Source organism: Megalobrama amblycephala, linkage group LG11, assembly GCF_018812025.1.
Source record: "Megalobrama amblycephala isolate DHTTF-2021 linkage group LG11, ASM1881202v1, whole genome shotgun sequence".
NCBI lineage: Eukaryota > Metazoa > Chordata > Actinopteri > Cypriniformes > Xenocyprididae > Megalobrama > Megalobrama amblycephala.
The window spans coordinates 2,877,099-2,940,347 of NC_063054.1; the positions used below are offsets into that span (position 1 = coordinate 2,877,099).

The 63,249-nt window shown below is 38.0% G+C and overlaps 1 protein-coding gene and 1 long non-coding RNA gene across 5 annotated transcripts; both read left to right on the forward strand.

The window, feature by feature from the left end:
• Positions 1-12,099: 12,099 nt before the first annotated feature.
• On the forward strand, positions 12,100-29,041 carry LOC125278915. The gene is made up of 2 exons (XR_007187288.1): positions 12,100-12,541; positions 28,680-29,041. It is a non-coding gene; the product is annotated as an uncharacterized LOC125278915 (long non-coding RNA).
• A 14,075-nt stretch (positions 29,042-43,116) lies between these two features.
• aqp4 (aquaporin 4) lies at positions 43,117-58,586 on the forward strand. Of its 4 annotated transcripts, XM_048208319.1 has the most exons (6): positions 43,152-43,271; positions 44,467-44,589; positions 48,010-48,430; positions 49,748-49,912; positions 53,223-53,303; positions 57,513-58,586. In XM_048208319.1, the coding sequence occupies exons 2-6, from the start codon at positions 44,534-44,536 to the stop codon at positions 57,783-57,785; spliced, it is 996 nt and encodes a 331-aa protein (XP_048064276.1). In that variant the 5' UTR covers positions 43,152-43,271; positions 44,467-44,533; the 3' UTR covers positions 57,786-58,586. The 4 variants fall into 4 exon arrangements, with proteins under 4 accessions (XP_048064277.1, XP_048064276.1, XP_048064275.1 ...); XM_048208320.1 differs by lacking the exon at positions 44,467-44,589 and having other exon boundaries at positions 43,117-43,271; XM_048208318.1 differs by lacking the exon at positions 43,152-43,271 and having other exon boundaries at positions 44,329-44,589.
• The last annotated feature ends 4,663 nt before the right edge of the window (positions 58,587-63,249 follow it).

Sequence of the window (63,249 nt, forward strand, 5' to 3'; positions counted from 1 at the left end):
TAGCTTGTTATGCAGTGTGCCAGTCTTGGCAAGGGCATTAGTTTGGTCGTTCACGCCTTTGTCACACCCTGGTTGCTTTAAGCATCTTTTCACCTTTTCCCCGTAAGCGATCGTGTCGTGTGCTTGGGTGAGGTGATCACGTGTCTGGAACATGTGTTGATGTTTCACCTGCTTGTTGCATTCAGTCTTGAAACCAGTTTGTTTCCAGCCCAGGAAGATGGCATGTGAAACAAGGTCTGGCATAGTGTGAGTCTGTGCACATGAGTTCTCTGATGTTATGAGCAGAGGAGACTTGAAGGGTTATGAGGGTAGCTGCTGCTTCACCATACTGACATGACTGGGGACCCCACCTGCTGTTCTGTGGTTGGCAGGGTTGGTTTCTTAACCATCGTACCCCTGCATTTGCCTGTGGGATGCCCTTATGGATGTAGAAACGTCCATCGACGTAGGCCGTGGGCATTCCTTGGCACGCATTCTCTTTGAGGTATCCTGTGACAGGCTTGGTCGCTGTTGTTGGGGTACCAGTTATCTTAAGTGTCAACGCTGGTGTGCTGTTATAGCAGTTTTGGCAGGCAGCTGAATCTCCGCTCCGTGCAGACTTGTGCTTTCTGGCACGACGTGGCAGTGGCACTTGCTGGTTTGACATCCTGAAGTCGATGGTGGGTCGCCACTTGCTTGTCTGGTTTGACAATGGACCAGATGGGGACTGAATAGGTGCTGTTGCATGGGCAGATAACACCTTTTCCTTCTGTTGAATGAACAAACTTTCCTGCACTGGTTCATGTGGGGCGATGTGACCTTCGTACTGCCTGATGAAGGTGGGAGGAGCATTTGGGTGTGTTGCACTATGCACTGTGTGAAGTTTAGTGAGACCACAGCATAAAAGGTCTTTGTCAAATGTCACTTTGAATTTGTGCAAGACGTTTCTGAGTCTTTGACAGTCTGCGTCATTCTTTAGGGCACTTGCATCTTTCTGGATCTGTTGGCCTTTAGGCTCAAACCTTGGGAATGGCTCCTCTGTTGTGGTGTTAGCTGTCAGATTGGCTATCAGAGGTGCAGCGCTTTCCTGAGTTTCCCAGGCAGGCTGTTTAGAGACTGTGGGTACTGCAAGGTGTTTGTCCTCCATCAGCTCCGTTCTGCGCACCTGTGTTGTGGGTACCAGTTTGATGGAAGTGATGGAGATGCTCTTGAAGGATGCTGTGAAACTTGTGTTGCTTAAGCTTCCTTCTGGGACCATGGCAGCTGGTATTAAGTTAATGACTGTTAACCTGAGTTTAAAGTCATAGAGGCCGTGGTCCACTATCCAGTCTAGATGGTAGGCTTTGGGAATGCTGATGTCTGTGACCATGCATTCGTTGAGCCAACTGTGACTACGTAGGGTGACACTTCAGTTAGCGGTGTGGCTTTTAGAGTGAGTCCAAGTTCCACGCCTTCAGGTGAAAGTGTGAAGGAGCCCAGCATGTGGCTTAGGGTTTGACCACATTGCCTGTTGAGCCAAACAGCACCCCCTTTGGTGTAAAGGTGGTACTACAGTTTCCTGTGTGTGGAGCCAAACAGCACCCCCTTTGGTGTAAGGTGGTACTACAATTTCCTGTATGTTGATCCAAATAGCACCCCCTTTGGTGTAAGGTGGTACTACAGGTTCCTGTATGTTGATCAGGATGCAGACCTGTTGGGTGGTCTGGCCTGACAGGAAGTTGGCAGTGTTGACAGGAACAACAGGAAGCTGTACAGTCATTGGGGCCCACAACAACTCATTTGCATTGGTCCGTGTGATGAGCATTAGAGTGCATCAGGAGGTCTGGAAGGACCAGGAAGTGATGGGTTGAAATGCCGGTTGGTTCCATTTGAAGTTCAAAACACACACAGGTGGCCTTGACAGGTCATCATGGTTGACAGACGAAAGTCCAATGGGAAAGCGTGTTTGCATTGTTGACAGAATGGGAGGTCCGGTGTCCCTTCACTGAGAGCACTTAACAGCGTGTGGCTGAAGGCTGAGTTGTCTGCCCACAGTGTGAGAATAATGTCTGTTGTAGTTACATCATTCAGCTGTGAGTCTGTCGTGACCTTGGAGCAGAGGGAGTTACAGTCTATGGTGAGTTGAAGTACACCGGGTAGCGAACTTGAACTGTGCTCTGAGACGGGGTTCCCGCGGTTAGCTGGGAGATTTCCCGCGACCTCTGTGACCTGACCGTCTGGCTCAGGTGGTCTGGGTGACTGGGAAGGCAGAAGTTCACACACTTGAGCCCAGATTTTCAGCGGTCTGGCGTTCAATAAGGGCTCAAAACAGTCTAGCGGGTCTTTGTGGGTGAAACAGAGAAACGTGTCCATTTGCGCTACGCACACAGGAGGTACCAGGCTCACTCGACCAATGGTGTGGTGCGTGGGAGCTGTGTGTTCAGGGTGGACCTCATTTGGACTGTGCGACTGCACATTCAGCTCACATCTTTGTGACTTGAGAGTCTGATTTTGTCTTTCAGCTTCATTTCTCAGTCTTTCAAAAAGGCAAGGACAGGTTTCTGGGCAGTGATCAGAGACTGTGTAACTGGTTTGATTTTCTACAGTCTTTTCAGGAGCAGTGTTCTGCTTGGAGTGAGCTTCATCGACCAAGTTTTGCAGCTGCTGAGTAGACATACTGCATGAGCAGGCCAAGGCTGCCAGATGATCACTCACCGCAGGGTGCAGTTCTGGGAGAAACAGAGTTTTGAAGATGAAATCTTCCTCCATTGCTGGCTGACCACGTGCTCTGAAGTAGGCCATTTGCAGTCGGCTGTAGCAAGTGTATGGGTTTTTCAGTCTGCCCCGTTTTAGGTCCATGGCAGCAGGGAGCCCTTGATCTGATGCAGGGTCAGAAAGCTTTTGGATCAGAGCCTGTCGCAGGTGCTGGCAGTTGGATGTGACAGCTGCTGGCAAAGTTTCCTGGCCGCTGGACGTTTTGGGCAGTGGACTTTTAACCCCATTTGGAATTAGGGCTTCTTGACTGGTTAGGGGAAACTCTGTGATGTGTGTTTCCCCTCCCATGCCACTTTTCAGCTTCTCTGTAACCAGTGTCAAGTTCATTCACATAGTCTCTTTGTTGTTTCGGAGCCATAACCCCTTTCTGGGCCTGTTTGAGATGATTTTCACAGGTCAGGGCTTTAGTGTGTCTGTCTTTCGGCTTAGTCTCTGCTTTGGCTAGGGGAGCTTCGCTGTGTTGTAGTTTTTCAGTCAGTTCTCTACGCTCCACCTCCAGGTGGAGCTCTGCAAGGGCTTTTTGAAGTCTTTGCAGCTCCTCCTGTAGCTCGGGTTTGGATTCATCCGCTGTCCAACGCTGGTCCTGGGTCTCGACGAGTCGCTGATCGTGGTGACGATGAATCTGGGCCTGATTCCTCCGGGCATCCTCCGCCTGGAGCTTGAGGTTGTGGGCGATGGCTCGGATGACTTTCGCCCATTCTTTGTAGCTCGGCGTCGGATCGTGGGCCATCAGTCGTTTCAGGTTGTCGTCCAGCTGCTCGTTGCTTGGGTGCTGGGGATCCACAGCGGCGTTGGGCAGGAACGTGCTGGTCAGGGAGTCCCAACCAGGTCTTGAGTCGGTCCCCGTGGGTGCTGGGGCTGGCTGCTCTGAACACGTTAGCTTGCTGTTGGCGAGAGAAAGACAGCACAAACAGAACCAATGCAAGCACGCGCAGAACTAACGACTTATAATAATGCATGATTATATAATTCTTTGGTTTGGTTCCAGTTAACTGGTGCAGACAGTTAGTGGAATGTAGGCTAGACACTTAATTGTCAATAGCCAAAAGGACCACGCGGGTCAATTTGTGTGGGTGAGTGCCGGATTTAAACAAAGAATTTGACAGGCGGTGGCCCTAAGAGTCCTTTGATGACTCTCGCTGCTCGGTCGTCTATCTATTCCTCAGTTTTCCGTGATGGCTCTCACAGGCTCTGCTTTTACATGAACTGAAAGAAACAAACACAGTGGAAAAGCAAAACAGAACAGAATAGAACAGGATGCAATTAAATGAGAAATAGAGCAGTAGACAAATAGATAGGAATAAAAATAGAATAGCAATAAACTAAAACAGAAGGGCTAGAGGGGAGAAGTGAAACTTAAACTTCCTATTCCAGCTGGGTTTATGACAGTGTCAGGCGAGTGCACTGTTGTGTCATAAAACCTAGAGGGATGGTATGGCTCAAGAGTATAAGGGTTGGCCCGCACCTGAATAATCAAAGAATATGTAATATTCTGTGGCTTTCAATTAGGTGAAGTGACTGTATGTCACTAATTTAGGCCTGGGTGAATTGTGGGTGCTCAGACAAGAACTCAATGGCAGGCAACCTTTCCTCGACGTTCAAACACTCCACTGCGGTGTCCGTGGTCACCTGTCCCCTTTGTAACACGGTGCAACCTCTCAAACAGGGAACATCAGCACAATTGCGCACTTCGGCAAGGTATTTGCGCCAACGGCCCGAGTGACCAGTCAAAATTGAGTTTTCCCTGAACCCAGAGTCTGTCCCCTTTACGGGCAGTTACTCCAAACGGGCGGTTCTGTCGTGCAGAAGCCTGAGCAGGGAAATTAAACAAAATTGCCGTTTGTTGTCACTTTGGGTCTCGTTGCCTCCCTGTACCTGATACACAACTCGCCGATGTCCTTGCGTGTTGCCCGTGATACGAGGTCAGAATGTCCACGATTCACACACGGTTAGTGTAAGACACGCTAGGCTAGGCAGTTCCACTCACTGGAACTCACTGGAGCAACCGTCAGCTCACCACCAGGCGGCAAAGGGCCTTATCTGCAAATACACAAGTGGTCACACAAACACAGCTTAATTGTAAATTTAAATCTCAGTTTAACTCTTGTTTAAACCAAATTTAAATAATTAAGTGTGTATGCCAAAAGAAAATGAGCCTACAATGACAGTCGGAATGAACTAGTTAAACTAGAACTGAAATGAGCAGAGGGGGTAAAACAAAAACAAAATAGTTCAGATGCACTTGATTCAAATTTGCATTAAACGAGTGCGCCGAATAGCAGAATGGGAAAAGAGAAAGTAACGAGGATAATTCAGATGCATTTGATTCAAATTTGAATGAAATCTTTTTCAGTCAAATTTAAATGAGTGCATAGAATAACCGAACGGGAAAAAGAAAGGAGAAAGCCTTCCCTATTTGTAAGTTTCCTTGAAGAGAGTTGCTTCTTTTATGAGCAAAATGCCAACTGATTGACACTACTTAATTTTAAAATTCAATTAAATGTTATTTAATTAAATTTAAAATAAGTGTATGAAATAAGGGAGGCTTGGGTGTGCGTGAATGTTATTACTTAGGCAATAACACACAGGACACAGGGCTAAGAGTGAATAAAATAAAACATTAAGTAATAAAAGGGAATGAATTTCCAAAGTAAAACTAAAGAAGTAACTTGAGAGAAAGAGAGAGAAAAGACAAAAAGGGAATAGATGAAATAAAACAAAGTAGAATAAAAATAAAATAAATAAAATAAAATAAAATAGAGTAGATCTGTGAATACAGGAAAAGAATGCAAGGAAAAGAGAATTGACTTATCTGGCAGTGTCCACCAGGGGGCGCACTCTCAGAAAGTGACTTCTCTTGTTGGAAGGGAAAGTTAATTTAAATTAAAAATTTAAACGTGTTTAAACTAAATTTAAATCAGTAAAACCCATTCCAATAACGATTGGAAAGCATAACCACCAAAAGCAAATTACTTTTACAACTCCCCGCAGTATAGAGAAGCAAAGATAATTTGGATATAATTTCAGTTCAAAGTATGGAGCGGCTTTAACTCAGAACGTCCACGCGGTGGCGTCAATGAGTCCACACAACCAATAAGTAGGGAGGGGTGGCACACCTGAGCAGACTGCCCTCTGGCGTCTGGTCAGAGTTACTGCATCCCCTTTCTTTAATTCGTGATATAAAAACCAACGCGCTTGTGGGGGTTCTGGCCCTTACGCTGTTTTAACTGCACGATCACGATTACAACTAATAAATATATATGTACCGTTTTACTCACGGGTACACAACTCTGGGAATCAGTCCCTTTGGTGCAACTTTAATGCACGCGAATACGTAACTTTTGCGGGATTGCTTCGCCGCTGTTACTAATCAACATTGGATCAGGATGCTGATATAGCTCCAAACTCTCACACATCAATCGTTAAAGCAGATGACTGCTCTCCGATTAGATTTGTAAGGGGGGTCACGTGTTTGGTTAGCTAGGCCGAACGACGTAACCCAGGAGCAAACCGGCTATTGTGAATTTTTGGACGACCAAACGATTCAGATTTAATAGCGGGTAAATATAAAGGCCTTTCAAGAGATTTAGTGGGAATCTTGCCGCACGATCTCAAAACACGCTGAATACGACTCAACTCGTTTATTCAAGCGGAAATTAATATTAGCTGTATTGCAGAAAATTTGTCGCCTTTTCGCATACAAGTCTGAAATATTAATGGACTGCAGTGTATTTCACGGTTCAACAATTTACTACCGTGTTTTTAGACACAAAGCAGCTTGTTAACGTATCTTCAAAGTGAGGGACGCGTGTCAGCTCACTGAAGTATAAGCGCGCGTTACACATCAAATCACACAAATTATTTATTCTAGATTGCTCATACATCAAAACCAAGTTTAAAACGTTGCTCGCGAATTCTCCACCAAATAATATATGTAACGAATGTAGCGGTTCGTACAGTTATTAATCAATTTATGGATGAAATATGAATATAATAATTCATAAGGTTATGAATAAATTATGATTCATATATCAACCCAACGGGGAATTAAACATATATTGTGAATCAATTACAACGAATTATAATCAATTACATATATGATTAGTTCTGGTTTAATAATTATCTAGAGAAACTGTTCGTTTGTCCAGCAAACTAAGTCCCTCACAGAATATTATAAACAGAGTTATTTTCTGGCCATGAAAATAACTAAAGCATAAAGCGATCGAAAAACGTTAAAGTGACTTGGGTTTTCAGCTGAAAGAACAAACAGAACAATCGAGCATGAATAACGTTTTAATATATGCAAACTACGAATACAGAGGTTATACATCTAAATATACAAGAAAATACACACCTATGTACAAGAATAGAAGTAGAGAAGGAAAGAGAGAAGGCAAGTAGCAAACTCACAACCAGTCCTAAGCCAGCACGGAAATCAGTTTCATCATCTAAGATTGAGAAACGGCAGTATACTTGCATTGGTTGCGTGTGTCGAATTTCAGGTTAGCGCTGGTGCAGTTCGTTGGCTTCCTCCGTTCAGCGGGAAGGTTTGAACTGAGGACGAGAGTGAGTTTCGCTGGAAGATGGCGATCCCGAAGCTGAGCGCGGTGGCAGCGCGTGGTCACCGGAGAGGTCCGGGAAAAACGTGCACGAGATGCTCGTGAGACAATCGGGAGAGAGCACCCAAGAGATTGTGCGTCTTTGCTTTTATGACAGATAAGCCGACACACCTCCTTGAGGTGGGGTAGCCAATAACATGGGTGCAAAGTTGGCGGGAAAGCTTTCCCTTTGTTTTTGTCTTGCAAACTCATTTGCATGATTTACAAGGTTGGATTAGTGTTCATTTTCCTTCGAAGTACTATTAAAAATAGTACAATGCATTTGTCAGCAGTGTGACATACATTATGGAATAAATCAGATGAACAGCTTTCAAAAGAATCTAGACTTGACATATAAACGAAACATGTAGAAGAAGTTATGGTTTACAGACAAAATTACATTAATAGGAATGAAACTAGAATGGCTACAGTCATTTAAACTCTAAAATCTAAACACTAGGAAGCATATATGCACTTAAAATATAGCGGGTACACTTTGGCACAGTCATATCTTGAGAATAACTGTACATACCATCTCTAGGCATGTTTGTATATGTGTGTGTGTCTGTGTGTGTGTGTGGGGTGTGTGTGTGGAATTTGTCTGGTCAGTCTCTGGCGCTGAGTTTCTTGCCCACAACCGGGGGTTGATCCTTTGATGTTCCAAAAGCTAGGAAATTGGGTCCACTGTCTTACCTCGCCCAGGCCACAAAGATGTCAAATGGGCTCATCTTTGCAGACTGGTCGGAGCCGACTTAGTGATTAACGAACACAGTTCATCAGGTTAAAAGCATTCTGAAAACTCCAAAGTTTATTGATTGTCCTGATACATGTGCATATGCTACAATTTATTAAATCCACATGTCATAAAAACAAGAAACTATGCTTCTAACCACAGCTCGAGAGCTGTCGTTCCAACCACACAAGTTTGCGATGCAGTTTGCGAATGTTCGTTTGAACTATGGTTTCGGGAAACACCAAATCGTTGAACTATGTAAGTAACAACAGAACTTGCAATGTTAGTTGGCTAACAATGCTTTTGGGAAACGCACCCAAGATTGTTAAAACAGTCATGTGACTGCAGTGGTTCAACCTTAATGTTATGAAGCGACGAGAATACTTTTTATGCACAAAAACAAAACAAAAATAATGACTTTATTCAACAATCTCTTCTCTTCTGTGTCATTATTCTTGCGCAGGTGACACAGTAACACAGTGAAGGCTTCCGCGTTTATGTCCGAATGTCGGCTCAGTATTGGCCAAAGCTGATCACGTGATCAGCACGACACATCCATGTGATGCTAACGCAGGAGCCGGCCAATAATGAGTCGGCGTTCTGAAGTAGAACCTGGAATCGCTGAACATAAAAACAAATGAGAATGACACAGAAGAGATTGTTGAATAAAGTCGTTATTTTTGTTTTGTTTTTGCGCACAAAAAGTATTCTCGTCTCTTCATAACATTAAGGTTGAACCACTGCAGTTACATGACTGTTTTAACAATGTCTTTAGTACCTTTCTGGACCTTCAAAGTGTTTATTATATTGCTGTCTATGGACGAGTCATAAACATGAACGAAGGTCTTACAGATTTGGAACGACGTCTAAAAGAACGACAGAATTTGGGTGAACTAACTCTTTAAGATATACAGGGAAGATAACTTCTAATCAGTCTTTCATGTCCATCTATTTATTTACTTATTTATTTAGCGAGTAGCCGTGTTGTGAAAAGCAGAAACAGTACAGTCAGATGCTCATTATCACAAAACAAACCCCTTTATGACATTGTACAATAATGACTGGATGACTGGATCTAAAGCTGTTCCCGAAGCAATCCATATGCTATGATTTATTTTTGCTCCAGAATAAAGGTTTTAATTAGCCGCGCTGGATTTTCAGAGGTTGTGTCAAGGGTGTTTACAGTGTGGCATTAAAAAAAAGAAATCTTTCCGTATTTTTTTTCTCCAACACAAAAGCGCTCCCTGAAGGGACTGACATTTCAAATGCCCGTGTGTTTGTGTGGCTCTTGTGTGTGCGTCTTAGATGCATAATAGAGATTACAGGAGCGGTGTTTACGGGGTACTGTATACGCGTATGTGTTGCGCTCGCAGGTGTTTGCATGCCGTCATGTGGGTGGAATATTTACCTCCTTCCCTGCGGGTGAGAAGTTCAGTACAAATCACTCTGCTTTCTGATTGGTTTGAGTGACTTCTGCAAAATACAATCTGACCTCAATAATGGAGCAGGCCATTGCTTATAAACAAAACTAATGGAGTATTGAACTTTGATACAGCACCGGCCAGGTCTAATCTAACATACAGTCACACGGTATTAACCGAGCGGCCCGGTTTGGCCCAGTCAGCCCTACCGAAGAGAATGTATTCATGCCTCCTCCTCTGTCTCATCAAAAGCTATCAGCATAAAATCAGTTCCCCTTCCACAGCTCTGCAAACACACTGTAAATCTACGATGAATAAAACATCAGACACGCCAACAAACACCCTGATCAATGAGGGTGGGGGGAGGCTGAGTCCAGGATAGCTGGACAGGGTCCTGTATGTGTGTGTGTGTGTGTGTGTGTGTGTGTGTGTGTGCGACAGATAATGAGTCCTAGATAAAAGTGTGTGAGGACGTGTCATTTGGTCCAGTGTGTTTACGGGACTAATTTTGTCACACACACACACACACACACTGAGAGATATCACAGGACGCCAGAGATAAGCAGCTCCCTGTGCTGAAACACACACACGCGGCTGCCTGGAGAGGTGGATAAAAGGAAAGGAGTGCAATATCACATAAGAGAATGTGGCTTTGATAAACGAATGAATCTCTTTTTTTTCTCTCAACAGTGTTCAGACAGAGGGACAGTTCAGGGAAAATCACGCAGAGAGTCTGAGGATGTATGGGTGTGAGAGCAGAAGACGGTTAAAAGAAAGTATGTGAGTGGTACTTTGTTCTTTAAAGCAAACTGCCAAATAAATAGCTGACAGATTGATCAAACACTAAAAAATGGTTTATAAATAAATTGCATATACAGTAGGTGATGAAAATTTTATTATTCCGTTAATTTGCCATCCATGAAGAATAGAGGGTATGCACGTGACATCTGCCGTTTTGACTGCGGTTACGCCCACTGAGTGGCAAAAAGACTGAATGGCAGTATTGGTTTTCAGCGTGAATGCCGCAAAAATCACACAAAACACATTCAAAGTGGCAAAGAGCTTTGCGATTGACTGTACAAATAGATTTAACACGAAATCTGAGGTATATTTTTATAGACTGCCAAAAGCTACAGATAAAAGAACCAAATGGATCGCTGCAATTCACAGAAACAGCTGGACTCCAGCAGAGAAACATGGATTTGCAGTTATCATTTTGTCAATATGTTGAATTTTGGGCTAAAATCATACCCTATATATTGTATTGTTATACTGTATATTGTATTGACAACTCATCAATTAAATATTTACCATCTTATAAAAACAAAAACTATACAAGTTTTAGGGCTGGATGATATATACAACATTGATATAAGTGATCACCCAGATTTAGACCTACCTATATTGTATATAAAGTGTTCACAGGCAAATTTGCTTTATGTATTTCCCTGGCATCGAAATCAGGCACATATAAATGTCAGGAAAAATGTTCCTGGCTGCATGTCAATATCCATGGATTACTGGATCTTTTGTAAGTTGTACTAGGAACACTATCAAGTCCAACATTTAGTGTAATTGTTCATTTTGCTCACATTTTCGCAGTTTTCCCTATTAAAGGGTTAGTTCACCTAAAAATGAAAATTCTGTCATTAATTACTCACCCTCATGTCGTTCCACACCTGTAAGACCTTCGTTCATCTTCGGAACACAAAAGATAAGATATTTTTGTTGAAATCTGATGGCTCAGTGAGGCCTCCATTCACAGCAATGACATTCAAACTCTCAAGATCCATTAATGCACTAAAAACATATTTAAATCAGTTCATGTGAGTACAGTAGTTCTAGCTTAATATTATAAAGCGGCAAAAAAAAAAGAAAGAAAAAAAAGACTTTTCAACAATATAGTGATGTGCCGATTTCAAAACACTGCTTCAGAGCTTTACGAATCGAATCAGTGACTCGGAGTGCCAAAGTCACGTGATTTCAGCAGTTTAGCCGTTTGTTAGGAGATCCGAGTCACTGATAATCGGATTTAATCAAAAATATCTTAATTTGTGTTTCGAAGATGAACGAAGGTCTTACGGGTGTGGAACGACATGAGGGTGAGTAATAAATGACATTATTTTCATTTTTAGGTCAACTAACCCTTTAAATCCAGTCATGCAGCAGGTTCTTTTGCCACTCAGTCCGGCTGAGGGGGCGTGTTTTGGCAGGAAAGTGGCATCAAAATTAATTACAAAAGTTAATTACAAAGATTTCCAAAACACTAAAGTTAAATAAAATTAAAAATTAAATAATATTAAAAAATGTATTAATTTACATTAAGATGTTAATTAAATTAAATTAAAATTAACCCTCTGGTGTTCTTCGCGTAGTGGTCAAAAATTATCTAAAAAATTTTTTAATGAAATTAATGTACTTTATTTTAGTTCAGTAATGTTTTTTATTTCATATTTTGCTTTTTTAGGGTATTTTATGGTACTAAATTATATTTATGCAATAGTTAGAATCTACAAATTTCCAACTTAAACTGTCATCAATCTTGAATGCTTTGGAGCACAGACTGAAGTTTGGTCTCTTTTTGAAGACGACACTTCGCAGATTATTGCTGAAGTGATAAAACTTAAACAATTATAGAATTTTAGGATTATTATGAAAAATGTATTATTTTCAATTTTTATATGAAATATGTATTTTCAAAAACACGTTTTACTCTAGAACTGTAAGAAAATCAAAGCCATAAATCTAAACAAGTTTGAGGTTGATATCTCAAAAATTGAGCTTTAAGTAATACTTTCTTTGGGCGCAATACCTAACTTATCCACTGGATGAAATTCATCTCCCATTCATTTCCAATGCAGCCATTTTTGATTGTGAACAGTACAAGTGTGACTATTTTTTCAGGACCTTTACCTTTACCTTTCAGGTCAAAACCTTTACCAAGTTTCATACCTTTCAGATGAATTAAAAAAAATTCAAAAAGGCAATCTAGGCAGTTAATGCATAGACGGCTGGATGGACGGATGGACGGAAAATCCTGTCGAAAATACATTGATGTAAGTGTGTTGGGTAAAAGAATGTTTCAGTGCAGACTTTCTGCCAAATATATGTCTGACCAATTACTCAAACACTTTTGTAGTGTGTGTGTGTACATACAAAATGTGAAAATTGCATAGGTGATGAAAATTTAATTATTCCCATTAATCTGCCATTCATCAAGAATAATCACTTAATCCTGATGATTTGGATTCTAATTTTCTAATTGGATTATCTAATTGTGCCCAAACATTCTAAATTATTTAATTCATGAATAGTGAGCCAATGAGGAGTCATCCAGGCTGAATTAATGAGCTGTAAATATCACACATTCCAGCAGACTCCAGACCGTATAGCCAAGAACTCCCTGCGCTGTTCTAGATTCATACGCCATGTCTTTTACTTTTTATCTGTCATCTCATTCCAAAGTTTTTATTCAAAGAGTAATGGAAAAAGCAAATGTTGCGTAAAATAGGCTAATATTGACAAAACATTTATAGCCCACATTCGATAAGGCTGGATTCTCTATATGCCGATTAATAACTGATGCAGTAAATTGTGATAAAAATTATCCACTATGTGAATCCTTAAGGAGTGAAGTTCTAATCACAAGCCTCCACACTTTGGGTGAATGCACAGGGAAGTTATTTGTATTCATTATGAGTTAATTGTTCCTTTTGTCATTATTTTTATCTGGTTTATATGTGCATCAGCACGTTCCGTCACTCTGGGGCAGACGGCTTGCGTAAAAATTGCGAGTCGAATAAGATTTAAGCAAAAGCCCGGCAGGCGGATATGAGCTCTCTCCGAAATTCTCATCAGTAAAACCAACAAAACATCTCTCAGTAGACCAAACCCAAAATCCTCGGTCGTAGAGCAGATTAGTGCTTATAATCATGTGAGTTTTGAAATGTGTCCAAGTCTGAGTGAATGAAGTTGTGAAATTCGCACAAGTCTTAGTAGCGAGAAGCTTGTTTGACAGTTTTGATTCAGTCTCGGATTGATTGATCAAAGCTGTGGCAGTTGTTGTTCTGCCTCTTAGTGATGTAACGGATTAGGCTCTGCATTTTTCTAAAAGAGTTTCTTCAATAAAGTTCCAGCAGGCATTGGTTCAATACTTTAACCCTCTGGAGTCTGAGGCTGATTTGGGGCCTGGAGAAGTTTTGACATGTCCTGACATTTGTGCTTTTTTCAGTTGTTCATAAACATATTAATGACACAAGTGTCATTACACTGTATTCAGCACAAACTAGGCTACCATAATATGTGAGGAACATGTGTGTACATGTTTGTGTTTTTGAAGGAATAACGTTTATGCGTGGTTACTGAAAAAACAAAAAACTTAAGTCACTGATATAAGGCCAATAAAAGTATATTAAATCTGTGTTCACAAGACTTTTGGGTATTGAAGGTTGTAGACTAGAGTTTTTGCTTCAAAATTATGTAAAAATTATGCTGACTACTCTTTCATTTATAACAATATACTGATTTAGTTTTTGTAAGACACTTTTTGCCAAGAAACACGGTATGCGAGGAGGCGTGAATCACCACTGAATAATGGCTCATTCTCACCTGTGAAGACAAAAGAATTGAATAGTAATGACCTGAAAAGACTTGCATATTAATGAGGCATTTCAGTCAGGTAGGCTGTGAAAAAAAACTTCTGTGATGTCTCAAGCTCATCATGGTATATGAAACATACAGAAAAATTTTATTACAATATAAAATAATGGTTTTATATTATACTTTAAAATATAATGTATTTCTGTGATGCAAAGAGTCTGAATATAGGCTTTTAGTTTAAAAGCATGCACATTTGGAGAAATATAGGATTCTCATATGTTTATGTCAATTTTCTATACAGAGGAGTTATTTTTTATTTAATATTCATTGTTATCTCTATGAGCGCTGGTGTTTGCAATTCATACTGCAGCCGGAGGGCGCTCTGTGCATTTTAGTCCACAAATTCACCTAAGAAGAAGACGATATTCCATGAATGGTGTTTACCAATTCATACTACAGCCGGAGGGCGCTAAAGAAACAAAAACTCACTTAAAACTTATCAATAGAAGAAAACAAACAGGAATTTACTGAATGTCTTCCAGAGATCGCTAACCATGGCTTTTTCATCCAGATAAACAATTTTCAAGGCAATAAATACACGATTGAGATGATGAATGCATGTGTTGTCTCTGAATTTGCCTGTGAATAGCGCTGGCTCCGTGGGTGTGGCCGCATTAGTGGGTAATGAGCTGAATCACGGACTTCTGACATGGCTCTCTTTTCATACAGATTACATAAACACAGAATGTTTGTTTTCGATTTGACTTGCACGATTTAAAACCTGACATTTCAACGTTTTGTTAGACATAAGTATGAATTTTTTGTGATTAGTATTCACTAAGTTACACTTCATTTTCTGAGAACTATCAGATTGGACTTCGTTCAGAGGGAGATGAGAGATCACGCATCATGTTAGTTTTCTTTATTTTACAAAAAGCACAACATTTTGTTTTTACTCTGAGTGTATACAAATAAAAGGAGATATTCTATAGTTTCAATTGATGTATTACTTATGTCTCTATGACAAAAAATTACAGAGTATTTTAAGTCTGTTTTGCTGCAATGTGAAAAAAAACCTGCAAAACGCGCCGGCGCGTTTTTAGACCTCAGAGTGTTAACTAAGACTCAAAAAGTACAAGAGTGAACTTGGGGTCTAATCAATAATAATTATGTGCTGAGTAATAAAGTACCTCGAATAATGCTGCACAGTACAGTACAGATGATGGACACACATGGCAAAATGTTTTGAATCTTACGTTTGCACAACAATAACAGAAAAGTTTTTCCTTTGTGTTTTTCACATACAGATGACACCATTAGCCAGGTTTCCATCAAAAAAGGGTTTAGCGCTTTAAAATGTTTAGCATTGTAGCTGATGGAAATGCCATTTGTCGCTAAAATTTCTCAATTGTGTTTGTGGTGTTGCTTCCGTAAGCACCGTTTCTCCGTAGTTAGGTGCATCAAGAATGAGGAAAATACGGTCTTGAAAATCTCTGCAGTGCAACAAAAAAGGGTGTCTGTTAAATTAAGGAAGACTGCTGTTTTCAATGCTGCATGACAAAAAGAAAGGAAAATAAAATACAGAACTTCTGTATCTGAATAAATGAAAGTAATGTCATAAAATGGTGATTTAATGTTTAGGCTACATGACAAATGAAAACAACAAACATGACACTTGTAAAAGCTCTAATAAAATTATTAATAAGCCTCAGTTAAGCTAATGCAGACCACTTAAAAAAAAGTTAAATACATAAATAAAATGTTTTGGTACACAGCTGCGCATATTTGCTTTGTTGATAACAAAACAGCGCAAAAACTGGATGGAAACTTGGCTCCCTGTTCACACGGATCCGCAAAAATGACTAAGAACGCTGTATTCTGCTGCCAGGCCAGTAGGTGGCACTATGCACCTATAGACTGAACATGTTGTACGTATGCGCATGACATCACTGTTTTCACATCTTTTTGCGCTTTTGTAGTTTACATGGAGACGATAACGGGACCGTTTTCAAATGTTCGCATTTTCAGGCCCCCAAAACGCATTTGTCGTGTAAACGACCGGCCAGAACACTTAAAACTAGGGCTGTCAAAATAACGCGTTAATTTCGATGAATTAATCTGAGAAAAAATAACGCGTTAAAAAAAATAACACCGATTAATCCACTCCGTATTGACCTTTGAACCTGGAGCCGTTCTAGCCACCATTCGACTGTAAAATGAAGGTGGGAGACGACTGCTGCGCTGACGGACAGAACGAGCAGAGCTCCTCCCTCGTGCGCGCGAGAAAGTAAGCACCGTCTTTGCACTCTCTCTACCTCACACATTATATCTAAATCAACTGACACAATGCTAAAAGTTTGTAAGACTGAATCCATGTTTCACGAGGCGCATTCGGAGAATGTTTTTCCTGAATAACCGCTGGGTGTGAATATGCTGATATAAACCACACTTTCAGTAAACAAAAAGAAAATCCTATCCAGTGGTGAAGTGTTTTCTGTGTTGACAAATATTTTGAGATGTCCCTATAGCCTAACAGTCGCGATTCGCATGCAACGCGTCAACGTCCGCTAATGTCCAATTCGCGACCTAATGACTCATTTGAACAGATTCATTTTAATGAATCATGACAACAACTCATCTGTCCACACGGTCTATAATGAATCATTTACTCGAACAACTCTGAAATGAGAACATAAGTGTGCTTACCCCATTTAGCAAGAGTGGTTAGTAAAATTAGCCTTAATAATCCACAATATTTTCAGGTTATTTAAATGACAATGTGTAGTAAATTAGGCCTGCCTATAAAATCAGTTAGTTTAGACTGGAGTGAGGTGAAACCAGAACAAAGCAAGTTGTTGTTAGTTAGGTACATTCAATTGTATATGGTAGAAAATTATATTATTAGTTAATATAAAATGCTACTTTTTAATACTTTTCAGGTTTAGCAAAAAAACATCTTCTCTTACAAAGCTATAAAATCACTTTTTTTTTTTTTGCAAAGAGGGCAAGAAAGAATTACAGTGAGAGTGATGGGTACTTTATTGTCAGTATCGAGCTCGCAGATCACGTGGGTAGGACACTTTTTACTGTTTGTGTGGATGACCATGTCTGTCACCACCGAAGACCATTTTTGACCCAGGAATTTAATAATAACAAAAATGCATTTAATACTTTAACAGCAAAAATTATGTATGCCATTAATTTAGATTAATTAATCACAGAGTATGTAATTAATTAGATTAAAATTTTTAATCGATTGACAGCCCTACTTAAAACGTTTTCAGTTTTTAGTTGAAAAAGGTGTCAAGTAAACAGCCTCTTAAATATCAGGTACTTGTCACAATGTTGTATTGCAGCCCAATTAAGGTCAAAGGTTAACAAAAAAACACTGTAGCTGCATTAAAGAGTTTCAGAACATTCAGATTCAGTGTCATAAAATGTTCCTGAAATGTAATTTCTGGGTAAGATCTTGTAATCTCATGTTAAAGTGAGTGATACTTTGTCTCCAATCCTATTTATATCCTATCTGGATAGAGTCCTGCCTTTTAAAGTTGATTGATATCATAGAGAGTAACACCAAAATCATCAGTTACTAATTCTATGATGGTCTTTAGATGGTTTGGTCGATTAAGAGATATATACAGTACTGTTCAAAAGTTTGGGGTCGGTCAGATTTTTAAGTCTATTATGCTTACCAAGACTGCAATTATTTGATCAAAAATATAGTAAAATAGTTGTGAAATATGAATACAATTTAAAATAACTGTTTTCTATTTATTAGTATTAATATATTTTTAATGTATTCCTGTGATCAAAGCTGAATTTTCAGCATCATTACTCCAGTCTTCAGTGTCACGTGATCCTTCAGAAATCATTTATGCTCAAGAAAAATGTATGATTATTATCAACAGCATTGCTTAATATTTTTGTGGAAGCATTTACAATTAATTTACGTCTACACTAATTTTCATGCAATAGTGTTTAAAATACCTGCTTTATGTTGATTCTACATTAATTTGAGGATTTAGTGTGTATTTATGATTACTAATTCATATATTTAGAGATTTAACAATAATATCAAACTGTATAACTGTATAACTTTTTGTTTAATGTTTTATCTATAGAGATGATACCTTTATTATACAGTCAAATATTACAATATTAATTGCAAATAAAACAATATTAATAAAGGGGAAAAAAATACACTTAAAGGGATAGTTCACCCAAAAATGAATGTTATCCAATGATTTACTCACCCTCAAGCCATCCTAGGTGTATATGGCTATCTTCTTTCAGACGAACAAAATCTGAGTTATATTAAAAAAATATCCTGTCTCTTGCAAGCTTTATTATGGTAGTGAATGGTAACTGAGATTTTAAAACCCAAAAAAGTGCATCCATCCATCATAAAAGTAATCCATACGACTCCATACAGGGGTTTAATAAAGGCCTTCTGAAGTGAAGCGATGCATTTTTGTAAGAAAAATATCCATATTTAAATGGTGACCTCTGAGCCAATGCATGACGTATTTTAATATTACTATGGAAGAATATTTGTAATATTACTCTGATTGTGTTCGTCTGAAAGAAGATAGGATGGCTTGAGGGTGAGTAAATCATGGGATAATTTTCAATTTTGGGTGAACTATCCCTTTAAGATATCACAATGGGGTAACAACAACAAAAAAAAAAAACTTGCCAATTGTACATTTGAAGTATTATCATCATATCATATAAGAGGCGATCAAACTATTATATTAAATCTCAGTAGATAATTATAAACCCACACGTCACTCACCTATCTGAAACATCTCTCCTGATTGATATATCGTGATTCAGCTATCTTAGCCATATGTCGTATGTGGGTGTAAATTGACAGGTGTTGTCCGAGCATGTTTTTGTGTGTCAGTCAGAAAAGATTTTTCACTGAATGCTGGCAGATTGGCTAGTGTTTACAACAACACAGGACCTGTCTACCTATCATTTTATAGTTGAGAAGATTGAGGGGAAAGGGGTGAAAAGGAGGAGAAATGAGGGTGGAGGACTGAGACGCAGAGCCAGAAGAGAGGGAAAGTGAGAAAGCGAGAGAATTTGAGGTGAGGGTGCAATGAAGTTAGTGACGGGTGTGCCTGTTACCTGTCAACAGCTTGTCTTAGCTGCCAGAGCCGGAAAGGCGTGCATGCGAAGTGTGTGTATGTATACATGTGTGTGGGGGTGTCTGAGTGATGGGTCCAGTCTGTGTTTATGTGGCAGTATGGCCCATCTCCATCTGAAAGTCTCTTTCTTATACCATACTGGACAGGAAGGACGGAAAGTTGTGTCCCTCATTAAACAAAAAGGCAAAAATGGAGGTTATGGTGAAAGCATGTGTGGGAAACGGGTTTCCAAGCCTGTTTAGATCCTTTTGATATCATAACACCAAAAACACTGTTTGATGCTGGTTTTAATATTAGTCATTTAAGATATGTATGTATAGTTTGGGGTCTGTAAGATTTTTTTTAAATAAGTCTTTTATATGTCCACCAAGGCTGCATTCATGTGATCAAATGTTTTCTATTTGAATATATTAATGTAATTTATTCCTGTGATGCAAAGCTGAATTTTCAGCATCATTACTCCAATCTTCAGTGTCACATGATCCTGATTTGGTGCTCAAGAAACATTTCCTTCCTCCACTTAAGACCAGAAACAGCAGGGAATGAGAGTTGTGCTCAATTTCGACTAAAAAAAATAGAGGTTATGATGAGGCATTTACAATGAAAGTAAACAGAGGCGATTTTGGAGCATTTAAAAGCTGAAATGTGAAGCTTATAATTTGATAAAAATCATTAATGATGATAAAATTCTGTGTATTATTTGAGGTGTAAAGTCATAATTTTATGGTTGTTTTAGCTGTTGTGTTGTCATGGCAACAAAGTTGTGAAATTAAATGTAGCCTATCTGCACAAAAAGGGAGATGTTTTTCACACTAAAATCATGTTAACAAGCATATTGTTTGTCTTGTGGCTTTACTGATGAAACAGTATTTTAACATGCGTATGTGTCTCACTGTAACCCAGATTGTTGTTGTTGTTGTTTTAAATAATTACATTTTTGTTGTAATCAACATTATGCCACAAATGCTGTCGATTAAGCTTAGCTTGTACTGAACCAAGAATATTGTTTCAAAATGAAGCTGATAATTTTGAATGATGACGTTTTTTAGTGTGTTTGAGCTGAAACACCAAGATATATATAACGATACAGGCTATTTGCGTCCTACTGTTCTTGTTGCATTTACACAGCATAACCAGCAGATGTCCTCAGCATGCTATATTTCGAGTGAATAGCTAGTGTAATCGATATAACAGTGAATTTAGCTGACGAAGTCAATATAGTGGAATTACAACAACGCCGTTTTTTTCTCTGCAACTTCAAAGGAAGCAAGACAATGTTGTCGAAACTTGCGCTGGAAACCTGAGGTAATTTTATGTTGAACTGTTTCCTAGCCTGGCATAATGCATAATACTTATCACAATGTATTATTGTCAAACAGTGGTGGATATTTCTGTCAGTGTTTTATCATTCAGTAGCTGGATAAAATCGTTCTGAAAGCGATCCCAGTGATATCGTTCCTTTGTTATCGTTATAGCTGTGGTGTGAACTCTGCTATTCTTTTATATTTAGAACAATTTTTAGAACTATATAAATATCGTTATCTTTCTAGTTAACGTTCTTGGTGTGAACAAGCCTTAAAGTTGGCATTAAGAAGTTGCAATAGACTTTTCTTTTCTGGTATGACATAAATCCCAGTGAAACAGCTTTTCGAAATATAGGGCGGGACTTGATTTTGACAATCAGAAATTGGTTTAATTCGAATGGTTGTGTTTTGCTATTGCTGTGATGTCATGTGAGTGACAGGTTGCCCCGCCCTCACGCCAGGAAACACAAAATCAGAGAAGAGATGTCGATGCAAGAGGAAGGGGAAGATATTTTGATGAAAAATCACGAGGGAATATGAATTAAAAAGTAATTATGTGCACGGATAAAACATTTATAATAAATACTGCAATATTCCATGAAAAATAAGAATTGTCAATTTTGATTTCATGGTGGCTTTAAGTGTAGATGAATGTTGCTGGAGAGTGTGCAGACATTTGCAGGTCTGTTAAGGGATAGAGAGTGGCATAAATCAGACGAGATGGGTATTGTTATGCTTGGAGTTGTCTCTGCTTTAGGACTGAGCTCGCTCTCAGAGCTGCTGGCAGATTTATACACGCACACACACAATTTATTTTACATTGACAGATTGAGCTGAAATATGAAATCATTGTAGACATGGGCTGCACTGTTGGCAGGAGCCGTGTGTGTGTGTGTGTGTGTGTGTGTGTGTGTGTGTGTGTGTGTGTGTGTGTGTGTGTGTGTAGGTGTGTGTGTGTGTGTGTGTGTGTGTGTGTGTGTGTGTGTGTGTGTGTGTGTGTGTGTGTGATTTTGGCGGGAAAGTGAGTGGATTGAGGAGGAAAGGATCAAAACAGGGAGAATGAGAGGTTTATAGGATGCGGACGAAAGAAGGAACAAAACAATACAAAAGAAAAGAGACCAAAACAGCAGACGATGAAGATATTGAGAATAAACAAAAAGAGATTGTTCATTTCTGATTCATAGCTGTTAGCACCAGGGTTATTATTGTATACTAAAACCCATATCTGATGGAAAGACATGGTCTAAAAGCATGATTGTAAACATAAATCAATTTAAAAATATCATATTAGCAGTCATCAAGCACTCATCAAATAGCAGAATAATGTAACCTGTGTGGGAGAAGACATCCCATCTGCAGATGGTGGTATGATGATGGAAAACAAACAAACAAGAAAACAAAGTGAGTAAAAGTGAAATGTGAAAGGAAATTAGATTACAACTTTTTTCTTCTTGTTAAATGAAGGTCATATTAAAAGTAAAAACTTTTTTAAAATGCCTTCATTATTTATTTTTGCTACTTTCCAAGTGCCTTTTGACTTTATTGTTTTAGACTTGTTCCAAATCGAGACTTTCTTAAACCATCAAAATCCATTATATAAAATATTAATTACATTTTAAAAATTTTATGATCTAAATAAGAGAGATAAACATAAACAAATTAAGTATTTATTATATGAAAATTACAGTTGTCCTTGTGACGTCATTTCAATCACTTTGCCAAAGTAAAGTTCTATGAATGAAATTTTATTAGTAAAATTAATGTACTGTTGTCAAGGAGTCACTGAAGATCTTGAAATATGTCGAAGTGTGAAGAAAACAAAGAAATATAATAAATATCACTTGTGAACTGAATATTTTTATTAGGGCTGTCAAATTATTAAAATGATTAGTTAATCGAATTAAATGCAAATTAATTGCACATCAAATCTGGCTGAGAAATTATCCCCAAAAGATAACTCAAAGTCACATGGCCAGATTTACTAAACGGGGCAAATTAGCATGAGAGTGCCCTTCCACAAATGCACCGATGGGAGTGGCAAGTTTTGCGTGTGATCTACTGCTGATGTGCAAAGTACACAGACGCAGTCAAATCATTTACATAATGATCAACGCAATCTATCAAGAGCAGCACAAATTAGCTTTGGGTTGCAAATGAGCTGATGCTCATCAGGTGCGGGTCAACACAGGCGTAACTTGTTACATGTAATATACGGATATAATGACAAAAAAAAATGATGACAAAATGGCTAGTTATAAAGTCAAAATTGTGAGATATAAAGTCGCAATGGAGAGTTATAAAGTTAAAATTGATATATAAAGTCAGAATTGCGAGGTATAAAGTAAAAATTGCATAATTTTTATGTCAAAATTGCATAATTTTTATGTCAAAATTGCATAATTTTTGTCAAAATTGCGTAATATAAAGTCAAAATTGTGAGTTAAAGTCAAAATTGAGAGATATAAAGTCTTAATTGCATAATATAAAGACTTAATTGCATAATATAAAGTCTTAATGCGAGTTATAAAGTCAAAATTGTGTGAGAAAGTCAAAATTGTGAGTTAAAGTCAAAATTGCAAGTTATAAAGTCAAAATTGTGAGATATAAAGTCACAATTGAGAGATATGAAGTCTTAATTGCATAATATAAAGTCTTAATTGTGAGTTATAAAGTCAAAATTGTGAGATAGAAAGTCAAAATTGTGTAATATAAAGTCTTAATTGCGAGTTATAAAGTCAAAATTGTGAGATAGAAAGTCAAAATTGTGTAATATAAAGTCTTAATTGCATAATATAAAGTCGCAATGGAGAGTTATAAAGTCAGAATTGTGAGGTATAAAGTAAAAATTGCATAATTTAAAGTAAAAATAGCTAGTTATAAAGTCAAAATTGGAGTTATAACGTAAAAATTGTGAGTTATAAAGTAAAAATTGCATAATTTTTATGTCAAAATTGCATAATTTTTGTCAAAATTGCATAATTTTTATGTCAAAATTGCGTAATATAAAGTCAAAATTGCGAGTTAAAGTCAAAATTGTGAGATAGAAAGTCGCAATGGAGAGTTATAAAGTCAAAATTGAGTTATAAAGTCAGAATTGTGAGGTATAAAGTAAAAATTGCATAATTTAAAGTAAAAATAGCTAGTTATAAAGTCAAAATTGTGAGTTATAAAGTAAAAATCGCTTAATATAAAGTCAATTGCGTAATAAAGTCTAAATTGCTAGTTATAAAGCCACATTTGCAAGTTATAAAGTCAAAATTGTGAGATAGAAAGTCAAAATTGTGTAATATAAAGTCACAATTGCGAGTTATAAAGTCAAAATTGTGAGATAGAAAGTCACAATGGAGAGTTATCAAGTCAAAATTGAGTTATAAAGTCAGAATTGTGAGGTATAAAGTAAAAATTGAATAATTTAAAGTAAAAATAGCTAGTTATAAAGTCAAAATTGTGAGTTATAAAGTAAAAATTGCTTAATATAAAGTCAGTTGTGTAATATAAAGTCTAAATTGCTAGTTATAAAGCCACATTTGTGAATTGTGTAATATAAAGTCTTAATTGCGAGTTATAAAGTCAAAATTGTGAGATAGAAAGTCGCAATGTAGAGTTATAAAGTCAAAATTGAGATATAAAGTCAGAATTGCAAGGTATAAAGTAAAAATTGCATAATTTAAAGTCAAAATTGCTAGTTCTAAAGTCACATTTGCAAGTTATAAAGTCAAAATTGCGAGATATAGTCAATTGCGAGTTATAGATGAAATTTTGACTGTATAACTCGCAATTATTTTATGCAATTTTGACTTTATATTACACAATTTTGACTATAACTCGCAATTGTGACTTTATATCTTGCAATTTGATTTTATAACTCGCAATTAAGACTTTATATTACACAATTTTGACTTTATAACTCGCAATTGCAAGTTTATATATCAGAATTCTGAGAAAACGATCAGAATTGCGAGAAAAAAAATTCAGAATTGCAAGATAAAAAGTTGCAATTATCTTTTATTTTTATTCCTTGAGAAAACCCCATAAATATCAGTGTAATGAAAACAAGTGAAAGCCGTAACAATGTTAAAGCACAATCCAATCTAAACCGTTCATCACTTGTGGTCATGTTGTACTTGTGTAAATGATCATGTGTAATTATGCCACCCGTGAGGCATGCTGGGTAACGGCGACTCTCATTAAGCTCGCTCACCGATCACATGCACCAGTGAGAGCTGTGGTCTCTCATTAGATCTCTTAATGTCTCCCCATAATTCATTTAGCTGCCGTTTACATTAGACGTCTTTTATTTACGCGTCGAACACAAGCAGGGAGCCTTCACTTCAGCTCCAGCTTCCTGTTCATCCTCTCCTTCCCTGTGTTTTATCTCCATCCTCCCACTCTCCTGATCCTTTCTCTTTAGACGCCTGTCTCTTTTACTTAAAGTCATTATAGTTCAGTCAAAATCTCTCTTTCTCCCTCTGTCTCTCTCTCTCGCTCTCATTATCTCTGGCCCTCCTACAGACTTCCTCTTCCTTTCCTATTAGTGTCGCTCTGTAACCTAGCAACGGACAGACTGTTTAATCAACAGACAGATTCAATGATGATGAAACTCTAAAATAGGACAGGCTCCGTCAAAATGTCTCTCTGTCTCTACACAGATATGAGCGCACTTTTTTTGCCCTAGTTAAACATTTATATGTGTTGTGAGAGCAGAGAGAGGACCACCAAGAAGCAATACAAAGCAAACAAACGAAAACAACATGAACGTAGCACTTTTTGTGTGATTTTTGTCATATCCAGAAGGGAAAATCAGTGGCGTGAGCCATTTGTGATTGTGCAACAATCACACATAGACTAGCCTGTGTTTTTCTGAGAGGATGTGCCGTTCTTTCTGGGCAGCAATTTATGTTGTTCCCGAAAATAAACCTCTGCACTTATTTTCCTTGAATAAGATTTAACCTTAACTGCCTGTTCTCCGCTTCACCTCCATGAACAATCTCGCTCACTCCCGCTCGCTCTGTGAAGGAAAGCTCAAGAGTAAATGGTTATCATTTAATTGAGGCTGTTTCTCTTTATTTTCCCTCCTCTCTCCACCTCTCTATCGCTCTTTCTGTCCTCTGTGAGCTTGACTGCAACAAATCAGGCTAGACGAGAGGAACATCAGTTCTGCCTGACACTCACATAAACACACACAGGCATGGCTGGGTCAAATACAGAGTTTAGAGACCTGTTTTTTTTAGCAGGTCTACACATTTAATTATTGCTGTTATGTCTAAACATTGACTCATCCTGCACTCTCATTTAAAGCCAGTTGGTATATGACTTTGATATGTCAATTTATTTATGAAACAGATTCTTTTAATTTAAATAATATTTAGTAATGAAACAGAGTAGTCATAATACTGTCAAATCAATTAACACGAGATGTCAACAGATTTTAATTTCACAAGTTGTCAAAAACACTGTGTTAAAAACAACCCAATTTGGCTGACCCAAGGATCTGGGTAACACAAAAACTACCCAAACACTGGATTGTTACGTCTGACCCAGGAGCTGGGTAACACAAAAACTACCCAAACACTGGGTTGTTACGTCTGACCCAGGATCTGGGTAACACAAAAGCTACCCAAACACTGGATTGTTACGTCTGACCCAGGAGCTGGGTAACACAAAAACTACCCAAACACTGGGTTGTTACGTATGATCCAGGATCTGAGTAACACAAAAACTACCCAAACACTGGGTTGTTACGTCTGACCCAGGATCTGGGTAACACAAAAACTACCCAAACACTGGGTTGTTACGTCTGACCCAGGAGCTGGGTAACACAAAAACTACCCAAACACTGGGTTGTTACGTATGATCCAGGATCTGAGTAACACAAAAACTACCCAAACACTGGGTTGTTACGTCTGACCCAGGATCTGGGTAACACAAAAACTACCCAAACACTGGATTGTTATGTCTGACCCAGGAGCTGGGTAACACAAAAACTACCCAAACACTGGGTTGTTACGTATGATCCAGGATCTGAGTAACACAAAAACTACCCAAACACTGGATTGTTACGTCTGACCCAGGAGCTGGGTAACACAAAAACTACCCAAACACTGGGTTGTTACGTATGATCCAGGATCTGAGTAACACAAAAACTACGCAAACACTGGGTTGTTACGTCTGACCCAGGATCTGGGTAACACAAAAACTACCCAAACACTGGATTGTTACGTCTGACCCAGGAGCTGGGTAACACAAAAACTACCCAAACACTGGGTTGTTACGTATGATCCAGGATCTGAGTAACACAAAAACTACGCAAACACTGGGTTGTTACGTCTGACCCAGGATCTGGGTAACACAAAAACTACCCAAACACTGGAATGTTACGTCTGACCCAGGATCTGGGTAACACAAAAACTACCCAAACACTGGGTTGTTATGTCTGACCCAGGATCTGAGTAACACAAAAACTACGCAAACACTGGGTTGTTACGTATGACCCAGATCTGGGTAACACAAAAACTACCCAAACACTGGGTTGTTATGTCTGACCCAGGATCTGGGTAACACAAAAACTACCCAAACACTGGGTTGTTATGTCTGACCCAGGAGCTGGAAAATGACCTAAAATGCTCAGGATCTGGACAAAAGTGTATGAAATCAAAATTGACCCTATTTATTTTCCTAGCACACATTACTACTCTTCTGGTGAACAATTAATCCATGCAAGTTAATTGTTTGTTGTAGCATTACATTTACCTCAGGCAAGTCATTTAGTGTCCACAGCATGTTAGTTCACTGGAGAAATGAATTCTAGAGAGAGCATTTCACTGAATATATGCACTATATTAGCTTATATATTCATTATATTTACTTTACTTGTTAGTAGTGTCTTCATTATTTAATATATGTTTAAATAAATTTGCCATGAAAACAAGTTATGACAGTAACTGTGTAAATTATTATATTTCAACAATTATTATTATAGCAACTGAATTTAATAATTTGGGCTCTGTTGTTAATTGTAACCTTTAATATTATAGTAATGTGCAAGAAAGGGCTCCCTATATATAGTTTACAGCATTAGCTGAGATAGATTTTTTTATCCTTAAGAAATGTTTTATTATAATTGAATTTATTTAAACACAGAGGCATTTGATCAAAAAACACACAAAAAAGCAATTTTATACCGAACCGTGACTTCAATACCGAGGTAATTACTGAACCGTCATGTGATTATGAAAATGAAAATGAAAAAGTGTTTTTAATTTACCTTGTAAAAGCTTGCAGAAAATAGTTTTGTGAGAATCAACCTCAAACCTAATCCTGAACTTGGTAAAACAATTATCTTTATTTAAAATATGTTTTAAGCCTTAATATGTTTTTCTCCTGTTAAGTTTTTCTTAAACACAGCCCTAACTAGAAAATTTTCCACCAACTGCCACTGGTTCAGACTGAGCTGTTTATTTATAAAATATATTTATTTTTATTTTTTATTAAGGTTATTAAAAGTGCATGCATCACAGTGGAGCTGCTTCGTGTCTACATTTAACACACACACACACACAAAACATTTCTCTGCAACCCAGAGGACATAGATCTTATTTATGTAGCTTTCACCTACTAACTCTAGAATACACACACAGAAATGCAAACGCACAGACACACAGGCCTCTTCTATAATGTATTGTGCCATTTGTTTATTATTCAGAGATTGGTCTTGACTCCGAAATGTTTTAGCCCTTATCTCGAAAGGTCCCTGGATCGTTTGAGGAATGTGTACACTGTGAGCACTATGTGTATCTGTGCCTGTCAGCGTGTTTGTGTAGGATTGTGCGCTGTGTGTGTGTGTGTGTGTGTGTGTCAGCTTTCTGTGTCAGTGTTAAAGTGTGCTGCTGCTCTCTGGAGGTTGCTGTGAGCAGTTCTGACTGAAGTCTTTATATGAAGAGTGCTTTATACTCTGTTGTCACTAGGGGCCGCTGTGGAGCATCATTAAGGCATCATTTCTTGCTTTGTTTGTGGGCTTTTTTGCAGGAAAGAAAGTGTGTCACTTTATGTCAGTGTGAAAAATCATTAGTACAGCCTTTTCAAAGCACAGAAAGAATCTCACATTTATTAGTGTTCTTTCTCTTCCTTTGAAACAGACTCTTCCAGTCCTCTGTCCTACTTCACATTTAAACCCCGAGGAGAGAGACGCTACTGCTTATTGTCCCAATAGAGACGCTGCTGCTTATTGTCTCTGCGTCCCCTGCTGTGGCTCAATGTGTGGCATTCTCAACAAATCAGAGCGTTGTCATCCTTCACTTCCTGTGCATGCATGAACACACAAATGCATGGCAAACACATTTCATGTCAGGAGCCCTGCTGAGAAACACATCTTAAACTAGCCAAAGCTGGTTTGTTGGTCTGTTTGTTGGCTGGTTTTAGGGGCGTGCTTATTTAATGTGTACTTGTAGTGTACTGCAAACCTTAAAAACTATTAATAAAAAAACTGTACTGTACTGCAGATATGACTACTTAAGTAGGCTAAAAAAAAAAGCTCACTTTGTAATAATGTCAAATTAAGCGTTTTACTTTAAATCATTGTGTTTTAATAATCTTTTGTCATGTTTTAAAGAAGTACACTTATTTTGATGTGTTGACTAACATACTTAAATCTATGGAAGCTTGTTTCTGCCATGAAATAAAAATAAAATAAGTAATTGCGACTTATTATCTCTCAATTCTGACTTTTTTTCCCCTCACAATTGCATGATGTAAAGCCAGAATTATGAGTTATAACGTCAGAATTCTGACTTTATATCACGCAATTGTGAGTTTAAATCTCGCAATTCTGACCTTTTTTTCTCAGAATTGTGAGATATCAGCCATAACATTATGAACACCTTCCTAATATTGTGTTGGTCCCCCTTTTGCTGCCAAAACAGCCCTGACCCGTCGAGGCATGGACTCCTCTAGACCCCTGAAGGTGTGCTGTGGTATCTGACACCAAGATGTTAGCAGCAGATCCTTTAAGTCCTGTAAGTTGTGAGGTGGAGCCTCCATGGATCGGACTTGTTTGTTCAGCACATCCCACAGATGCTCGATTGGATTGAGATCTGGGGATTTTGGTGGTCAAGTCAACACCTTAAACTCATTGTTGTGCTCCTCAAACCATTCATGAACCATTTTTGCTTTGTGGCAGGAGCATTATCCTGCTGAAAGAGGCCACAGCCACCAGGGAATACCATTTCCATGAAAGTGTGTACATGGTCTGCAACAATGCTTAGGTAGGTGGTACGTGTCAAAGTACACATGGATGGCAGGACCCAAGGTTTCCCAGCAGAACATTGCCCAAAGCATCACACTGCCTCTGCTGGCTTGCCTTCTTCCCATAGTGCATCCTGGTGCCATGTGTTCCCCAGGTAAGAGACGCACACGCTCCCGGCCATCCACGTGATGCAAAAGAAAACGTGATTCATCAGATCAGATCACCTTCTTCCATTGCTCTTTGGTCCAGTTCTGATGCTCACTGTTGGCTCTTTCGGCGGTGGACAGGGGTCAGCATGGTCACCCTGACTGGTCTGCAGCTATGCGGCTCCATACGCAACAAACTGTGATGAACTGTGTATTCTGACACCTTTCTATCAGAACCAGCATTAACTTCTTGAGCAATTTGAGCTACAGTAGCTCGTCTGTTGGATCGGACCACACGGGCCAGCCTTCGCTCCCCACCTGCATCAATGAGCCATGACCCTGTCGCCGGTTCACCACTGTTCCCTCCTTGGACTACTTTTGATAGATACTGACCACTTTTAAAATTTTGCTTAAGTGCACTTCTTCAGTGCACTTAAGTCACAAGAGTAAGCTGGTTTAAGATGCCTTTTTTGGCCATGTTCCTGACTCAAAATGTGTTTGCTTTGTGTGTTTCATCGCTTTGTTATATCCGTGACACAGTGGTGCTGAAATATAAAAGTGATTTAATTGGTGAGTTTGGTTTCAGTGCATCAACTGAATTGATATGGAAGGCATCCCAACTCTGCAATCTGCTCAGACATCTTGTTTTGAAATCTGTGAGATGAACACAAAGAGAGTGAGGCAGAGAGAGTGTTGATTGAGTGGATCAGATGAGCTGTGTTGTGGTAGTTATAGCTGGCTACTTCCAGCCAGGTGGTCTTCTGGTGGATATGACACCCCCTACAGAGTGCCAACCTACCTCTGTGTCTAAAAATAATGTAGCTGCAGATGAAATTCAGATCTGGACATCATGTTAAAAATAATCTGCAGCAGAGGTGAAGAGTTCAGAGTGCTCTTCAGACACTTTTAAAGGCTTAGTTCCTTCAAATATCTTCGGCTATTAGCAGAGGATGCACTAACGTGTTCTTAACCTAATTTTTTACTCATTAGACTTAAATATGTTCAATTACAAAAATATACTTTATGTATTTAATCTCACTTTATTAACCAATGTCTTTGCTGCTGACCTTTGATGATCCAATTCAATCGTACCAACAAGCAAAAATGACTTTAGATAAACATTACATTTGTTTTTTGTTTTTTGAAGTAAGATGCAGGGTCCCAATTCAGAGGCCGCATCCATCAAAGGACATGGACTTCAAAGGCCACGAAGGTCGGAACGAGGCATGCAATGAATTCTGGGGTTGGCAAGGCAGGGAAGGATCCATCTGTTTTATCTTTCATTGCACACGAAACAAAGGACGCATTTGGAAGAGCTAATGTTGAGCAATATGGCAAAAAGTAAAATCTCAATTTTTTTCAGAACGATTCACGATTTTGATTTGAATTTTTTAATGTTAACTTAAAAACACAACTTCAATATGATTCAAGTAACATCCTCTTTATTAACAATCTGGTTAAAAAAGGTCTATTCCAACTGCACCACCTGACTAATGGTATTAATGTAAAACATATGAATTATTTGTTAAATATCTTTGCAGAAAATATACATGAAATATGAAGGCGAATATAGTACAAACGTATCTTAAACATATCCTATTTACTCAGAAATAATATAAAATGCAAAATATTTCTTAGCCAAAAAGAAATAGCAATAAATAACACCAGTAATAGGCTATTATAAACAGCAAATCCTTTGTAAAAACAGAAAAAAACAGCAGCTTTCAGCCTATCACCATCATGCAAACATGAAATATCAGACATACAGTAGTATGTTCTTTCAGTTCTTTACAGGTTTTTGCATTCCATTGTGCGATTTTTGCTATTGTTTGTATGTTTGGCGGACGTGTTTGACTGTTGCACTCGTGTCTCGTGCCTTTTGCAGCGTCTCACCCATGAAACGGCATTCTAAAAACTTGGAGCTCAAGTTAAAAAAAGTTCAACTCACATCTAATAACTTTGCTTTATTACCATTCCACTGCCCACATCTCGTTTTTTTCAGTGCAATAATGCATTTCTGAGTGAATAGCCGCTTAAGACTAGCGATGTGTTCATAGAGCGTCACACGAGCGCGGTTAATCGGGCGTGCCATCATGTGGTCGGATCATTTTCTTGTCTTAACTGTTATCATTGCTGAAGTGTCAACATGTCTAATTGTAACGTTTGCTAACATTTTTATTCAAAAACACGATTTCTCGATTTAAAAATAATAAAATCTAGCAAAACAATAAATTCAAATTAAATTAAAAAAAATCGCTAAAATCGCCCAGCTTTAGGAGGAGCCTTCGAATTGGGACAGCCTTTGTCGCGCCACTGTGACACAGTCGGCCTTTGAATGTAACCTTCGAAGAATGCAGCCTCTGAATTGGGACGCAGCTAGAGTGTTGAACTTTTTTCCTGTGTCCTATTCTTCTGTATTCCAGAATATTCCAGCACAGTTGAAAGGTTTGTTTGAGCTGCGCCCTCTACTGTACAGGTGTGAATCTGCATTTCCTTCAGCCTTTGTTTTTGTTATTAAAAACCAAACAAGCAAACGTAATGCAAGAAAAAGAGTAACGCAAACATACCACATTACTTTCCTTAAAAAGTAATCACATCCAGAACAATAACTATAAAGATAACGATAAAGATAAAAATGATAAAAGCCAATCGCGCATTTAAAATGGTGAAGAATTGCGAAGAAGTTAATCGACGAGGTCCAGAAATATCCACCACTGTGTGACAAGTCAAACCCATTTTTCATAGAAACTTTAAAGAAAATGGATATATGGAAAACAATCGTCATTCCCTCTGAATAATTGGTGAGAAGTATTTACGATGAGATCATTATGCTAGGCTAGCAAGCAACATAAAATTACCTCAGGTTTCCAGCGCTAGTTCAACATTGTCTTGCTTCCATTGAAGTTGCTGTGAAAAAGACTAGGTGTTGTTTTTATTTCACTATATTGACTTCTTCAGCTAAATTCACTGTTAGATTAGATCGATTACACTAGCTATTCACTCAAAACATAGCATGCTGAGGACATCTGCTGGTTATGCTGTGTAAATGTTCAATGCATGTTGTACACACTTTGAAACCGCAGCGCACGAGCTTAGCATAAACAGACCGTTAACTTTCCTCAACACTGGTTACTATATTGATTGTTTGTTTATTACTAATTATTTATTTTCTCTCTTTCAGGAAGGTGGTATCTTCTTGCCAGGCTGTTGTTGTTATATAAAGAGGAGGAAGAAGGGGGAAAAAACTAATTGTAGAGTGGGAGAATGCAATTTAGTGAAATAACACCATCTCAGGCATTTAAATACCTAAACAGGCATTTAATTCTCTCAAACGGAACATTTTTATGTTTTGAAGGCCCATGTTATTTCCTTCTAATTAGTTTGCAATTCATCATCAGCCCACTGCCACTGGATCAAAGGCATTTTCTTCCATTTCCCTTAGGGCGAGAGTATTTCCTGCCAGCCTGAGCTGGTGTCTCTGGGATTCAAGTCTAATATCTCAACAATGGGTCATAATGCATTGCACCGTAACGCTCCAGCCAAGTGGCCATTACTATATGAAAGGGTAAAGTTGTGTGGCAGATTAGATGTTTGATGTTTCAGGCGTGTTCGCAGTGTTCGCGCCCCCCGCATGGCTGATTGTTCTGTCGCTGCTCTGGGACACTGGGAGTGAGTGAGTAAACATGCACGCTTGCACACATGCTGTTCTCACAGTGCTGCGTGTCCGTGAATAGAGCGTGATGTTCCACAAACACACAGTCTGATCCACTGTGAAGTGATACTAATGCAGACCAGTGTGGAAAAGTAACAAAATATACAGGATATAACAAAATGTTTTCTACTGCCACATATTCAGTGTGCAATTCTATTAAAATTCAAAACCCTGTCAATCTGTAGATGTTATAAGGAGACGGGCGGCTACCCCAGAACATTTGTTGAGTATTTTTAAAAGATAGGATATGATGAACAGATTTTTCCTCAGCAAGCCAATAATGTCCTGTGTGTACTGTAGTAAACTAAATAATTTCATGTTTTTTAGGTTAATGCTATTAAAAAGGTATTAAAGGTCCCGTTCTTCGTGATCCCATGTTTCAAACTTTAGTTAGTGTGTAATGTTGTTGTTAGAGTATAAATGAAATCTGTAAAATTTTAAAGCTCAAAGTTCAATGCCAAGCGAGGTATTTTATTTAACAGAAGTCACCTACATCGAACGGCCAGTTTGGACTACATCCCTCTACTTCCTTCTTTAATGACGTCACTAAAACAGTTTTTTGACTAACCTCCGCCCACAGGAATACACAAGAGTTGCGTTTGTAGAGTGTGTTTGTCGCCATGTCGTCGAAACGCTGTTATTTTCATCCCGCAGTCCAATCACCGGGTCTGATTCCGGCTCAAATTGATAGGGTAAAATTAAAGACATGTTTACAATAACACTGAGCGCGTGCATCTCCACGTTATGGTAAGAGGCGTGACTTTTCCGGGCAAGATGCGCTAAGCTGCTGTCGAATCACAACACAGGAACCGCTGGCACAATCAGAACTCGTTACGTATTTCTGAAGGAGGGACTTCATAGAACAAGGAAGTCATCAGCCCGTTTTTATGACAGTGGAAACAGCGGTATACAGATAAGTAAATTATGTGAAAAAAACTGTGTTTTTTTTACACGCGAAACATGAACACATGTTATATTGCACACTATAAACACAATCAAAGCTTCAAAAAACCACGAAAAACGGGACCTTTAATGTACATTTTTGTGCACTGAATTTCTCTCTAAATATAGGTTTTTACCTTAATGCTTTCATTTTTAATGCATACAGTTCCTCTTTTAAGAAGATAAACATTTGGGATGTGCTAAGTGCTTGACTCTTGCATTGTCAATAATAGATCTTGACCGAAAATGGATGCACCTCTTGATGAAAATAAATGTTGTGATGTTATTTCCATCAAGAGGTGCATCAGTTTTTGGTCAAGATCTTGTATTGACAATGCAAAAGGTGAACACTCTATAAAGTCTACTCCAGCACTTCCCAAAGACTTTCAATAAATTTAAAGGAGACATATCACGAAAATCTGACTTTTGTTTACATGTTTAAGTGCTATAATCGGGTCCCCGGTGCATCTGCCAACCCAGAAAATATGGAAAAAGGACAACCCAGTAACTTTGTTTTGGTAAGCCTTTCTCTGCAAGCATGTGAAAAAACGAGACGTTCAGATTTTGCTCCCCTAGTGACGTAGGAGGGGGATCTTATTATAATATTACTGCCCCTTAATGTCCACGTTTCCACGTTTCCGTCACCATTTTGTTTTCGCAAGTGAAACGGTGTGCCAGTTCTAAGGCCATGGCAAATGTTCAAGCAAAGCATGTTAACTGTTCTGTCAATGGCTGCTCAGACGAGCACTGAACACTATTTAGAGTCTCATTAGCTTGGATAGCCTGCAAGTTGACCCTGGCGAGCTCGATTGCTAAAAAAAGGAGCGTTTCTGTGCGAGCAATATTTTGGGGAAAATATTAGACCATTCACAGCATTTGATAGCGGTCATTAATGTTAGCCTGGTGTATATGGCTCTGTTTGACAAACAGGTACACTATATATAGTGGCTGCCCATACGGGTTTTGCACAAAAGATTAACATGATGGCACATGCTAGTGGATGAGTTGAATCAACTCCACAGAAACGTCTAAAAGTTGTAACTTCTTCCTGAGTCTCTCCATCAGGTTTGAACAATGTAAGGCTGAACACCGTTACTGACGATCCTCATTTTGGCTGCGTGAGATTCTCCAGCTTTGTTGTTGTTGAGCTGTTAAAGCTCCGCCCTCTTCTGGAAAGGGGGCCGGGAGCAGCATCTCATTTGCATTTAAAGGGACACACACAAAACGGCGTGTTGTTGCTCACACCCAAATAGGAGCAAATTTGACAAGCGATAATAAATGATCTGTGGGGTATTTTGAGCTGAAACTTCACAGGCACATTCTGGAGACACCAGACTCTTATATTACATCTTGTGAAAGGAGCATTATAGGCCTCCTTTAAGGTCTGGACTCAGAGGTGCCAATTCATGTGTGAAAATGATTCTTCATGCTCCCTGCCAACCGTTCTTTCACAATTTGAGCCTGATGAATCTTGACATTGTCATCCTAGAATATGGCCATGATGTGTCTTCCTACATAGTTGTTTAAGAAATGAAAAGCTACACACTCCATGAAGCAGGGTTAAAAGAACTGTTTCCAAACATACAACATGCTAGAAACATAATAATCACAGCAATGATGATCCGACTTTTTTTTTTTGGGCCGGGCATCGTATAATATACATATAATATACAATATTCTAAATTTATAAAGGGGAGTATGGCACCAGTTTTGTTTTTCCGACATACTTTTCCAAGGCAAAAATGTTTCCACCAGGCCATTAAGTCCTGATTAATTGTTCCTTTCTGATTTATTTATCTACTATGCATAAATCCCAGAATCTACAGTGGCAGATGAAGGCAAATCTGACCATCAGAAAATAAATATTTCCACACCAAGGCTCTGTTGTGTCTTTTCCTCCACTTTCTGGAGCTCTGAATTACATCATTATTTAAGAATTGAAAGCCGTTCATTCATGTGCATAATAACACAGTACTAATAGGAGGATTTTCGCATGCATAGAAAAAACAAACATACACACATCTCCCGTCTTCCTTACCCCTCCAGAGTCATTGTAAATTCCAACAAAACAAAGAGAGAAATCTTTATGCATTAAATACTTTGTACAGTGCTTTAGCTTTTGGCTTTAGTTTAGATCAGTGGCACTGCTATTAGATTACCAGTGTGTATTAATGTGCGTTTGTTTTCTCGTGACTTGGATTGAGTCTGAATATTATCAGGGATGACTTTTAATGATGTTATAATCCATCTGCTATAATGTAAGAGAACATATGCTTGAACAGTTCAGAGAGGGAATGGGAGAATGAAATGTGGAACACTGACAGCACAGTGTGTTAATTGTTCATCATTACTGCAGTTACTGCAGGACAAACATGGATCCTGGCAGAACCTGTATGGAAATTCTGTTTACACTTGTGTGACACACAAATACACAACAAGGAATTGTTTCCGAGTCTCCTACTAATGAGCACTTCAAGTTCTGAGATTATGTAACACATTCGCACACTGCCCGTAATATACAGCAATAATATTCTATTATTTATTTAACAGATGTCCCAGTGAATGTTCACACATGCTCCTATCTAAAAAACAATGGGTTATTTTTGTAACCCAAATACTGGGTTCAGGGCATGTTGGGTCATTTTATTGGCTTATTTTAATATTCAAACGATGACCTCCCTCACATACTTACCCAGCGTGGGTCAATGTAACCCAATGTTGGGTAGTCTGTGCAAAACCGGTTAAAACTGGATTTGTCAACGGTCATTTTGTGTTCTGTTCTGAGAGAAAACTTCCCAAGGGGAAACTTCCTGAACTAAGATTTATATTACATTGTATTCCTATCAAATTATTACTGTATAAATAGGGAAACATCTGTAGTCTCGCTTTTTACCTTTTTTGTTTACATGTTTGTCGCAGTACACCAGGGGCATGTTCAAGCTCAAACCGGTGCGCAACGTTTTCGGGTTGAACGACATGTTTCCTGGAAATGGTGTGTAGGGCTGTCGCGGTTAAGGAATTTCCCTTGCGGTATTTTTGAGTGGCTCAATAGCGCGATATGCGGTATTACCGCCATTATATATATAGAGAGAGAGAGAGAGAAAGAGAGAGGTCATATTCAATAACGAAACTAAAGAGCATTGAAATAAAGAGAATGTCAAAATAAGGCTCTACAAAACAGAACATAAACCTGACAATAAGATGGTAGAGCTATTGTTGTATGTATAATAGTTAGTTTCGATCCTCGAATCTGACTAAACAAGACTTTCTGCTGATATTTCACGAGTATAAGCCAGTGGCGTAGCCAGAACTTTATTTTTGGAGGGGCCCATCTAAAACTAAGGGGGCCGCTATATTATATATAATAATTTCTAAAAGAAATGCAAAATCAATCGGTAGTTATTAATAGAATAACGAGACACAAACCTTTACATTCAATCGCGTTTGGTCCCATTTATTTTTGATCACAGTGCATACTACATATACAAACTTTTACTCTCAAAGTGCGCACATTTGTAGAAATACACGTTTACCTCAGATTTCATTAGATAGAATTTAAAGAACATGTACGCTGGGTTTCATAATTACCGAGGTCATAAAATGTAGTTTCCTAGGGGGGTACGGGGGCATGCTCCCCCGAGAAAATTTAGATTTCCCTGGTGTACATATGTGCATTTTTAAGACGTTAAGACCAACAAATTGGTTAACAATAGCTTTAAAACCACGTCAACAAATACATGCATGCATGCACAGTTTTGAGGCAGCTTCAATCGCATGTTTGGCAATTTCATTTTCAAACGACGGTCATTGCTCGTAGTTTCTATTGCGCTTTATTTGAGCTATAATAAAGTAATTATGCAGCGCGCGCCGGCGCATTTGCGCATGCAATTCTTGAGTGCGCGCCACGAGCACAGTATAATGACTGATTGGACTGTCGTGTTATTTTTTTGAGTTTTACCGTCAAAGCCTGACAACATTTCATCTGTTCACTGTTGTTCAACTGAAGCTCCCTCGTCATCACCTGCACCTTTTCCGCGCTCGTTTGACTGGCGCTGAGGCGAAGTCGGAATGCGTGTCTGAAAAGTGTCCCGTTTGTTGTATATAAACGCAGCGTTTTACTTGGCAATGTTTTAAAAAAACGATTTTTATTTTATTTTATATGCTCTGTTGGTGGTTTGTGGAGTAGCATCACTCGGGAGGGATATATTTTTTTATCCCCACCAGGGATAAAAATAATTCAGCAGAGGCAGGGATACATAGACCAGACCATAAACCATTTTGATTACACTCATGCTAATATTGTACTATTTGATGATCAGTAGTGGTTCGCTAAATATAATAATTCAATAAGCATTTAGGCTACAATAAGCACTTAACTTTTAATATATAACTTTAAAAATATATATTAAATAGATAATAAAAATATCTAGATAGCTGGCTGACTAAAGTAGGCTAAGTTTGAAAATGATATCATTTGTACATGGAGTTATTATATAAAAAGATACGTAATTTCTTTACAATTTATAGGTGTTGTTTTAACAGTCAGTTATGTAAGTTTGATGGTTAATAGCTTCTAGCAACATTAAATCCAGGAGAGAAGACAATTCTAAAGAAAAAGCATGTTTGATTTACATATAGGCCTAACAAAGTTTGAGCGCGCACAGCCGAGCACGCAATATCTGAGCGAGAGCAAATACGCCACGGAAACTGCCTCAAATGAACTATAATGACGAGAAGAAAGCTGTGTGCGCTGCAGTCAGAGGTTCTTGATTCTCTAACGATTTTTTATTGGTTAAAACGAATGTAGAGTTAGAAGCCCGAGCACCCACCGGATTTCACTGCATTGAGATGCGCGTCCTGGTAACGGGAAGCCTCGGGTGCCGCTTCACATTGTCACTCACCGCATAATAACGAACTCTCACGCGCAAAGATAATAACAGCAGAATACGCGCAACACGTGAAATAATCAAACCAATAAGTCTAAAAACAGCTGTTGCATTTTACCGCGCAGCATATGCATTAGTGTAACAAATCAACATAAAAAATGAAAAATCGCTCAGAAAGCCTAGGCCCCCTTAGGCCCCCCCGTGGCTACGCCACTGGTATAAGCAGAACTAACGTTACTCATCTCTGCGCGTTCTAGACGGGCTGTCAGTCAGTGCAGTTACATTGTTGTGACACAAGGTGGAGGCAAGGGACTGTCTTTGAGTCTTTAAACCGTTCATTCAACTGCACGTTCAAAAACGCAGATTCATTCAAAGAGAGATGAAATAAAACAAGCTGTTGAAATCATTTTAACGCCACTTTATAAGGCTCAGCTGACCAGTAATGCTTCGATGGTAAGGCAGAGATTTCGCTATCCTTGGACACGACAACTTTTTTTCACGAATATAACTTGTGTCTCGGCCTGAAGGACAGACGCAGGTAATCTCACGCGCTCAGTCGATCTCTCTCACATTCACTGTCTGTTTAGGCTTGTTTAGTGCAAATCTACGGAGCCTCTGTACAAATCACCATGGTACACATTATGCTATCATTATTACCTTATTTAATATTTAGTACACGTGTATGAAGTGTAAAACGAGAAGGACATAGCCTTTCAAAAAATAGAAAACATGCAAATATCGCGGTTGCTGCGGTTTTTGCAGTGTTCTGCGGTTGGCTCGTCAAAAGCGCGGTATTACGAAATTGCGGTTATCGCGACAGCCCTAATGGTGTGCAATGGGTTTGAGATACGTTTTCTCTTGTTTGGTGGGTGTGTCAAAAATGTCAGCACAATCAGCAGCAACATGTATATAAACCACGCAGGTTTAAAGAGTCAGCTCGCACAATGGGTCCAAGTAAAGTCGTTTACAAATATGTTCTCTTTTATTCTGGATGGCAAGGGCAGTGACTGTAACATCGAGTGTATTTTGCAGTATTAAATACGTATTTATACTGATTTCATCAGGTTCCGAAAATTCTTCAAAAAAAACACAATGAATGGCCTTCTCAGCTGCCATAGTTGCAACTCTTGCGTCATTAGAACAGGGTGTTCAGCGCACCACCGTTTCCATTTAAAAAATGTTTTGCAACGTTTTGTCAGGGCTGAACGCAGCCCGGATCTCAAAGTGAATGACGCGCCGGCGCCATCATACGGGGCGTCAGCGTTAATGCTTCTCGTTTACTTTGAATGAGTGACGTCATGCATTGCCGAACAGAATTGTGGGTTCCGTCGCGTCGCTTCACTCGCATTGCTCGCGACATAAGTTGAAGATTTCTCAACTTTTCAAGCGCCAATGCAGGCGTCAGCCAATCAGATCTCAGATGCTAGCCAATCGCGTTCATGCAACACCGCAAAGTAATGTGATTGTCGCTTCAGACACGCCCCGTGTGAATGCAGCGTTAACGTTTCACCTCCGTCAAACGAATGCATGACCAACACGACGCGACAACGCTGTCATATAAAACAAAGTTGCCATGCTGTAATAGTGACTACTATATGAGTGCTATTGATCTAGTGCGCTAGTGTCGCTATGAGTTTGCCGGGTTAAACTTAAATGTATGACAGACGAGATGGCACAAGGTAAAGCTGTTTTTGGTTGAACTTTTCAAATATGAATATATAAAATTGTTATTTAATGAACTGGAACAGAATCGACGCCCCCAGGGCATGGTTGCCACCTTGTGGATAAATTAATTACTGCAAAAAAATCAAATGCACATGTGCGACCTGCGCATACAAAAAGGCGGTGTGCGTACAGTACTCTTCTGATGACGAAATCCACATCATGGGCATTGTACGCTGACCCTTGCATATGCATAAAAAGTGAAGCATACTTTGGGCTTTACCCAGCGCTGAGTTGCCAAATAACCCAGAAATGATTGTTTTTAACACAGCATTTTTTAGAGTGTATAATCCTGCCAATCGCAAAAAAAAAAAAAAAAAAAGAATTCAACAGCTGCTTTCCACACTGATGACAATTGTTCTGGCAGCCCTCCAACACCCCAAATCCTTTAGCATTTTCTCCATCGGCTTTGACTCTCTTCAAAAGGATTTTCACAAACTATTTAAACAAATTCAGTCGACCTCAACCAGGAAATCTGTTGCATCCTGACAAACAGGCAGACATCAGGTTTTTTTTTTTTTTGCAAATGAACAACTATTCACACAAACAGCACTCCTTTAGTCACACGTTCAGTCAGTTCAAACCCTGATGAATATGCGATGAAACTGCTCATTTGATAAGATTTTAGCAGAAACACCCGGGTGGGAGGTATTCGTCACTTTACGCCCTGTCCAGACTGTGAGGTTACAGCACTGAGCTGTTGTGCTTTGAAATGGACTGTTGCTTTGTGTCTGAAGTGGTTACAACTCTACGATACAATCCTTGCATCATGAATGAGACTGGGTGTTGTGGATGACTCAGAGGCAAAATTGCACTGGACTGAGATGTTGCAGAATTTCTTGTTATGGGTGGGCCTCCAAAAACTCAGAAAACAGATGAATTTTATTGTAATACTTGACTCCATTCTTTTTAGGTGTGGCATGTTGTGACCTGCTGATAACTTCATCTGTGACTGTTGAAAAGGTGCTGAATAAGTTGTTTTTTAAAGGATTAGTTCACCCAAAAATTAAAATTATCCTATGATTTACTAACCCTCAAGCCATAGGTGTATATCTTCTTCCAGATGAATACAATCAGAGTTATATTAAAAAATATCCTGTCTCTACCAAGCTTTATATTAGTAGTGAATGGGGGGGTGTTTTGAAGCCCTCAAAAAAATGCATTCATCCATCATAAAAGTAAATCATTCAACTCCAGGAGGTTAATAAAGGCCTTCTGAAGTGAGACGGTGGGTTTTTTTAAGAAAATGATCCATAATTAAAACTTTATAATCTAAAATAACTATAGCTTCTACCAGACGACCATACACATACTGCGCAAGTCGATTCGGGCCAAATGAGTAACCTGTGACGTGACACTGGAATAATGGAAAATTAAAAATTCATTTTAAAATATATTAAAATAAAAAAAAAACAATGGTTATTTAAAATTGAAAAAATATTTCATAATATTACTGTTTTTACTGTATTTCGTTTAAATGCCTCGAGAGCATAAGACACTTCTTCCAAAAACATTATAAATGGTCACATACAATAATTTGCATGTGACATTTTACATGCAAAGTGTAAATTAACAAAAAACTAATTATCACATCTCTTTAGCGGTTTGACCTTTGACAATATTTCAGATTGTAACTTTAAATATGAATAATTTGTCTACCAGTATAATTAATTACGTGATAATAAGGATGGTCTGGCAAATGCTTTACCCATTAATGCTGGATAGATAGATAGATAGATAGATAGATAGATAGATAGATAGATAGATAGATAGATAGATAGATAGATAGATAGATAGATAGATAGATAGATAGATAGAGAGTTTTTCCTTTGATAGTCTCATGTAATATTCTGTGTGTGATATGATGAGGCGTGTGTTGTGTGAGTTGTGTCACTGCTGACACAGTCGATGCTGTCAGATGAGTTGTTCGACAGCCTTATATCTCTGTGCTGTGGTCTCTCCACTCTGATTTGACCATGAAGAGCTGGTAACACGACACTGAGAGAAGAATACTCTGAGCTGCAGTCCAGTCAGTCTGAGGAAGGCATGACAAGCTGTGGAGCCCTGGACAGTTTCAGGTGAGTTCAGAGCAAACGTGTTGATACTCCCATGATCACTAGCATGCTATAGTTGTACATATTTTTTCACATTACAGTGAATTAATAAAATGTGCAGAATAGGCTGTACTTGGTCTTGAGAAAAAATTTTTTAATGTTTGTCCAGTTTATTAAAAATAAAAATGTTTTTATTATGAGCTCACTGATGTAAGAGGTTCAAACACACTCCATAAACCAAAGATAAATAAGGATATAATAGATATAAATACATCTAGGGAGTGTGAATGTCATCTTATGAAATGTCATGTATGAATTGGGCAGACACTTATAATCTGGCATTCTTGAGGCCCATTAATTCATTTTATTTTATTTAGAATACTTACACTCTAAAAACTGCTGGGTTAAAAACAACCCAAGTTGGGTTGAAAATGGACAAACACAACAGTTTGGGTTGTTTTAACCCATCGGTTGGGTTAAATGTTTAACCAACCTGCTGGGTAGTTTTATTTAACTCAACTATTGTTTAGAAATTATTGTATTGCTTGCTTAAAATGAACCCAAAATATGTTGGAAATTAATATTTATTAATATGTTTAATAAATTAACATTTATCAATAAGTTTCATGAATAATTAAGCAATAAACACTTATTAAATTTCTTATTTATAATAAATGTTCACCTTTTGATTATTATTGTTGCCTCTAGTAATTATGTGTCTGATATTTAATTTCCAACCTATTTTGGGTTCATTTTAAGCCAGGCATATAGTCCTTTTTAAACAATATCTGGGTCAAACATTTAACCCAATCGCTGAGTTTGTCCATTTTCAGCCCAACTTGGGTTGTTTTTAACCCAGCATTTTTAGAGTGTACTTAATTTATATTGCTGTATTGTTGTAGTATTTATACTATAGTATATATTTATAAATTATTACAAATATTGAAGATTTATTGCATTAGTTTTCGCTCAGGTGGAGGGAGGTAAAGCGTATACCAACTAGACTAGTAGTTCATATGCGCTCGTGTTTAATTGAACTTAATAGTTTTAATCGGTGCACCGGGGAAGCGCGCGCGTACGCGCGTGTGTGTGTGTGAATCAGAGGGAGGAGATGCACAAATCACACCTCATAGATGATGAATAAAACACTCAGACACACACACACACATATATTGATCACTAAAACAGAGAGCGCTGTAACAGATCATCTCGCCTACAGCGCGATCCTGAGCTTCAGATGTCTTGTTTGAGGTAGACTCTCCCACTGAGAGGATGCTTGTTCAGGGATGAGAAGAGCGTTTTCGCAGGTCTCGGTTCCGAACACAAGTTCTGGCTTTCTTCGGTGAGTTTGTCGATTTTGACTCCATAGTAAGAAGTTTTGGCTCGTAAAGTGATGTTTCTGTTCTCTGAGCACACGGGGTTAAATGTTCACATGACGTTCAGTTGGGTTCACCTGCCAGACAACATCCCTGATTCACGAAATGATCGATTAAAATCATCCAGGCATCGTCGTCTTATTTCAGAGAGAGTAGTTTAAAGTAGGCCTAAACTTAGAATTTAGAACCATAGAATTGTTTATCATAATTTCCGCCAGAATGCCATAGTTATTAGCCTATTTGCAGTCCTACTGTATAGTCTGCTATATTTTAAACCAGTCTAAGCTGGTTTGTTGGTCTTAGCTGGTCTTTCCCAGAGGGTTTTGGGTACTTTTTAGTTGATCAGGCTGGTTTAAGCAGGGTTTTTTCCTGCACAGGGATGAAAAAGCATAATTGATATGCGATAGTCTAAATTTTCTGCAGTATGCCTATGATTAAATTATTGTTGATGACAGTAAACCTAATACAAAGATATCAAAGTTTACAGTAAGAAGTGCAGATATCTTGTTAGAAACTCTGATTACCATGGTCATTTTTTGTAAATGTATCTTCCGCAACACTTTTCACCACACTTTAGGCCTAGTTTTTCTGTCCTCGTGATGTTTTCAGTGTAATTAGTGTTGCTAATGATCTGTACATGCATTCCATATGCATTTTGCTGATGCATACTGAATAGTTGCTGTTTGGTTAATAATAGATCCATTTTATTATTGGGATTTTTCCGTTCCTGTGCTCTGTGGAATCTTTGAAAGGAAACTGAGGCCACTCTTAATTGGATGAATTTCCACTTGGAAGGAGTGCACAGATTAACTGCATGAAGAGACACTTTAAAACCATACAGAAAGAGATAAAGACACTATAACAGTCTTTTACACTATAGGATGCTTGAAAATAGTTTTCCAATATATATTCTTCTCTCTCACTATATTCTCAATCATTGTTTTGTTGTGAATAAATGCAATATTCTTCTGTACGCCACAGTATAACAATTACAGTATAGGGTCCAGATGGTCACAAATCTGAAGAAAAAAAAAAGTTTTAGGATTTTTTTTAAAACAAACATGATATTAAATGTAGAAATTTGTGACCCTGACCAAGATGGTCAAAAATCTCAAATCATGCTGGATCACATGATCGTCAGAGTTTATTTGGCTCAAATGCTTTCGGTAAAGCGGTCATGACATGAGAAATCAAATTTACCTTGATCTTTGTACCATTAAAAAGATTCATAACTTAAAACATCCTCCTCATTATAAACAAATCACGCTCCAAAAAACAGCTCATTTTGATATTGAGGGATCTGTGACGTCACATGGGAAAATACATTTGAATATGACAGCCTTCAGAGCAAGACATCGACGAATAGTTATACATCATCGCACCATAGGCTCCGCCCACTGGCGTTCAGCCAATTAAAGACCGACATTTGCATACACTGGGTGTGCGCGTCACATCAAAAGCAAACAGAAGCCATTATAATAACTGACGCTGTCTACACTGGATACAGTATACAGATGTGCGTTCAGTTTCTGACATACTCAACACACTGAGTCTCCCGACAACAGGACAAATGGAAGAGTGAAAGAACGTTCACTTTAGACACGTCCAGTTTAGACAGCTTGTTTGCGTCTCTATAGAGACTTCAGAAGGGATCCCAGCGTGGATAGTTTACTTACTGGCATCCCAGATCACGTGATAGGATAATATGTTTGTTCGGAGCATTTTATTTTGTCAGCAAGGCAAAGAGTAATGGAGAGTTTGCAAAGAAACATTTGTTGACAGATGAAGCAGCCAACTGTATTGGATCTGACAGCAGCTGCATCACAAACTGTGAGTAAATGATTTCCTAATGCTTTGTCTGTAAGTGAAAATTTAATATAGATAATGTTTTCAAAACACTCATGTGCAGTAGTGAGTGGGCTTTGATACTGTTTCCCATGCAGTGAAGTTAGCCAATCATATCAGTGGCCGTTCACTGACAAGCCTTAAAGGAGCTGTGGCTTAGAAACGGATCATTCTGGACAAAGCGTCAGAATGAAAATTGAAATAAAGTTTTTCTGCATACCGTATATACATTTTTTGCAAAAAACTTTATTAACATTATAATAGAAAAATATAGCTGCAAGCAGCAATTACCGGGGTTCAAGCTCTTTAAGCATAAGTATAAAAAAGTATAATGTTTTAATTAGCAATCCTGTGACCATCTCAATACTAGATGGAAAAGACCATTGACAGCCAAAACAGGCAATTTGGACAGCGTTGGTCCTAGAGACAAAGTTGTTCAGACTGAGGAGTTATACCATATGGTATGAATGTCGTGGGCATGTGTGAAAAATCATGTGATATACAATCCTTTACGCACATGAAAAACGCGAAGGCAACCCCCAGTGGCTGATTTCTTTTGAATTTCTCACAGGCTCTGAGTCAAAAATGCGTTAAACCTCCGTTAACCTTGTTTGACAGCTGCTCAAATTTCACTAGCCGCTTTCGGCCGTGTTTTTCGAGATACGTGAATGTCCTCAAAGGCAGTCTTGGCACCTTGGACAAAGACACCGCATGCCAATTTTCAAGTCAATCAGACTTGGGGTTGCGTAGTTATAGCCATTTTTAAGTTTTTTCCTTGTTATAGCGCCACCAAGTGGCCAGTCGCCCCATCCTATTTCACGGAACCACAGAATGGTTGGTGTATAGTTTGGTGAAAATATCTCATAAGTAGTTCCATTTTAGTAGCTCCGCCCACTTCGAACATTTTGGCGGCCCTTAGGGACCGTAAATCAAAATGACAACATTTTTTGATAATTATTGACAATTAGACTCCAGAGAATTTTGCTGCACTTGTTCAGGCCAAAAACCTAGGACTAGTTCGCAAAAAAATGGGTTTTTCAAAAAAATCTAAAATACCTGAAAAAAGGCATTTTGTCCATCTTGAGCCAAGGATTTCAACGATATAAGACACTTTAGCCTGTGCCTAACGGTTTAGGAGTTATGAGACATTTCGTACTTTTGACCTCTGTAGCGCCCCCGTCAGGCCGATCGGGGCGAGCCTTGGTGACGTTGTTCTACCAGCCCTCAAAGTTTGAAGTCTCTACAACTTCCGGTTTGGTCTGCCTGATCACTTTTAGGGGAGAATTCTGATCCTTGGAAATTTAAACAATTACAATAGGGTTTCACTTGAAAATCCATGTCATGACCCATTTAAAGCAAAAGAGGGACAAACCAGTATTTAATTCAAATTGTTATGCAGGTAATATAATTAGTTATAAAAAATTTGTATTAAAAATACAAAACAGAAGCTTTTTTCACTTGTCATCTTATGATATGAATGGGTATGAATCACAAATACAGATCACCAACGTTTTTTCTCTCTCTCATTTTATTTCTTTAAGGAGGTGTGTGTCGTCTTGCTCGTGCAATAACCGTATCATGGCAGCCTTCAAAGGTGTGTGGACTCAGGAGTTCTGGCGAGCGGTTTCGGGGGAGTTTTTAGCCATGTTGATATTCGTGCTGCTTAGTCTGGGATCAACCATCAACTGGGCAGCCAAACAGGAGAACCCTCCACCTGCCGACCTCGTCCTCATCTCTCTCTGCTTCGGCTTATCCATCGCAACCCTCGCCCAGTGTTTCGGGCACATCAGCGGTGCCCACATCAACCCGGCCGTGACTGCGGCGATGGTTGCCACACGGAAGCTGAGCCTGGCAAAGGGTGTTTTTTATTTGTTGGCACAGTGTCTGGGGGCAGTGGTGGGGGCGGCCATCTTGTATGGAGTGACACCAGCGTCGGTGAGAGGAGGTCTGGGAGTGACTTCTGTGAGTATTTTTAATTAAAGGGATAGTTCACTCAAAAATGAAAATTATGTGATTTACTCACCCTTTTGTCGTAAACCTTGAACACATAAGAAGATATTTTGATGTATGTCTCAGTTTTTAGTTTTTTTTGCAATGCAAGTTGTTTTGTTTTGGACCTCATTGACTTTCATTGTACAAGCAAAAAGCACATTTCTTCAAAATATCTTCCACAAATGTGTTCCGCAGAAGAAAAAGACATACTGAACTATGAGGGTGAGTAAATGATGACAGAATTTTCGGTTTTGGGTGATAATTTTTAGAATTGATTAGAAGTTTTACACCCGATTAAACTAATCAGTAGGGTTGGGTATCTGCGATTCTGATTCTGCTCATCAATTCTGATTCTTATGGACTCTTAATTTCAATTCCAATAAGGTAAAAAAAAAAAACTTAGATATCATTCACATTTATTCTAAGTCTTATTGCAAAACATTGTAGCTGAATACCATGAACAGAAAAAAATTAACAGGCTACTTTTGCCTATATGGATTAAATATACATACAAAAATACAAAAACAACTGAATTTATAATTTCAAGTATTATTGTAGACAAGTAAACACTCAGTAATTAAAAAAGAACAAATAAACAAATTAGAAATTGCACAAATAAATACAACTGAACAAAGATATGATTGAAAAACAGTGTTTTAAGATTTTCAAGTATTCAGGTACAGAAACAGTAATCAAATGTAAAGTAATACTGCACTTTATGAATAAAATGTAGGCTATACATTACAAATATAGTTACAAAAGTCATTATTCAGTTAAAAACAGAGAGTGAATTTTCTCTTTGTCTTTTGTTTCGATTAACGTTATTATAGAGACGGCAGCAGGTTTATTAGGCTGCTGTCACTTTAAGAGCTGCACGGGTCCATTATACTGTTACACGTGCGTTTTCTTTGTCAAATGTTTACGTTCAGGCATAAGATATAACCAACTGTGTTCACGAGGATATTTTGACATATTTTTTGTGTGTATTTGTCCGTTTGAGTTCAAAAAGACACGGAAGTGAACTCAGTTCAATATCGCACACTATTCAGTATGAGAGGCGGCTTTCTGTGCGCCCGTTTTGGATGTGTGCAGAGCATCTTCTTTTCACTTGAATGGTTTAAAATCACATTAAAATCACATTTTCTGTGCACTCGCTTTGTATGTGTGCAGAGCAGAGAAAACAGCTTGCGAGTCTTCATGCGCTTTTGTTTAAAATCACATTAAAATGCGCACAGAGGAACCGATGTAGTTCACGTTATACAAATAACTCACTATCGCCCCCTGCAGGTCAATTCTGAAATCTCCACTGGTCATGCCATTGTGATAGAGCTCATAATCACTTTTGAGCTCGTCTTCACTGTCTTCGCCACCTGTGACCCCAAGCGCAGTGATCTGAAGGGTTCGGCAGCGCTGGCCATTGGTCTGTCGGTGTGCATCGGCCATCTGTTTGCTGTAAGTATTTCCTGATTTGCACCACTAGAAACCAATAAATTAGTTGTATTAAATTGCATTGCGCTTTCCGAAGCATGTTTCTTGTGAGCGCTTTAACTATAACTATCATTTCCACTCCTGCACTGTCAGGCACATTTTTAAGCAGTGCTTGAAGATTTTTATCCTATAAAGATTAGTCTCTTGAGGTGTATCTGCTTAGTTCTCCTTTGGAGAATTTGTAGCCTAGCTACAATCCCAAGAGATAGTGGTATTTCCATGCCAATAATCCCAGCAGAATCTGCAGACGAGGTGTTTATATGAAAGCTCAGTTGTGTTGCTAAGAAAGTTGGCATGAGAGTGGGATGCCCTCTACATGCCCTCATGTATTTAGGACTGGCACTGAGACAAACACTCCTTAAGACCCTTTAGAGCAGATTTATGATTTAAAGTGCCAAACCACTGTCACTCAGCTTACTCATTCCTCCCATCTTTTCCTTTGTTTCATCTTCTCTCACATTGTTTCTTTGCATTTCTTCTGCTCTTTTTTTAGAGTCTCTTCTTGTCTCAAAATTTCAGGCCTGTGGCGGCATTTCTGCAAAATGATATATTGTAGCTTCTTGCATGTTTCACGACACTCTCAAAGTGAAGTGTCTAGTGAGTGGTGCTAAAAGTGTTTTAACTTTTAGCCAAAACATATACTGGGTTAAAAACAACCCAAGTTGGGATAAATATGGAGTGTTTGGGTTGTTTTGACTCAGTGATTTGGTTAAATGTTTGACCAACATGTTGGATAGTTTTATTAAACTCAACTATTGTTTAAAAGTTACTGTATTGCTGGTTTAAAATGAACCCAAAATATAAAATAATAGGTTGGAAATAAAAAATCAGACACATAATTAATAGAGGCAAAAGTAATAATGTTAATTATTTAATTATTATTTATTAAGCATATTAATAAATGTTAATTTCCAACCTATATTGGGTTCATTTTAAGCAAGCAATATAGTCATTTTTAAGCAATAGTTAAACTACCCAGCAGGTTGGGTCAAACATTTAACCCCACCACTAGGTCAAAACAACCCATTTGTTGGGTTTGTCCATTTTCAACCCAACTTGGGTTATTTTTAACCCAGCATTTATGAGTGTATGAACATGATTCTGGCAGTTTTATTATTTTAGTTTATTACATTGGCAGTTCAGAAATGACATGTCCGGTGAATGGAGCTAAAAGGTTAATCGTGTTTAACCCTAAACCTAAACGATAGTGTTAACAAATGCAAGCATGAGATAAAAATTTCTGAAGTAACGATGCATTTTAGCCTACTTTTTATTGAGTTTTATTGAGTGTCGTGCTGTATTACGTGAGCTGCAGAGAAAGTTTACTACATCAGGAAAGCCATACATATGGAGCTGGTTATATGATGCAAATGTCAAAATGTAGTAGTCTACAATTCACGCACTATGGTAAAAGACTTTTGAGGTCATAACATTCAAGAAATTGCACAAAAATAAGGGCCCTATCATACACCCGGCGCAATGCGGCACCTTTGTGCCAGGTGTATGAAAGTTTTTTTTTGCTAGTTTCAGTCCGACGCAGTTATCATTTTCACGTCCTGCGCCATGTTGTTTAAATAGCAAATGCACTCGCAGCCTATGGCCGTGCTGGTCTGAAAACGGCTGCAGGCAGTATTAATGTCTGGATCTGTGCACAGCTGAATCATCAGACTAGGTAAGCAAGCAAGAACAATAGCGAAAAATGGCAGATGGAGCAATAATAACTGACATGATCCATGATAACATGATATTTTTAGTGATATTTGTAAATTGTCTTTCTAAATGTTTCATTAGCATGTTGCTAATAAACTGTTAAATGTGGTTAAAGTTACCATCGTTTCTTACTGAATTCACGGAGACAAGGGAGCCGTCGCTACTTTCATTTTTAAACACTTGCAGTCTGTATAATTCATAAACACAACTTCATTCTTTATAAATCTCTCCAACAGTGTGTAATGTTAGTTTTAGCCACAGAGCACAGCCTCAAACTCATTCAGAATCAAATGTAAACATCCAAATAAATACTATACTCACAGGAATCGATACATGCATGCAGCATGAATGACGAACATCTTGTAAAGATCCATTTGAGGGTTATATTAGCTGTGTGAACTTTGTTTATGCACTGTATAACTGCACTTATAGTCGAGAGCTTGGGGGGCAGGGAGCGAGAGATTTAAAGGGGCCGCAGCCTGAATCGGTGCATAGTTAATGATGCCCCAAAATAGGCAGTTAAAAAAATTTATTAAAAAAAATCTATGGGGTATTTTGAGCTGAAACTTCACAGACACATTCAGGGGACACCTTAGACTTATATTACATCTTTTGAAAAGACGTTCTACGGCACCTTTAAGAGAATAGGGACAACCCTTTTAGACCATGCGGCGACCTTTTTTCCCGTCTTTAAACTAGCAAAAGTGTGCGCTTTAAACCATGTGCTTAGATCGTTAAAATAGGCCCCAAAAGTGTTTATTAATCGATAATCTTATAATCATAATTCGTTGGTGTTTTACTGCCACAAGTGTTCATTTCAGCTGGAAACAGCAGTGAATTATATGTAAAATTGAAGGCAAGATACTCCAGGTGAATAAAGTAAAAAAAAAATAAAAAATAGATATCACTATACTACCCCAGCTGATTGATTAAATTAAGAATTGCACAAAAAAAATTGTATTACAAGTTTTCTGAAAAGTTATGTTCAAATATGCATTTGAGCCATTATTTAATTAAACTGCACTAATTTGAATTCATTTCTCGAGCAAAAATCTGAACACTGGATGAAGTCAGGTTGTTTTATTTCTCTTTTATCACTTTTATCACACCATTTTTAGTAATAAAATGATGTATAAAATCAGGCAAATTATATATGAACAAAAACCTTTAGAATGTAGATATGAATAAAACTAAAGTCTGTTGCTGAAGTGGAGATTTCAGGCTCAGTGTAGGAGAAAAAACTCATTTTGAGAAAACGTCTTTTATAAATATATACTGTAATTGAAATCTGCAGACACAAATAGATAAAGTGCCATAAAAGATGCACTTAAAAGTGTATTTGGGATGTTTTCTTTCCACTAGTCTGAAAAAAAGCACTTTATGAAAAGCCAAAAAGCCCAAAATCTCGAAATTGACAGATGCATGAATAAGTGTTTTTGCCTGTAGTGTTACATTTTTAGAATTATGAAAAAATGTAGGTAGAGGCACATTTCCCCAATAAGCCTATTTTGCAAAATACATGCAATTCATAACAAGTGTAACACGTTTTGTCTGTGTGTTTCAGATCCCGTACACTGGAGCCAGCATGAATCCAGCTCGCTCTTTTGGTCCTGCGGTCATCATGGGAAAATGGCAGGACCATTGGGTAAGATTTACACAATATCATCTGTGTCTGTGTGTGTGTGGATAAACAATACAAAGACTCATTAAATTATTTCTAAACCCTATATTTATGTGCATAAAGATTGAAGGTCAGCAAGGCCTTTGGAACCGTGATTGATAAAAGTGAATCTGACGAGATTTTGATTCAATGCCAAAACATTTTTAAGAAGAGATTCTTGGCTTTGTTTCTTTCACTCCTACAAAAGAGACTGAACTATATTTAGTGCAAGAAGACATTTACTCTGACCTACCACAGACCTTTGGCATGAAGCTTGATATATGAGCAATATCACACACGAGTAGACGTGCAGTATGGCTGTATATCAGCACGGCTGTGATTCGATTCTCAGTGTGTTGATATACAGCCATATCGCATGGCTACAAGTGTGATATTGCATGCATATAACAGTTCGACGGCACGAGTGTGTAAATAAATAAGAACAACAACAGAGTGTCTTTAAAATCCTCTTTTGTGCAGAAATACTTCCTTCCGCCACGGATTCAAATCTCAAGTTGACAGTTTAACAGTTGAGCCCAAGCCTTCGTTACTAATTATAAAACGTCGCTTTAGAACTAGTAACGTCGAGTCGCTTCATTGAAGCTTATTGTATTATGTACAGTAGAGTATTATGGTATTATGAGAGACAGATCGACTAAACGAGTGTAAGTGATATCTTTGTCTTTGTCCTTTTAAAAGTTGTGGGGATTTCCCACAGCACCAAAACAACTTCCTTGTTCTGACTCACTCATAGAGAGAGTCTTTGCCGCCATCTAATGGCGTAATCACGTAACTTTCGCTGATACTATTGACGGACCCTTTCCAAATACGGCATATACTTTATATAAAATAATATGTATTGAACAGCAATATTTAAATTAACAACAATAGCCATTGTAAAAGACATAAACACAAGCAAATAAATAAAAATACTAGCAAACAATTCAGTCAAACGTACAAAAGTTGCGCTCTAGTACAGGATTTAAGTTAAATATAGCCCAAATATAAAGTTATGAAACTTAATTTTCCCCTTAACCCAAATCATTTTGCTCTGAAACAAGTAATAGATTAATAAGACCACATATTGCCTGTTTGATATACACCAAATTAATCTCATGTTTAAACACTATCTACATAAGAAGCAGCAGGAAATACCCAAAGGACTGGCCGAGATGAAGCTGTTCTCAGCGGGTACACGAGCACTGGAGCTCACATCTGCAAAAGCATCAAAACAAATAGTAAAATAGACACTATGTTTATATATGAGTCACTTATTTGTGGTCTAAATAACTACATTCTCACCTAAAAAAAACATTTTGTGACATAACAAGAGTATTTATAAAAAAAATTGGTGGATTTGCTCGACCGCCATGACAGTCGCCTCAAGCAGAGTGATACAAACGGTTCCAGTGTTGATATCAGATTCGAGAACCAGAAAGAACTGTTGTATAAACTGGATAAATTCAAATAAATTTCTCAGTGTATCATAATACTTATCGATCTGCACCATACTCTCAATCCTGCTGTCGTACTGAATAGCAGAAAGGCTGTGATATCAGAAACGGCCAGTGCATAGACTGCAGCTCTCTTGGTTATGTGATTTTTAAATGTCATTCCACTTGAAACATTGCACAGCAGTCAAAAGCCAGACAGATGTGGCATTCAAAATAACACGGGTGCATGACACTGGTTGGTGTGCTCCCTACATGCACATACGAGTGTTATGTATCTTCATGAGTGGCGCGTCTGAGCGACTGCTGCTGTCATCACGATTGATTCAGGGTCTCCCCGCTGGTGCCGTAACATTAGAAAGGTCAAAACATTTCTTTCATGGAGTGTTTACCGCACTTGCGGCATGCTACACACAGTGCTCTTTTCAAGACGTTGGTGTGAGTTTCATCAATGAAAGATTTTAGGGATTATGAATGAAAGAAAAACATCAGGCGTGAAGCCACATGAAGGCCAAACTGGTAGTGTTACACTGATGAGAGCTGCTGGTGATCATTATACTGTGTGTATAATTGTTTGGAAATAATGAGATATACAAAATCTGCATTTTTGACCTCAGCGCTGTCCGGGGTCGTGCGGGGTGAACGTATCTGGCCTGCGCTATGCAGTCGGTCGCGCCCGCTTCTATTTCTAGCGTCACAGCAGTTAGGAATCCAGATTTGGCACACTTTTGGAGTCAATATCCTTGTCGCTATGATAAAATGCATCAATCAGACACGGATATGAGAGCAGGACAGATTATTTACTGGGCTGAATATAACGAAGGAAATGAAAGGATTCGTTTTCACAATATATTCAATCATATTCACTCAAAAAAGCAGACCATGATTAATACAGTGGGGTCCAAACATTAAATACCAGTGAATATGCATCTATTTCACATATTAAATTTAATAGATTTTTCTTTTCATTTCAAATTATAATATTAGCATAATAGTTTGAGTGAAAAGTTTAATATTCATTAAATTAATTGAGCTTATTTATTTTTAAATCAATTTAAATAAATATTAAATATTATAATAATATATATTAATGCAGATATATAATATTATATATTATTAAATGTTTTTTTTATTATTTTTACATAATAACATTTCTTAATCGTTTTCATTATTTAATTAATTTAATTAAAATAAATCTAAAATTTTATATATTGGTGCAGAATCTTAAATATTTCTTATTAATTTTACATCATAGCATTTCTTCATATTTTTCAAAATCCTAAAACTCACAATTAATTTCATTTCATTTCATTAAAAACAAAGGTATTAGAAGAAATCTTAAATAGTATTCATTGGTGCATAATCTTACATATTTTTAATTTTATAATATTTATAAAATCTATCTGTTATAATTATAATCTATTAAATTTTCTTTATTTTTTTCTAAATCATAAAGCTCAAAATTTGAGTGAAAAGTTTAATATTCATTAAATTAATTGAGCTTATTTATTTTAAAATAATTAAAATAAATATTATAATAGTATATATATGAATGCTGATATATAATAATAAATATTATTAATAATATATATTATTAAATATTTCTTATGTTTTACATAAGATAACATAAGAAACACAAAATAACATTTCTTTATTGTTTTCATTATTTAATTAATTTAATTAAAATTAATCTAAAATTGTATATTTTGGTGCAGAATCTTAAATATTTCTTATTAATTTTACATCTTTCTTAATTTTTTTCAAAATATTAAAACTCACAATTAAATGAATTGAATTAATTTAATTTAATTAAAAACAAATGTAGAATAAATCTTTAATATTATATATTGGTGCAGGATCTTAAACCTTTTTTTATTTTATAGTATTTATAATATCTTATTAATTTTACAGCATAATTTAACATTTAAATATTTTTCTAAATCATTAAACAGTTTGAGTGAAAAGTTTAATATTTATTAAAGTAATTAAGCTTATTTAGATATTTACAATATTATAATATTGTATATTAATTAAGATATATTATATATTAATACATTTTTATTTTTACTTAAAATTTCTTAATTGTTTTCATTATTTAACGTAATTAATTTAATATATTTAATTAAAATAAATGAACTAAAATAAATTTTAGTTAAAATGAAATTGTATATATTTGTGCAGAATCTTAAATATTTCTTATTAATTTTACATCATAACATTTCTTATTTTTTTTCCAAGATCCCAAAACTCACAATTATTGTGAAAAGTTAAATTAATTAAATTAAATTAAAACAAATGTATTAATCATAATATTATACATTGATGCAGAATCTTAAATATATTTATTATATAAAAAAAATAATTTTACAGCATAAATTTTGTTTTCTAAATCATAAAACTCACAATTTGAGTTTAAATTAATTAATTAAAAGAAATCTTAAATATTATATATTAATGCAGAATCTTAAATATTTTTATTTTATAATGTAATATCTTATTAATTTTACAGCATAAAATTTCTTTGTTTTTTAAAATAATCAAACTCACAATTTGAGTTAAAAGTTTAATTATTTAATTAAATTTAATTAAATATTATACAGTATATTAGTGCAGAATCTTAAACATTTTGTATAAATTTTACATCATAACATTTTTTTTCCAAGTCTATTTATTTCCAGGTTTAAATGTGATGAATTGCAGACGTTTGGATCCCCTTTTGAACGAGATTTATTCTCTCTCTCAGGTGTACTGGGTGGGCCCTTTAATAGGGGGCATCATGGCTGCCGCTGTGTACGAATATCTCTTCTGTCCCGACCCTGACCTGAAGCGGCGCTATGCAGACGTCCTCCCCAAGAGCCCCTTCCAAATCGAACCGTATCAGGTAGTGGACACAGAAACGTACCCCAGCGATCAAGCCCAGCACATGGCCAAGCAGGCAGCGATGCGCGTGCTGGAGCTGGAGCGGGTCGAGAAGAAGGAGAGGGAGTCGGCTGGAGAAGTGCTGTCGTCTGTATGACTAGTGAGATGCACTGAGGAGGAGCTCAAAGAGACGGATCTGATCTAGAGTCGCAGAGTGGGAATGACTCCCAACACTTGACTTTAATCATTAAGAATGGTCCCTGTACACCAGTCACAGCCCATAGACCTCATAGCCAATTGAATCCACTTTGAAGGTTTCAGCCAGTCACTGAACATCCTTTAGCAGATGAACCTCATCAACCGCTGAATCAATAACTAAATGGGATTCTCACATCTAAGCAAATGTAACGGTTTTGTTTGGTCTACGGGTTATTACCTGGCAATCAGGGTTGAGATGAGATCATCACCATAGTAATGCAGATCATTTTCCTTCTCGGTGCACTCTGTGTGAGTTAACCCCTTCTGTCCTCTCCCTCTGTCCTGAGTATTTTTATACTTTATTTTTTCCTTAAGGTTATGAATGTTGTCTTTTGTCTGAAATCTGTATAATTGCAACCCTGCATGATTTTTATTTTATTTTTTAACCCTAAAATGCATGATTTTTATTTTATTTTTTAACCCTAAAATGCATGATTTTTCCGACACATGCACACAAAACCCAAACATTTCGTGTCCTTCCGACTTACTCTCATGCTCTTGAGAGCTCATGTAATCAATGAGAATTTTATTTACTAGTATATGCCTAATGTTTTAGATGGATTTTTCTTTAAAGAGGTCCTTGATTATGATTTGACTTTTTTAACTTTAGTTAGTGTGTAATGTTGCTGTTTGATCATAAACAACATCTGCAAAGTTACGACGCTCAAAGTTCAATGTAAAGGAAGATATTATTTTATTTTACAGAATTAGTAGTAGGGACTACAACGAGCTTCTTCCTGGGTTGGTGACATCACTAACCCTAAAATTTACATAAACCCCGCCCCTTAGAACACACAACAAAGGGGGCGTGGCCATGTTGAGCTGCTTTAGAGAAGAGGAAGAGTTGTTTAGTCGAGTGTTGTTGTCATGCCGTCATTTTACGCTGGACTGCTTCACAAACGAGGGTCAATTCAACATAAGAGATTAACATGACGGCACATGCTAGTGGATGAGTTGAATCAACTCCACAGCAACTACATAAATTTATCCACTAACCATTCAGAAACCTCCTAAAAGTTGTAACTTCTTCCTGAGTCTCTCCATCAGTGTCGACTCCGGTTTGAACAATGTAAGGCTGAACACCGTTACTGACAATCCTCATTTTGGCTGTGTGAGATTCTCCAGCTTTGTTGTTGTTGAGCTGTTAAAGCTCCGCCCTCTTCTGGAAAGGGGGCCGGGAGCAGCAGCTCATTTGCATTTAAAGGGACACACACAAAAATGGCGTGTTTTTGCTCACACCCAAATAGGGGCAAATTTGACAAGTGATAATAAATGATCTGTGGGGTATTTTGAGCTGAAACTTCACAGACACATTCTGGGGACACCAGAGATTTATATTACATCTTGTAAAAGGGGCATTATAGGGCTCCTTTAAAGGATTAGTTCACTTTCAAATGAAAATTACCCCATGATTTACTCACCCTCAAACCTTCCTAGGTGTATATGGCTTTGTTCTTTCTGATGAACACAATTGGACATATATTAATACATATCGTGACACATCTGAGCTTTATAATGGCAGTGAAGGGGACCAACGAATATGAGCTGAAGAAAGTGCCTCAATCCATCATAAACGTACTCCACACGGCTCCGAAGGGTTAATAAAGGCCTTCTGAAGCGAAGTGATGCATTTGTGTCAAAAATATCCATATTTAACAAGTTATAAAGTAAAATATCTAGCTTCCGCCAGATTGCCTTAGGAAAAAAATGGAACTGGCGTTGCATCAGTTAGTTGAATAGGGAAGGCGTAGGACGTAGCAAGATTTTTTAACTGCGAGAGTTTTACACTTTCTTCATAACTTGAATACAGAAGGCGTTCTGGCAAAAGATATATTTTACTTCATAACTTGTTAAATATGGATATTTATCTTACACAAATGCATCGCTTCATTTCAGAAGGCCTTTATTAACCCCCTGGAGCCGTGTGGAGTACGTTTATGGTGGATGCATGGATGTACTTTCTTCAGCTCATACTTGTTGATCCCGTTCACTGCCATTATAAAGCTTGGACTCTGATTGTGTTCATCATAAAGAAGAAAGTCATATACACCTAGGATGGCTTGATTCTTTAAGTATCAAAACATATTTTGTTTGATACATGTCACAATCATGCATAATCACAGTCTCAGTTCTTTCATGTTCAAATATAACTTGTAATTACGTTATTTAGGCTGATTAATTATCTAACCACGTGTTGCATCCGTAAAATTATTTATGTAATCAAGTGATGCATATTAACTGTTCCATAATCATTTGAAAACTGGAATATTATTATACTATATTATATATTTTTAATTAAAAATAACTGGAATTTCTTACAGAAGCCCGTTCCACCCTCAGAGTTAAAAAAAAATAGGCTTCCATAATTCCTGTTACAGCAGGCATTTACATCTCTGTACCAGCAGAGGGCGCCACATACTTAAACTGCGTCGTTAACCTGAAACTCCAGTAATGCTGATCAGATTTGTTTGTCTACCAGATTTTTTTTCTGATATTGCTCCTCTCTCGTCTTTCTTTCTGTCGGCATGTTTCACTTTTATATTTTTTTCACTTCGTGGTTTCAGAATGAATTTGTGTGTGTTTGATCATGGAAAACCTGGAAAGGTTGTTTTAATAATTTTAATATTGTTTGATTTCATGGTCTAAAAAAATAATAAAATAAAAAAAAAACAATGGTGTGAATTTCTGTTGAATATAATTATGTTCTGATTATGCTCATATGTTAAAAAAATGTGTTTGAAATAATTTGTTCTTTATATTTGCAATCAGTTTTTGTGATTTTTTTTTTAAAATATCCTCATCCCATACAACTGGGAAAATAATGGAAAAGTCCAGTAAATTCATTGAAGCTGTGGGAATCCTGTTCTATGTGTATGAATCAGAATGGGATGGAGTGAGAAAGACGGTGCAATGTTTATATTTTTATTTATAATTAAGAAGGTGGTTAATCCCAAGGCTTTTGACTGTAACAGAGGCGGCCCTCCACTTTTCAATCCCTCCCTCAGCTATTTATGGAAATTTAAATCTTAATTGCTCCATTTAAATTAATTGGAGAAAGAAAAAACTCAGCAGTTAGTCTGTTAAAATATTTATTTTCCCATGTGACTACAAAGGAGATCCTCCATCACAACACACATAGAAAGCTGCTCAAACTACTGAATATCAGCATCAAAGCCTTGTGTGTTTGTGTACGCGTGCATTAATCCAACTTCACAGACTCAAGTCATTACAGACATTAAACCCCAAAACAAATGATGAAAATTGTAAAAGCACAGTCAGTCATTTAGACTGATGCACACATAAGAAACACAAAACATACATGTGTATGCACACACACGAAGGCACAAAAGTTTTATGTAGTGACAGTTGAAGTCAGGGCCAGAGGCTAAACCCAATAAACAATCTGACTATGAATATTCATGCAAGCTCACACTGTGGTTTTGTGTAATATTAAGCAGCCCAATGAATATTCCTGGAGACAAATGAAAGTGAATGTTGTCTACATCTTCTAGAACGCACTTCCTGATTGTAACACACAGTTTGATTGTTAAACAATCTGAGGACTTCTTGTGCAAAGCTTATTGACCTTTATGGAAACTATAAAATGGCTGCAAATAGCATTGTTTCTTCATAAAAACAAAGTTATTTAACTAAGTAAGTTATATAGTCAGTTAACCTAACTTGTAGACTGTAAAAGTGCTGTTTAGCCGTTTTGCAAATGTCCGCTAGACTAGTCACCAAAGACAACAGATTATTATGAATGGGAGAAACTGCAATGCGCAATATGGCGGAATACGTCCCGCCTTCTAAGTAAAAGAGCCAATCGCTGATTGGTAAATTCATTGAGTCACTGCAGCTGCCGTTAGAAACCTGTTCCCATAGAAACCTGAGACTCGAGCATGGGACTGCACATGCGCATTAGCTCGTCTAGCCTAAAAAATATGCTTTTTAATGATATTTGAGCATAAGAAACAACATTTATGGAACGGTTCATGTCGGATTTTGTTGCTGATTTGAAATATGTAATTTATTTGGGAGTTCGACTAGCAGTTTTTGAGATTTTAGGATTCTGCCATTCAAATAGATAGGACTTGGTCTTGGATGCCCGAAATAGCTGTCTGGAAACATTGCAAATATGGCCGCCGAGTGACCAAACTGAGCGGCAACCTCCCTCGGTTTCTCTTGAAGCCAATACGGAAGTGACTTAAACTGCAATTCATTGACTGGCCACTAGGGACAGGCTCCAAAAGAGAGCAGAATCTCATTGAGGCCCATGTTAAAATGCTCAACTTTACAGCATGTTTTTACCCTGGATCAAATTGTGGTTTTGGTCTATACAGCTAATTTTGCCCTTCATGAAAACTCTGAGGGGGGTGAATTTTTTTTTTTTATAACTTATCCGTTTCAATTATATTAAGCCTTAAAGTTCTGCATAATTAAGGGCATGGCCACTTGAGTGACAGGCGGATTGCACTGCTGTCTGTGAGCCGTCATTTTACCTCAGCTAATTCCAGCTGCTGAACTTGGCATCTCTGCCGTGTTTGTGCTTTGTTCGATATTATTTCAGTTTCAGTTTAATTTATTTATATAGCATCTTTAATAACGACAGAGTCGACCAAAGTGCTGCACAGAGAAATAAAATTATGCTATTAGCAATAAAATAAAACAATCACAAAGAGTATACAACACTAAATTCACACAAAAAAACTGGATCGCGGTGCTGCGGAGTTCGGGCAGCGCGGGAGTGAAGACCGCAAGAGGCTGCCCGAGGCGGTGGTACTGGAGCCTTGTGAAAGGTGGGACGGAGACCCGGATGCCGCGCTCCTGGGACGAGGTGGGGTGGCTGCCGTCCTGGAGGGAGCGGAGGAGTGCCGTCGTCCGACTCGCTGCCGGCTGCCCTCAACCGGAGGAGCCATCGCCGGCCACCAGGAGGCGGTCGAGGATCGGGCCGTCCACCACCGCATGGCACCCCGAGGAAGAGCCTCTCGGCTGGCTGAGGACCGAGCGGCAGTGTGTCTGGGAGCCAGACCCAGAATTTTTCTCTTTTTCCTCTCTCCCCTCTCTCGTCCTGTTGCTCCCCTTGCTTCTGTCTCCACCCCCAGGTGCTGCAGCCGATGAGACAGGCCCCCGGGGGGGAGTAAGCGCAGTCACGGGAGTACCCCCCCCAGCCTGCGAGGGGCGATGGGGGTATGTGGTGACCAGGGCAGGCGAGAGCCGTGAGGGAACGGCGCGAGGGTTAATGAGCTCCACCTGGGAGGCGCACCGGCCTTGAGTCTCTCATGGAGGAGCTCCGGAAGCATAAAAGGAGGAGCGATGACAGTGAAGGACGAGAGAGGACCAGGCCTGGACTTTATTTTATGTTT

Excerpts from the sequence above, each read along its gene's own strand:
- aqp4 (XM_048208319.1), top strand. The coding sequence starts at position 44,534 with ATGAGAAGAGCGTTTTCGCAGGTCTCGGTTCCGAACACAAGTTCTGGC. Across the intron at positions 48,431-49,747 it reads GAGGTCTGGGAGTGACTTCT|GTCAATTCTGAAATCTCCAC; the intron begins GTGAGTATTTTT and ends CGCCCCCTGCAG. Across the intron at positions 49,913-53,222 it reads GCATCGGCCATCTGTTTGCT|ATCCCGTACACTGGAGCCAG; the intron begins GTAAGTATTTCC and ends TGTGTGTTTCAG.